Raw genomic sequence first — 69,060 nt, forward strand, 5'->3', positions numbered from 1 at the left:
GCACCCACAGCACTGCCATCCTCTAGCCAACATTGACCTGGTGTGGTCTCTGTGCATTTGCCTCATTTGCACTTTGCAGAGAAAAGGAAGCCTTTTGAAATGAGTCCATCTGACTGCTGTTTCACAGCATCCTGTGTTCAAGTTTAATCTCTGTGGCAAACAACAGTATTGCATTCTTCCACAACCTAAACCACACCCCAGTGTTGCATAAACCACACATCAGGAGGGAAATTGCCAACAGGGAGACGGTAATTCTGCCCTTCATCCTAAGTGTCCAAAGGCTTCTACAGTGATAGCTTCCCATCTCCTCTGGCAGCACACGGGAGCTCCCCACATTCCCACCAGTGCGGTCACTCCCCCCCCCCCCCCCCCGCCATTGTGTGCAGAGATGACTTACTGCAGTTTTCATTGGCCCTAAAGTGACAGTGAAGGAAGGGGAGAGTGTTTCCATGTGCTCGTTGCTCATTTGCATATCTCCTGAGAAGTTCTATCCTAAGATCTTGTTGCTATTTATGGATTGATTTGTTTTGGTTCCTGGCAGTGTAAACTCAGACTGTGAGAGTTCATTCTGTCTGCAAGGGAGTTGACTCATCACAGTTATAACATCAAGTTAGTTTTCCTATTCAGTGGGGTATGTTTTCAAGCTCTTGATACTGTCAGTCAAGAAACCAAATATCCAAGTCCTACTGAGAGCGAAAGGACTTGGGCTGTGGTTTCCAGGTGAGTCCAGCCCAGTGAATGTATTTCTGCAGGGAAATCGGGTCAGATGGTGGTCCTGGTGGCTCTGGGTGAGACATCTGTCAAGGCTCTGCTTCTTGGGCTGTGTCTCACACTTCTGAGGTGAGTGCTGCCCCAGAGATAAAGAAAAGGCCTGGGGAGGGCAGGAATAGGGGGTGGTGAAGGGATTTGCACAGAGCAAGTGAAGCAGGGGTTTATGGGTAGGGGACTGCACATGGGCTAGATGTCTGTGCTCAGCTTTGGTGTATGTGGTGACGACTCATTTCAACAGTGAGGTGGTGGCGGCTGGGCATGTCTCTATCCCTCTCCAGTCTCTGGCTAGAGCACATTGGAGGGAGCTATTTCACACAGCCCCTCAAATGCCCACAGTGAAAGCCTTGGTTTCCTTACTTAGTGTGATGTTCTGCAGAAAGAAATCAGCAAGGCTGTCACTGAAGGTGGACTATGAAGATCCCATCAAGGTTAGTCACATGGGGTCATTGCATGTCACATCTCCTTCATGTCCTCCATGTGGTAGCTGTCCCCTGGCTCAGCCACCCATATCTACCCTGAGCCCACCTTCCTGCTGGGTCCTACAATGCTTCTGGATCAGAGGTCCCATCTCTGTCCAGAGTATAGTGTGAGTCTCTCTTGCTCTTTCCATTCCCTACTCCATGAAACATCACCTAGTCTCTCTCCCTCTGTGCTTCAGCCCATTATTACCCGTTTCTCCACACTGACCCTAGTCCTCCTTTTTCCATCCTCACTTTCTGTGGAGTGTGCTTTATTTTCCTCTCCTGGTAAACATCACAAGAATCAAAAATGTTGCAGTAAGCCAGAGGCAGGAAATGGTCATATTCTATAATCACTGCCAATCTCCAACAGCATCTGACACTGTGTCTCCAGGATGCTTCATGCACCTGTCTGTGATAGACACCTCATGCCTTGTGCTAACAGCATTGCCATGGTGTCTCTACCACACAGAGACCCACAAATGAAAGGTGGGCTTTGTGGAAACTGCTGTTCTTTAGTCTTTCTCTGGTTCACCTACATGGCAGCCACATTAGCTATCACATTTTGTTCTCACGATCTGTCTTCATGTCTCTAACATCTGAGCCAGTATCTCATTTCTGCATTGTTGACCTCCTGTGGACCCAGTACTCCTGGGGACTCAGGAACATCTAGGGTGAGTGGAGAGCACTAGATGGGTGAGCTTGTGAAGGACCTCACCCGTACCAGTGAATAACCAAGTGATAGCTTCAAAACCCCTTGTGGAAGGAGAATGAGCAAGTGTCTAATCATAATGAATGTTTTTGCACAGATGCGTTCTATCTCAGTGAGTCCCCTCCCTGTGCCCTACTGCGACCCTCTTCTTTCCTCTCCAAGAAGACTCATCAGCAGGACTCCAAGATGCACAGTCACCCTGAGAATCCAAGACCCTCACAGGGGGACTCACCTTAGGAACATAGCAGTATTTGAACTATGACTCCCTAGGTTTCATGGGGGTGAGGCCTCAGGAGTACTCAGAGATCCAAACCCACCAAGAAACTGTCAGGAGCACTGCTCTCATGGGAAGCACCTGTGTCCTCTATGGCTCCCCAAAGATAATTTCTAGATCCCTCCCATTCCAGCAGACTATGGTTAAACTGTTGTGTGTGAGTCTCATACTTCATTGAAATTGTCTGATTTTGCAATAAGAGACCTGTGGCTAAGTCTGTGCTCCTTCATTTTCTTCAGTGTGACATCACTAGAGGGTATCTTCTCCATTTTTTGGTTCTCCTATTCGGAAAAAATGGTCTGACCCCTTTCTCCTCCTGACTCACCTCTCTTTCTACTTCTCCTTCCCCACATCTCTCATGTGGATGAATATACACGTGTGTGCCAATGCTCTTGACCATGAGTACTTGTATGAAGGCCATAGGTCAAAGTTCAGTATCTTCCTCTATTGCTCTCCACAATAACACCACCACCACCACCACCACCACCATCATCATCATCATCATCATCATCATTTGACACAGGGTGTGGTGGTTTGAAGGAAAACGGTCCCCATAAGCCCTCAGGGAGTGGCACTATTAGGAGGTGTGGCCTTGTTGGAGGAAATGTGTTCCTGGGGGTGGGTCTTTGGGTTTCAAATGCTCAAGCCAGGTCCAGTGTCACTCTCTCTTTCTGATGCCTGTAGAACTCTCAGCCATCTCTCCAGCACCATGTCTGCCTGCATGCCACCATGCTTTAGCCATGATGACAATGGACTAAACCCCTGAACTGTAAGCTAGCCCCCATTAAATGTTCTCCTTTATAAGAGTTGCTGTGGTCATGATGTCTCTTCACAGCAATAGAAGCCCTAACTAAGACATAAATTGGTACCAGGGACTAGGGTATTGCTGGGATAGGCCTAACCATGCCTTTGTTTGGAAGACTATGTAATACTTTGAATTAGAAAAGCAATTGGATATTTTAAGTGAGGCTTAAAGGGCAATCATAACAGGGGCATGGAAGACAGTGGTGCTGAGGGTGATTTGAACTTGGATGCCCGGTTGAGAGATTTCAGATGAGAATAATATTAGTATGTGGCCTAGAGACCATTCTTGTGATATTTTGATGAAGAATGTGGCTGTTTTCTGCCCTTGTCCAAAAAACTTGCCTGAGGCTAAATTGAAGAGTTATAGATTAATGGCATTGGCAGAGGAGACTTCCAGACAGCTGGCATTGACCGTGTTGCTTGGTTATTAGTGGCCAGTCTTATGCAGATCTATAGTGAAAAGGAGCAAGCTGAGCAAGGGAAAACACAAAAAGGAGAGTTTAAGGAGAAAAGAGGCGCCAGAGAGTATAAAGGAACTAAATCCTGTGTTCAAGGAGATAAACAGATAAAAGCCTGATGCTAAATGGGATAAAGGAATGGTGATCTCAGGGCAAGATCTCACACAGCTAAGCTTCCAACTTGTGAAAAGGAATTAATGAAAAGCCTTTAATCCCAGCACTCCAAAGGCATAGGCAGACAGATTTCAGAGTTCAAGGCCAGCCTGGTCTACAGATGGAGTTCCAGGACAGCCTAGCTTAGGCAGTGAAGGGAACCATGGAAAACAGAAAACTGGCGAAGATATTATTGAACAAAGGGACCACATTCCAGCCCCAGAAAGCAGTAGAATTTGGCAACTTCAGCCACATGGCTCCCGATTTAGAGTCAAGGATACAAGATAGGGGTTATGAAATCCTCTCCCATGACTAAAGAAAGCTGCTGAGGCTAGGCATGTGTCAGGAGTGTCCCTGCATGGAGGCCTAGAGAGGCCGTTTTGTGAAGCTATAGAGATGAAGCCTGGGTTGCCTTGGAGATTCCAAGGTGTTGGAGATGTCCGAGTTGTGGGATACCTGTCAAGGACAGCTGCTGACAGGGAGTGGAGCCAGCCCAAAGGAAAGAAGTGTGTTGCAGTCAACAAAGCTGAAAGGAGCTGGAGATCTGAAGAGCCCCCAAAGAGCTCGAAACATCAGACGTAGAGATGTAGAGTTCGGATTTTGCCCAGCTGGTTTTCAGTTTCATTTCAGTCCAGTATTTCCTCAATATGCTCCCTTCCTCCTCTTGGGAACAGTAATGTATATCTTGTGCCATTGTGTGTTAGAAGTATGTGATCTGCTTTTTTAATTTTGATTTTGTAGGGAGTTACAGTTAAAAGATTGCATGAGTCTCAGAAGACACTTTGAACTTTGTACTTTTACAGAGTGCTGATACGGATAGACTATGTTTTGAAGTTGTATTAAATGCACTTTTAATTATGATATGGGTACAAGCCTATGGGGCAAGGGTGGTGGTTTGAATGAAAATGGCCCCCACAGGTCTATAGAGAGTGACACTGTTAGGAGATGTGGCCTTGTTGGAGGAAGTGTATCACTGGGGGTGAGCTTTGGGGTTCCAAATGCTCAGGCCAGGCCCAGTATTGTTCTCTCTTTCTGCTGCCTGAGGATCCTGATGTAGAACTCTCAGCTCCTTCTCCAGCACCATGTCTGCCTGCATGCCCCCATGCTTCCCACCACCATGCTTCCTGCCATGATAATGGACTAAACCTCTGAACTATAAACCAGCCCCAATTAAATGGTTTCCTTTATAAGAGTTGCTGTGGTTATGATGTCTTTTCACAGCAATAAGAACACAGGGTATCTCCCTGAATCTGGAGTCGGATGTTTAGGCTAGACTGGCTGGCCAACGAGCCTCTGGGGTCACCTCTTTATGACCTTCAATATTTCATGAGAGACACTGTTGCATGTAACTTTATGTACATGATTGAAATCCAAACTCAGCTCTTCAGTTTATTCACTGAGTATCCTTTGCAGCCTCCCATACACTGGCTTTCTAGAGAATCAATACCCTTTCTATAGACCAATGACAGACGCATTGAAAAAGAAATCAGGGGAGCAACGCCATTCACAATAGCCTAAAAAGTACTTGGAATAAACCTAACTAAGGAAGTAAAAGATGTGTATATGAAAACTTTAAAAGACCGAAGAAGTAGAAGAAGACACCAAAAGGCAGAAAGAACTGCCGTGTTTTATAATAATTCGTCTTGTGAGGGTGACATCCTACCAAAAGCAATCTACAGACTCAATGTAGTCCAATCAAAATGGAAACTCCATTCTTCATCATTTTTTTAATCCAAAAATTCATACAGATCCACAAAATTCCCCACATAGTCAAAGCAATCCTGAGGAAGAATCCTGCTGGAGGTGTGGTAATACCTTCTTTCAAGTCATATTACAGAACCTTACTATTTTTTCCTTTCTTACTTAAAATTTTTTTATTCATTTTACATACCAACCACAGAGCCCCCTCTCATCCCTCTCCCCAGCCTCCCCCTGACCCACTTCCCATCCCCTCCCCCAAAAGGGTAGGGTCTCCCATGGGGAGTCAGCAAAGCCTGGTACATTCAGTTGAGGCGGAACCAAGCCCTTCCCCCCTGCATCAAGGCTGAGCAAGGTGTCTCATCACAGGTAATGGGTTCCAGAAAGCCAGCTCATGAACCACGGATAGATCCTGATCCCACTGCCAGGGGCCCCTCAAACAGACCCACAACTGTCTCCCATGTACAGAGGATCTAGTCCGGTCCCATGCAGGTTCCACAGCTGTCGGTCTAAAGTTCCTGAGTTCCTATGAGCTTGAGAACTATTAAAGCCAGCATGGTTTGACACAACACCAATACCAGACCAATAGAATAGGATAAAGGGTACAGACAGAAACCCACATAACTCAGCTACTAATATTTTTATTTAAAATTTAAAATTTAATTTTATGTGTATTGGTCTTTTTGCTTGCATGTATGTTTGTGCACAGGAGGTGAGTCTGCTTGTCTAGGCTGGAAGGCAGCTTCCTTCCCCCTGGCACTGGAGTTGGAGATGATTGTAAGTCATCACGTAGGTGGTTAGACTTGAATCCAGGTCCTCTGCCAGAGCAGCCAGTGCTTCTAACTGCTGAGCTGTCTCTCTAGCCCCAAACTATCATTTTTGACAGGGAAGTAAAAAAATACTCATTGGAGAAAAGTAAACCTCTTCGCCAAAACACTTGTATCTACTCACAGAAGAGTGAAAGTAGACTTCTCCTCACCCCTGCACAAAAGTCAGCTCTAAGCAGATCAAGTGCCACTTCCTCTGACAAGCTGCTCTAGTTTTAGCTCGACACTTCCCTACAGGCTGGGGAAGGGTTCATTGATCTCAGTGCTTGTCATATTTGGTCATCTGAAGCTGGATGGCTCGTGTGTGTGTGTGTGTGTGTGTGTGTGTGTGTGTGTGTGTGTGTGTGTCTGTCCGTCCTATGGGATGTTAAGAAGAGACCTGACTTCTACTCATAGATGCCAATGGTTTCCCTCACCTGCTTTTATATGTTTTTGGGTTTCTTGTTTTAGAATTTTTGGATTTTGTTGTTACTGTTTTTCCAGAGACAGAGTCTCACTCTGGAGCCCAGGCCAATCTGGAACTCATGACAATCCTCCTGCCTCAGTCACCCACATGCTGGTATTACAAGCTTGAATCGACATGCCCAGCTCCCCTACCTGGTTTTCTTCATTGTGCCGTTTACTTTCTGTTCGTGTGTCTAGAGATTTATTTATTTTAATTTTTATGTGTGTGAGTGCCTGCATCTATGTCTATGCACAGGCATACAGTGCTCACAGAGGTCCGAAGAGGGCTTGGGTCTCCTGGGACTGGAGTTACAGACAGCTGTGAACTGCCACGTGGGTTCTGAGAATCAAGTCCGGGTCCTCTAGGAGAGCAGCCAGTGCTCTCAGCCACTGATCTCTCTCTGCAGCCCTCCATTCGTGCTTTTAGCTGTTTTGTCTAATTTTAAGTGCCATTAAATTTTGCTTAAAAAGAAAATTTATACTGTGGAATGCTGCCTACACAGGAATAGGAAAAATGGGAGGGTTTAAAATTAGGATTTTACATTATTTTCTTACATCTTACTGCAACTTAATAATGCCTAGTTCTATAATAATTTAAAGCCACTTGCTTCTTTACATTAAATTTTTAGTGTGGGCGGTCTCTGCTTAACATCTCACATGGTTCACTGGTTAACAGCACCTGCTGCTTTTGTTGAGGATCCAAGTCAGTTCTTAGCACCACATCAGTTGGCTGCAAAGGCCTTGCAACTCCAGTGGTTCTGATGCCCTCTGTGACTTCAACATGCACTTGCACACACACACACACACACACACACACACACACACACACACAATAGGCCTTTAGATGTAAAATGTGTAGTACACTTTCACTTTTATGTATCCTCCTCTTAGTAAGGCAATAAAGCAAACTTGTTGATTTGCCAGTTTGGGCACTGGTGCCCTCGCTACTTCGGTCTGTTGTTGACTCCCTTCCTGGGGTGAGTAGAAGCTTGTGTTGTGTCTCCTCAGAAGTCTATCACACAACAGCTAACAGGCAGTTCACAACTGTCTCCAACTCTACTTTAAGGGATCTAATGCCCTCTTCTGGACCTCACGGGCACCTGCACATGGGTGACACTCACTCATGTACACACACACACACACACACACACACACACACACACACACACACACACCAGAGTGGTTGAATTTAGAAATGACTGTTCTCATGTGTGGCTGATATGGAGCAGGTTGTAAAGTCCAGCTGACAGCATCTTAGGAAGGTAAGCCTAGACCTAACCCCTGTAGCCCTGATGTCCTGCTGCTTTAACCTGCCCGTGATTAAAAATTTATTTCTTGAAAAGTATGAAGCACAGTCAATATTTCAACCTCGAGGAGACAGTTGTGAAAACAACAAAACATGACCAGAATTGAAAGGTGTGTAGTTTTAGTGGAATAATGCAAATTTAACATAATTGAGTAGCTAAGAAGCATTTTTGAAAATGTGAAATAATGGGTCAGAAAGTTTGTAATGAGTAAAGGAGAAGAAAATCAAGCAGGGCTGACTGACAGGAAAGGAAGTAAGCAGGGTTGGAAGCCAAAGTGTGATTTGATGAGCGTGGTCAAAAACAGGCCTTGTGGAGGCCAACTTTTCAGCATCTCGCAGTAACTCCTGATTGGCTCGGAGCCACCACAAAGATGGGTGGGACTTGCATGTTCTGCTACTGATTGGCTATGATGACTTTGCATCAAGTTCCAGAGGCTAGTGCGCAATGCAAAGCTTCATAACCTCACTTGCTGGTTGTAGCGTGGGACCGCAGCCATTCTTTGGCTGCTGGGTAAGATGTTCATACGTCACCAGGTCGTTGACTGACTGACTGACAGACAGACAGACAACACACACACACACACACACACACACACACACACACACACACACACACACACACACACTGCGCATGCGCGGCAGAGACTTTCACGCAGCCCATCTATGGCACTCTAGCCAGGCAGACAGAACATGATGGGCCGCCTGGGACTATGGGAGGGTCCATGGGATTTTTATGCATCGAGGTTCTCCATGCTGGGCTTCTGGGGGCACGGAGTTCCTCCCTTAGTCAAGCAGTCCTCAGACAGCGTATCCTTGGACTTCTCACGTGACAGCCACAGGGCGGTTAAACCCTCGCAACGTCAGCTCCAGGGTACCCCAGCTTCTGCGTTTGTCCAAGGCCCATTCTGGATCAGCAGACAGGGACTGTACACCGGTCAGTTTCCAGGGCCCAGTTTAGTCAGTTCACGCTATGCTAGTCAGCCTGTCACTTGTCACTCCTCAGTGCCCTGGTCAGCGTTTCACCTCTCAGTCTGCTGTTCATCTTCCCCGCCCCCACCCCCTCCCCACCTAGTCAACCTGTTACCCTTCAAGTCACTTATTTGTCCAGTCTATCACTTGTTTGTCCTGTCACCCCTCAGTCACTTGGTCAGCCTCTCTCCCCTCAGTCACCTTCAGCATGTCACCAAGTTAGCCTGAAAAGTAGCCAGTGGATCACCATTCTACTAATAGAACACATTAGAAGCATGGGAGTTAATGATCAGGCTAGTGGCAGTGTGAGTTAGCCATTTGCTCCCTTGTAAATCAGTTAATCCCATAATCCATCTCTGTCATAACCTGACAGGGATCCATTAATTAGGCTCCCGCCAGTCTCTTGGTAAATTAGTCCCAATTACATACCTATAATCCTAGCTCTTGAGAGGTGAAGGCAGGAGAATCAGAATTTCAAGGTTATCCTCAGCTACATAGAAAGGCCAGCCTTGGCTACATAAATCAAAACAAAAGAAAACAAAAATCTAACAGTTGGAGAGCACTTAGCTAGCAAGATGGAGGTAGGGAGACAGATAGATGGAAGTGTGCTGAAGAAAAAGAATTTCATGGAGCCCCGAGACATCAAGTAAAATGAAGAGGAGTGAAAACCATGAAGAGATCCATTAGTAGTGTCCTACCTATGCCCCTTAAAGCTGGCAGAGAAGAGCAATAAGAAATCAGAATTATAAAGCTAGATTAATCACTACATCTCCAGCAATAAATCCCACCCATGTGACGTGAACATGAAAACAAAATGGAAGAAGGGATAATATTTGACCAGAGTACTTTGGTGATTTACTGGCAAAGCTTGGGCCAGGACCCATATTAGGTTCATTCCAACATCCAGAATGAGGTTTTAAGTTGGCAGAAGAGAAGAGAAAAGTTGACAGAGCAAAGGTGAGGCTCATATTTGATGTGAAAGTAAGAAGCACTTATGCCTGGAAGCCTGGCAGCAGCATCTCTCTGTGAGGAGCAGGAGCAACCCAGCACTCAGGAGCCAGAGACTAGCCTGGTCTGAACAGCCAGCTACAGTAGGCTTCCTATTTCAGCCTGTGAGCCACCACATCTGGCTGTGAATTTAGTGACTGATTTATTCAGACTCCATTTCTGGACAATGAAAGGAACACCAGAAATCTAGATTCTACCCACCCTGTGGGTCCTGTCCCCCATCCCTCACATTTCAACTCATCCTTTCTCAATAACAATAGAGGTCTCTGCCCTGGTCACCTGGCCTGCAGTGGAAGAACCTCAAACATATGCACCTCTTGATCCCATACCTCCATGGTATAACATCGCCTTAGTTAGAGTTTCTATTGCTGTGAAGAGACACCATGGCCACAGCAACTATTATAAAGGAAAAACATTTAATTGGGGTGGCTTGCATTTTTAGAGGTTTAGTCCATTGTTATCATGGTGCAACATGGTGGCACACAGGCAGACATGGTGCTGGAGAAGGAGCAGAGAGTCCTACATCTTGACCTGCAGGAAGTGGCCTGAGACACAGGGCAGGCATAGCTTGAGCATAGGAGACCTCAAAGCCCGCCCCCCACAGTGACACACTTTCTCCATCAAGGCCACACCTCCTAACAATGCCACTCCCTATGAGCTTATGGAGCCAATTACATTCAAACTACCATCCATCCATGCATTGCCACTAACTTTTGAGAACTTGGAATACCTGGTCATCGAGCCCCTTTTCCTAAACAGACACAGCACTGGGTTGGAAATATTGCTCGGTGGTAGAGTGCCACATTAAGGATGACCACATCTGTCCCTAGATACTCCTGGGCATCTCATCCCATGTAAAACTTGCTTCTCTAGGGTATCTGGTGTTTGGAATGACTGAAGGGTTGCAGGCACCTGTGTCTTAGTTAGGATTTCAAGTGCTGTGAAGAGACACCATGACCACAGCAACTCTTATAAAGGAAAATATTTAATTGGGGTGGTTTACATTTTCAGAGGTTTAGTCCATTATCATCATGGTGAAACATGGTGGTGTGCAGGCAGACATGGTGCTGGAGAAGTAGCTGATGTAGGACACATCTTGACTTGCAGGCAACAGGAAGTGGTCTGAGACACTGAGCATGGCTTGAGCACATATGAGACCTCAAAGACCACTTTCACAGCGACACACTTCTTCAACAAAATCACATCTACTCCCACAAGGCCACACTCCCTTTGGGGGCCATTTTCTTTCAAACCACCACAGCCTGCTTTTCAAAGATGTTTCTGCACACCCCCCTCCACATGATCTTTCAGTTGCCATCACCTCCTTCCTCACGGTGAAGAGTACTGGGATTCTTGCTGTTGCATATGGGGATGCCGCATCTACAGCTGGGTAAGTGGGACAAGAAGCACTTCTGGGGCTGCCTGAGGAAGCTGCAGATGCAACTGTGAAGAAAGAGGACAGAAGGCTGTAGAAGACAAATAATCATTGTGGATTTGACATCATCTCTGTATCTGGGGTCCCCAGTGAGGGCTGGGGTGTGGCTCAGTGGTGGAGTCCCTGATAGAACCCCCCAGTGAGGGGCTGGGGGCATGGCTCAGTGGTAGAGCCCCTGCCTAGAATCCCCCAGTGAGGGGCTGGGGTGTGGTTCAATGGTAAGGCATTATCTAGCATGTGGGAGGCCTTGAGTTTCATCCCCAGCGTGGCAAACAAAGGAAAGAAGGGTGGGTCCCTAAGGAAGAAGACAAAGGACAGTCAGGTCACCTTGCTGACCCCTGACCCTCCTCTCCACAGAACCTGCCAGACTGATGAGCTCCTTCTGTGCTGTGGAGAAGACATTGCGTTGCAGTTGTTCCTTTCATGGGGTCCCCACACCCTCTGTGCAGTGGTGGATGAATGGTGCTCCTGTGGACGTGAACAGTGGGTATGGCCAGCTCCAGGTGACTTCTACCACACTTGGTTCCTGGGACAACAGCACCCTCAGCCTGCCCAAGGACCCAGAAATGGGCACAGTCCTTCTTTGTGAGGGAAAGAACCAACACGGAACCCACGGTTTGAGCATCCTGCTGATGTCAAGTGAGGGCAGGGACTTGGAGACTGGGTGAGGGCAGTGAACGGGGAGGGGCTTGGAGACTGGGTGAGGGCAGTGAATGGGGAGGGGCTTGGACTGGGTGAGGACAGTGAATGGCAGGGACTTGGAGACTGGGCGAGGGCAGTGAATGGGAGGGACTTGGACTGGGTGAGGGCAGTGAATGGGAGGGACTTGGACTGGGTGAGGGCAGTGAACGGGGAGAGGCTTGGAGACTGGGCGAGGACAGTGAATGGGAGGGACTTGGACTGGGCGAGGACAGTGAATGGCAGGGACTTGGAGACTGGGTGAGGGCAGTGAACGGGGAGGGGCTTGGAGACTGGGCGAGGACAGTGAATGGGAGGGGCTTGGACTGGGTGAGGGCAGTGAACGGGGAGGGGCTTGGAGACTGGGCGAGGGCAGTGAATGGGAGGGGCTTGGACTGGGTGAGGGCAGTGAACAGGGAGGAGCTTGGAGACTGGGTGAGGGCAGTGAACAGGAGGGGCTTGGAGACTGGGCGAGGGCAGTGAATGGGAGGGACTTGGACTGGGCGAGGGCAGTGAACGGGAGGGACTTGGACTGGGCGAGGGCAGTGAACGGGAGGGACTGGCACTGAGGCCAGAAGAGGGAGCACAGCCTGGAATCTGAATCTTAAGAAAGGCTTCTCGAGGGTGTACAAGATGGCCCAACCAGGAAAGGTGCTTGCGGCCAAACCTAACAACCTCAGTTCAATCCTCAGGTGCCACATGGTAGGAGGCGAAAGCAGACTACTGCAACTTGTCCTCTGACCTCCACATGCACACGGTGGCATATGCAACGCCCCACACAGATATGCAAACAAACAAACAAATATGTTTTTACTTATAAAAATAAAGCCTTACTGAAATGCCTTCTACTTCCAGGAAGGGGCCCTTTGGCTCCCCAGATCTTCCTGAAAGCGCTGCTCCAGGGTGTTGTCTACGCAGCCACGGCAATCACACTACTTTTCCTCTGCCTCCTCCCCTTCATGTGAGTATGTCTTAGCCAATTTTATGCTATGTAACAAAACACCTGAGATGAGCTAATTTATGAAACACAGACGTTTATTTAGCTCAGGGTCCCAGAGGCTGAGTGAATGAAAGAGTATGGTGCTGGCATCTAGATCCAGCAAGGGCTTTCTTGATATATCACACGGTGAGACCCAGAGCAAGCATCTCTTCTCATAAAACCACTAATGCCATCATAAGGGCCTCCCCTTCATGACCTCCCTAATCCTATGTAACAAAGAGAAATATGGTAATTGGGACTGAGTGGTTGTCTATCAGGGGAAGAGGAATGACATGGTGCAGCATGGAGAGAAGCTGGATTCAAAGGCAAACACAGGTTAGGAATATTGCTCAGTGCTTGCCTAGCATACACAGAGCCCTGGGTTCAATTCCTAGCACTGTATAAACTGAGTGTGGTGGTGCATGCCCATAATCTCAGCATTCGGGAGATAGAGACAGGAAGATTAGAAGTTCAAGGTCATCATCCTTAATATGGTGAGTTCAAGGCTGGCCTGGGCTACATGAAACCGTCTCAATAAGCAAGCAAGCACAAATAAATAAATAAATAAATGACAAGGCATTGCAGAGATGGCTCAGTAGTTAAGAGTCCTGGCTGCTCTTGCAGAAGACCTGGGTTTAGCTTCCAGCACCCACATGGTGGCTCACAACCATCTGTAACTCCAGTTCCAGAAGATCTGCCACCGTCTTCTGGCTTCCAAGGGCATGCATGCAGTGCACAAACATACATTCAGGCAAAACATCCATACCCATGAAATAAAAATAAATAAGCTTTAAAAAAATCTCAACTCCCCCATACAACAAAGAAATAAATAACAATCTCTAGAGGTGCAAGGCCCCTTCACAGCTGACCCATCTGAACCCATGGCCTGTTAAACAGGGAATCCCAATCACACAGGGTGTGAAACCAACTTGCAGAGAAGTTGGGTGGCCTTCCCTAGATAGCACAGCCAGCAGGCAGTACTGTTGAGACTCCAGACTTGAATGTCGAACAAAACCAGAGTCCACCTGGGGACGCAGGGGCAGGAAATTGGAACTAATCAGAAACACATTTCCGTAGAGTGAAACTTCTCAGGACCAAGCAGGCAAAGAAGTGTGCACAGACGAGAGTCCAGCAGGACTCTGAGGCTGGAACAGACCAAGAATCCAGCACGAAGCCCAAGGAGCCCAGGGAATTCAGAACTGAGTCGCCTTCTGGGACGCAGCTCTCAGTGAGTGCCCCTTGCGCCAGAATGGAATCCAGCTAGCAGGACAGTGTTAGGAGGGGGAAGCTTGTGTGCTGCTTTGGAGAGATAGTGTCCAGCCTGTAGCCTGTATAATGCACAATTAACCTGAAGGTTGTTTCATGGGTACTGAAGTGGAGGCCCCAAGAGCCTCATGGAAGAAACTAAGACACATAGTTTAAAAAATAATTAGAACTATCAACACACACACACACACACACACACACACACACACACACGCTCCATATACATCATATGCACGTACACATATAGCATGCACACATATACACAGACTCACTAGACATATACTCTATGCACATATCATACTTGCACATATATACACATGTACACCACACACACACACACACACATGTACCACACACATATATACACACAGAGACACACCATATCCATCACATACATGCATGCACACACACCATATACACACATACCATACACACCACTGTAGCAGGCTTTCTTTTGGGCCACCAACCAGCGCCCAAATCATGACATAAGAGATATTAATTAGTTATGAATGCTCAGGCTTATCTTATGCTTGTCCCACTAGCTCTTATAACTGATTTACCTGTTTTGCTTCATCTGTATTTTGCCTCAGGGCTTTTTACTTTTCTTTTATTCTGTATGTCCAACTCTGTTTAGCTGGCTGGCCCCAGGCATCTCCCCATCTTTCTTCCTTTCTCTCTCTTGTTTTTCTCTCTTCCTAGATTCCTCCTCCTACTTATTCTCTTTGCCCTCCAGCCCCACCTATCCCTTTCCTGCCTGGCTATTGGTTGTTCAGCTTTTTATTAGGCCAATCAGGTGCCTTGTGCAGGTAAGGTGAAACAAATGCAACATCTCTTTACATAATTAAACAAAGGCAGCAGAAACAAATATAAAACATCTTTACATAAAGTAATATTCCACGACACACCATACATACACACATACCCACACATACAAACCCACCCACACATATATACCATATGCACACAACACATACATATACACATACACACACTCCATATACACATACATACCGTATACACACAACACACACACACACACATATACCACACATATACACACACTCTGTACACACAGACACAGATGCATACTTACCATATACCACACACACACACACACACACACACACACACACACTCACACACACTCACACACATATACCACACATATACACACACTCTGTACACACAGACACAGATACATACTTACCATATGTATACCACACACACACACTCACACACTGAATCCCCACTGGGAAGTGGGTTGATGCTCCTCTAGCAGTAGTGGTGGCATCAGAGTGGAAACCACAGGTTTGGCCTCTGGTGTGCAACAGGCAACAACCACCTACAGCCTAAGGCTCCAGTCAGTGCCAAGTGCTTGGAGATTAGGGAGTACTTGAGGCTCAGCTCTGTGACCAGAGCTGGCTCATGGTTCAAGGGATACAGTTTCTAATGGTCAGTGTTAGCTGTCAGCTGGACAGGATCTAGAATCACCCAGGAGATGGGCCTCTGGACGTGCCCCGTGGGGCCTGTCTTTATTGCACTGATTGAGGTGGGAAGACCTGCCCACTGTGGGTGGCACCATTCCCTGGCAGGGATCATGAACTGTGTAAGTGGAGAAATTGAGCTGAGCACCAGCTGGCATGCTCAAGTTATTGCTGTGTTTCCCAACTGTGGATATGATGTGATGAGGTGCTTCAGGTTTCTGCTGCCTGGAGCTCCCCGTCTTGATGGACTGCATCTTGTACTGTGAGCCAGAATAAATTCTTTCTGGCTGGAGAGATAGATAGCTTAGTGGTTAAGAGCACTAACTGCTCTTTCCAGAAGCCTTGAGTTCCGTTCCAAGCACCCACATCAGACAGCTCACAACTGACTATAAGTCCAGCTTTAGAGGGTCCCATGCCCTCTTCTGGCCTCTGTGGGCATCTGCACACATGCTCACATACTCACACAGACACATAAATAAAAACACATCTTAAAAACAGCATCAAGAAAAAGAAGAGGCAGAGAGCTCAGGCAGGAAACAAGGCCAGGCCCTAACTCGGAAAGGTCCACCCTCACTGAGGCACCTGTGTCAGCCATTCATCCAGCCCATTCATCCAAACCTCCTGAAGCAGCACCACCAGCTGGAGAGCCAGTGTTCAATGTGTCTGATTTCACATCCAAACCATAACACCAGGTTGCTCCTTCCTTCACCCCGAGCCCTACAACCCCTTGGCTGGAACAGTGCTGGAGACTAAGTCTCATTCTTATTTACCATCTGTGAGTCTCCAGGACATCCTGCTGCTGTTAGTTACTCTTCTGTTGCTCTGATAGAACACCAAGACCAAGGAAGAGTTCATTTGAGCTTATGGTTCCAGAGGGTTAAGAGTCCAGTGTGGTGGTGGAGGCAGGCATGACATCAGGAGCAGGAAGCTGACAGCTCACATGTTCAAATGCAAATCAGAAGCCGAGTGCAGACAGTAGTAAGTGGGGTGAGACTATAAACACTTAAAGCCCACTCCCGGTGACATACTTCCTCCAGCAAGACTAGGCTCCATCTCTCAAAGGCTCTGCGACCTCTCCAAACAGTGCCACCAACTGGGGACCAAGTGAGTCATACCACCTCACCCCACCACAACCCCAACCCCCGTGAGCTCATGTAAATTGAACACTTGTCTCTCAGATGGTAGTGCTGCTGTGGAAGATTATGGAAACTTTAGGAGGTAGAGCCTGACTGAAGAAAGTGGGGGTGGGGTGGTGATGGGGGGGGTGTCTTAAGTCTTAAGACCAGTTTATGTCTGCTCTCTGTTTCATAGTCTGCACTGGGTGGTGTGAGGTCCCAGGAATGAATCAGACCTAGCCCTTGACCTCAGAGAGTAACCAAGCTGGTAGGGAAAGGTGCCGTCCCAGAAAGAGGACTGAGCCAGGGGTTAGGGTGTCCAGAGCATGGGGAAACACTTGCCTGAGGCCATCATATACAACATCTCAGGAACCTAAGGGCTATTCTGGGAGCCTCTAGTTGCAACAGGGAGGGGCCAGAGGGAGAAGAGTTTTGTAGGCTCCAGCCATGGAATTGTGAGGAAAGCTAAGCCAACGTTTGATCCATGTTGCCTTGGAGTTCCCTCTCAGGTGTGGTGACTTCGTCTGTAAATCTGCTCCATCATCTCTCTTTGCCCCACCTTCTCACCTTCCAGGAAAAGGAAGACAGAGCCTGAAGCCTACGAAGGCCGTGGAGACAGCATCCCATCCCAAGTTCCCACTGTGCCCAGAATTACAAAAACCCATGGAGACTTCAGAAGCCCCAAGTCCATAATAAACTTGAGGTCCTGAGAATCTGCGCTCACAAAGCCCTCTCAGCTTCTTCACATCCCATACACTCCAAGGTGTGGAGACTACTACTGGGCCTGGTCTCAGAACTTTTAAAGGTCACCTGTATGATTAACAAATCATATAGGTTTGGGTGAGCCAAAAGGTACATATTTCACTCTGAGACAGAGTTACAGGAGAGAAAAATGAATGCACATGGCACTGTGAAACAGGGATTTTGATCCCTTTCTTCATGACCAGTTCCATAGATAGACAGACAGACAAACAGACAGACACACACACACACATACACACACACACACACACACACACACACACACACACACACACACACACGAGCGCCATTATATTTTAATCTAATCCCAAAGTAAGTGCTTAGTAGATGAAACCTTTGGACAAGATCTCCCATTCTTATCTCTCTCCCTCAAACTTCAGTAGACTCATATAATGTGTACTTGAATGGAGACTAGTTGTAGAAAGTGGTACCCAGAGCGGGCAGTGGTGGTACACCCCTTTAATCCCAGCACTTGGGAGGCAGAGGCAGGTAGATCTCTGTGAGTTCAAGGCCAGCTTGGTCTACAAAGTTAGTTCCAGGACAGCCAGGCCTACACTGAGAAACCCTGTCTAAAACACAAACCAAACAAACGAACAACCAAAACACCAACCCCCCCAAAAAAAACAAAACAAAATAAAATAACAAACGCCCCCAAAAAAAGGAAAGAAAAAAAGTAGTACCCAGAGACACAGGAGGAGAAAATATGCCATGATGAATTTGAATTGGAAGATAAAACATTGGAAGGTTATGTCATAGGATCACTCCTGACCCTCAGAGTGTCCATTCCCCGGGGATAGGAGCTTGCCTGTCTCCTCCCTGTGACAGCAGTACCAGGGACGGTGCCTAAGGTCGAAGACGCATGCGGAACTGTTTGTGAGAAAGTGAACAAATGAGTGAATGAATCATGAGCCAGTACGAGGTTTGAGGCCCAGAAGTGGAGTGAACAGGCCTATAGAGGAAGGTTGTTCTCCGAGTGAGAAAGGGAGCATGTGGTGTCTTTGGAGGGGCAGAGGTAAGGCAGAGGCAGCGAGCCTGCTTAGGTGAGTACTGCAGTGTCTCTTGGTATTTCATGACATTGTTAGGAGGTAAAAGAAATGTGTGTTCATTCCTAAAGAAGACCAAAGAAAAGATTCCTATATGTCCAACCCGGCCAAATAAATGAATTTGTTAGAGGTGCTGACAGGAACATGGGTGACTCGTGTGCAGTGGTACTATGCGAAGTTGTGTTGTTGTTTCCTTCTGTTGCGGGGACAAAACACTCCAAGAGGAACCTGGAGAGGGAAGGATGTATTAGGCTGACACTTCCAAGTGACAGTCCATCACTGAGTCAAGACAGGAACCTAAAGTAGAAACTGTGGAGGAATGCTGCTTGCTGGCTCATGCTGAGCTAGCTTTCTTATACATCCCAGGATCTCCTGCCTAGGCATAGTGCCACCCACTATCCAGAGACTGTCCTTTGTCCCTCAGGACAAATATCTTTCCCCTCTTACCCTTGTTCCCTCCCCCTTCTCCCTCATCCTCAATCTCCTGTCTTTGTCTCTTATTCCCTGCTCGTTGTCTCTCTTGGGCAAATAAATCTTTGAGCTGAGAACTCGGTCTTGGGATGTCTTGTGCCAATACTGGTCCCTTCAGTATTGAGACCTAACATATTATGAGTCATCCAGAGGAAGCGGAAGGCTGTGGGCTCACATTGGAGAGACGCCATAAACTCAACAGTGCAAAGCAGGCCGAAAGTGAGAGGGTGGTAATTTATTTCAGAAGGGCCAGAATTTTTAGAGCCCCAAGTACTCTGGTGACTTAAGATTTTATAAGTGTGTGTGTGTGTGTGTGTGTGTGTGTGTGTGTGTGTGTTCCAGCTTTCGCAGAGTCTAGAACCACCTGCTCAAGAAAACAAACTTTTGACTGGAGGAGGTTCTGCTCTGTATCGCTGATTGCTAAAGGACCAGCTCAGAAGAGGGAAATCTGCCACTTTTTAGTGGCCTGGCCCTCCATAGACTCCCACTTGGCACCACCTCGGACTCGGATTTGTTCTGAACAGGCATGCGCCGGCTCGTTGGTTCCTGTGTGGGCGGGGCTTCTTAAGAGCATCTGTGCTTGTCAGTTACAGTCCCTCAATCTTAGTCCCGCCCAGTCTGCGCAGCGTCAGTCCTCCTGTGGGTTCATCAGGGTGGGCACTGCGTCCTTAAATCGGCCCAATTGGTTTGCCCCTCTAGAACCTAACTTCCCCAGCCAGTGTCTGTAATTGTAAGTCAGCCCCTCACTGGATGCTTTCTGCAAATCTTCCCTGAATACCCAAGAGAAAGCTTGGTTGAGGAGCCTGGAGCCCTAGGAAACGGAGACCAGGAAGTAGAATTGGAGAAGAAATTGAGGGAAGGGACAAGAAGTTGCTGTTGAGGCTGGCAAGACTCTCACTAAGAGTGCTTACAACTCTAGCTGAGAATTGGAGTTCAGTTCCCAAGTCAAGTGGCTCGAAACTGCCCATAACTGCAGTTCCAGAGGATCCAATGCCTTCTTCTGGTCTCCGCCGGCATCCAAAGACAAACAGGGGTATCAGGAGGTCAAGGCCAGCCAGGACTACAAGGGGGCTTCTCGGTCAGTCTGGAGCACACATTGACCACATATTGAGACTACAAACAAAAGAGAGCCACAAGAGCGGCTCCCAGTGTACAGGTGAGGAAAATACGAGCGTGGCAGGACTGGCCTGAAGTCAGGAGCCAGTCCTGAACGTTTCCACCCTTGATTTGAGCTTTGTAAGCCAAGCATGTAATCTAAGCATTGGGAAATGGGCACGGGAGGATCAGAGGTTAAGTTCCCGCCCAGTTATATAGTTTGAGAGTAGCCTGCACTACATGAGAGCCTGTCTCAAAAAGTCAAAAATAAGGGCTAGAGAAATGGCTCATGGGTATGAGTAAGTACTGCTCTTGCAGATCACCTGAGACAGATTTCCAATGCCCAGTGTCAGAGGGCTCACTACCATCTGTAACTCTAGCTCCAGAGATCCGACACCCTCTTCAGGACTTCACACACACACACACACACACACACACACACACACACACACACACGCAGTTCAACTCATAACCCAAAGGAGATTAGAAAATATTTTACCTTTTTTACCCTATTTTCTTTATTTTGAATGTAGGTGTGTGTGGAGGGTGCCTATGTGTGTACATGTGTGTGAGGGTTAGAGAACAATCCTGGGTGTTTCAGTTGCTGTTCTACTGCTGTGAAGAGACCCCAGAACCAAGCATTTTCCTGGTGAAGGTGAACACACGGTCGCCATGGTGGGAAGCAGACAGACATGGCAATGGGGCTGTAGCTGAGAGCTTCACATCCTGGTCCACAGGAAGCAAGCAGGGGGTGGGGGAAACAAAAAGAGGAGGAGAGAGACAGACAGACAGACACTGGCTCTGGTGTGGGCTTTTGAAACCTCAAAGTGCCCCACCCCACCAATGACACACCTCCTCCAACAAGGCCACACACCCTAGTCTTTCCAAACATTCCCACTAACTGAGAACCCCGAATTCAGATATATGAGCCTATGGACGCCATTCTTATTCAGAAAGCTACCACAGGTGCATCCCCAGGAACGCTGTCATCTCCTTTGAGACAGGGTCTCTCACTGGTCTGGAGCTCATCAATCAGGCCAGACTGGCTGGTAATTTTATATAATAAGGCAAATCATCTGAACTTACTGCTTCATGGAAAGACACCCCCTTTAACACTCTTCCTGGGATTATTTTCTTTAGCATGAAAACTAGGTTTTAAAAAAATACTCCTGAATCTGGCAATGGTCACTCATGCCTATAAACCAAGTATTCAGGAAACTGAAGCAGAAGGATTGCTAATAGTCTGAAGCCAACCTGAGCTACATAGTAAGTTCTAGGCTAGCCTGCACTACAATTTGAGGCTGTTTCAAAACAGACAGACCTTGGAATTTTATTAGCTAAAACTATATGCAGCAAGCAGGCGTTTGAAGCTCAGTTGTGATAGGAAGGGAGGGGTGAGTAGAGGTTTTTGTTTGCTGACAATAATCTTTAAAAATTGTTTTATTTATGTGTGTTTGTGCATGTGTGAGTCTGTGTGTGCTATGTTTGTGGGTCAGAAGAGGAGTTGGATGCCCAGAGCTGGTGTTACAGGTGGTTGTGGGTCACCTGACATGGGCGCTTGAACTGAGCTCAGGTCCTCTTGAAGAACAGGAAGCACTCTTAATTATGGAGTCGTCTACTCTGTCCTGCTGATAATAATTGTACTTCTGGTTGGCTCTGTGTTGTACAGCCATCTCTAGATGCCAGGGAAGTAGACATATTTTTAGGAGAACTTTTAGAGATTTTCTCTTCAAGCTTCAGATGTGACTGCCTAAGCAAACCTGAAATAATGAGGAGGAAGCCAGGGTGGGTATCATTTATGTAATGTTAAAGGTCTGCCTGAGACAATTCCCTAGAAGTGATGCCAGAGAGAGGTGTTCCCATGAGCCTGGGGTTCAGGCTGTGCAGATTCTAGAAGGATGTCACATTGGACTGGACTGGGAATTAGGTAGCATGCCTGTAATCCCAGCTCTTGGGAGGCTCTACAGGAGGATAGTAAGGCCAGGGTAGCCTGGGGTACATAGTAAGGTTCTATTGTAAAAATGAAAGTTGGGTTTGGTGGCATATGTATCTAATTCCAGCCCTCTGGAGGCAAGGGCAGGAAGCTCTCTGTGAGTTTCAGGCTATCCAGGGTTACATAGTGAGACCCTTCTCAGAAGAAGAAAAATGGGAGGCTGGAGAGATGGATCAGTGGTTAAGAACAGATGACTCTGGTTCCCAGCATCTATATGGTGGCTCACATCCAACTCTAGTTCCAGGGATCTAGTGCCCTCTTCTGGCCACTACGGGCACCAGAAGCAATACATTTACACACATGCAGGCAAAACACTCATACACATAAAATGAATATAAATCTTTTAAAGAATAAAAAAAATAGAACTGGGGGTGTACCAAGTTGGTAGAGTGTTTGCCTAGCAGGCACAAAACCCTGGGTTCGACCCCCAACAATGCATAAACTGGGCAAGGTGGTGAACATCTGTAATCATAGCACTCAGGAGGTGGAAGCAGAACCATCAAGAGTTCAAGCCCAGAGGCTGAAGACTTACTCTATGATAGAGTACTTGTCTAGCATGTGCAATGCCCTGATTGGAAAGAGAGGTCCTCATGCCTGTAATCTCAGCATTTGGGAGGGTTTGGGCTAACCTGAGCTACACTGTGAGTTCCCAGACAGTCTGAGCTGCATAATAAGACATTGTCTCAAAAGAAGAGGAGGAAAGGGAAAATGGGAAGAAGAAAGGTTGTTTAAGGCCAGAAAAAGCAGCAAAACAAACAGTAACATAAACACAGAAGAAGGATCTGAAGGTGGCAGAGGGCAGCAGCAGAGGAAGCGTACAGAAACAGCAATGTGTAGGGTATGGAGAACAGCATGCTTTCTACTCTGTCTTGGAAAGAACAGGAGAGGTTGATGGAAATAGTGCAGCCATGAGGCAGAGTCACAGAGAGCCTTGAATGCAGAAGAGCAGAGTTTAACTGGTTTCTTATACATATTTCTTACTTTTTAGCTGTGTGTGTACTCACATGCACATGGATGAGCCAGAGGTAGATGGTGAGGGTCTTCTTTGATTGCTGTTCTAGTTTTATGTCTTTTGCTATGATAAACTGTTCTAATAAAAGCAGTGTAGAGGAGGAAAGGGTTTATTTGGCTTGTAATTTCAGGTTTCAGTCCATTTCAGGGTAGTGAAGACGAGGCCTGAAATGGCCAGTCACATCACACCCACTGTCAAGAGCAGAGAGAATCAAGTGCTCTTATGCTACCTGCTTCCCTAGGTTGTTCACATTTGGCTAGCGTTCTTATACAGCCCAGGACTACCTGCTTAAGGAACCATGCCACTCACAGTGGGTTGGGTCTTCCCACATCAGCCAACAGTGAAGATAACCCCCTACAGACATTCCCACAGGCCGACTTGATCTAGAAGGTTCCCAGTTGAGGCTCTCCCCTTAAGTGCTTTCGGGTCATGGCAAGTTGACAATTATAACTACCAGCACAATCGATTTCTACCATTTATTTTTTGAGACAGGATCTCACTATGTAGCACAGGTGGCCTTGAACTCAGAGGTCTTCCTGCCTCTGCCTCCCAAGTGCTATGATTAAAGATCTATACCACCATGCCTGACTCTGTTTTTTGAGACAAGATCTCTCATTGAACCTGTAGCTCTAATTTCTCTGGACTACCAGGCCAGCAAGTTCCATGGGTCCTTCTGTCTCTGAGCACTGAGCGCTCTCTCTCTCTCTCTCTCTCTCTCTCTCTCTCTCTCTCTCTCTCTCTCTCTCTCTCTCTCTCCTGTACCTAGCTTTTCCTCTGGGTACTGGGTGTTCAAATGCAGGTCTAATGCTTTCATAGCAATCACTTTTCTAACTGAGCTATCGCCCCAGCTCTACATCTCTCTCTCTTACATCTGCGCCCTTTTCTCCGTATCCAGTTCATACTCCATTATCTTCTCCTTCAGTGTAGACCCAAAGTGACCTTCATAACAACCATACTTGGTCCCCAACAGTTTTAAACCTTTCCATAAACTTTGAGACTACCTTGTGGACTAGAGAGAATCCAATCTTCCAGATCTCAAAGGAGGAAGAAGAAAGGAAAGATAATTAGAAAAAAAAGAAGGCAAATATGTTAGGCTCACAGAGAGTCATGGTAAGGATGCCTGTCCTCCAATCTCCCAGCATCTGTTGCCAGGAGTAACCCAGTTCACAAGGTAAAGAGATCTTAAATGTGATTGAGGAGACAAAAGGCCCCAATAAGTAGTGATGTTATTTCTGCCCTCACTACCTGCCTCTTTAGCTACCTTTGTTCTCACCCGTCCCAAATCACGCTCTACAGGACATTCATTCTGAAGCAAGAGTCAGCAGCAGGAGCTATACTGTACTCTCATCCCTGAGATGCTGTGGGGGCTCTCGGCCCTGCCTCTGTTGTATTTGGGTAAGTAGCACAGACTTTGAAACCATCACCTGGGCCAATGGAAAAGGAAGGGGAAGGAATAATTGTTTGCTATGAGCTAGAGCTAAATTATAGTCCACATTGTCATTACAGAGGACCATGACTCTGTAGCTGTATAACTTCCCCCAGAAGACTATTTTTTATTCACTGCAGATAAAGAGGGGAAATACACCAGAGAAATGATTCATTAGAGTCCAGCTGGGGGAACCAATGGCTTTATTGGGATTGCTTACAGGAGACAGGTGACTTGGAGTCAAGCTGCATCACTAAAAAGCATGCCTGTCCCCAGCCTTCAAGCATGAATGGCTGATCACAAAAGCTTCATTCCTAGATCTGTCTTCACAACTTGGAGGCAGCTCCACTGAAGAGTCTCCTCTCTCCCAGAAATCCTTTACTGTTTATATAACCTGATGGAAGGGCCTCATAAATCCTGAAAGTGTAATGACCCTCCTAAGCCCTCCTCCTTCCTCCAGGAGGGAATTTTTTCATCTGGAGGAAGCAGCAAGAACTACAGAAGTAGTTTTTCTTTAATTCCTACATCACCACAACATTGGTCATCTTGAACCTACTTTTTCAGTAGCTCAGGAATGATGCAGGGTGGTGAGGTCACAAAATATAGTCCATACTAACAAGGACAATGACAAAAACAGAAGCTGGATTAAGTGGCACTGACTGAAAGAATTCTTTTGCAGTGGGCAGTGGTTAGTGCAGAGACTAGTCAAAGTGTGGAGAATAAGAGACTGTGAATGCTGGGCTGTGGTTGTGTGTGCCCTTAATCCCAGCACTTGGGAGGCAAAGGCAGGAGGAGCTCTGTGAGTTAGCGGCCAGCCTGGTCTACAGAGAGAGTTCAGGATAGCCAGGGCTACACAGAGAAACTTTATGAGAGAGAGAGAGAGAGAGAGAGAGAGAGAGAGAGAGAGAGAGAGAGAGAGAGAGAGAGAAGATCCTGGAGCTGGAGGGATGGTTTAGCAGTTAAGAGCATGGTCTTGCAGGGGATGTGGATTCAGTTCCCAGCACCCATGTCAGGTGGCTCACAACCACTCATGACTCCAGCTCCAGGATACTGGACACTTCTGGTCACAGTGGGCACCTAAACACATGTGCATATATCCACACAGAGACACATACATACATGTAATTAAAAATAATAAATCTTGAAAAAAGTAACTTTTTATTAAAAAGAGGGAGACTAAGTGTTCTGCTGGAGAGGGGACTACTATATCAACCTTCCATCCCTGGCCCCAAAGTTCAGTGAACTTGTGGAAGAAGGGGTAGAAAGAATGTAAGAGAGAGGATTGAGAAGAGTGCCAAGAAATGCTGTCTTCTAGACATGACTTTGGCTGTTGCATTCATGAACTCATAGCATGTGTAGTTACCTGCACAAGAAAGACCAAGCCAGTTAAAAATTTCAGCATGGATGGTAGAGAAGCTACTGAAGTCACGTCTCTAACTGAGGAACTACTGACAGGTGATGGCTACTGGAGGAGTCTCTTTTCTTTGAGAGATGGCTACTGGTAGGCTGCCCATGCTGCACTCAATATCTCCACCCCATGCGGATATGGGCAGCAAGAACTGGACTCAGTGGTTTAAAATAAATATACAGACAGACTTGAAGTTGGAAGGAGGTATTGGGAATGTCCTGGAGGGGATCTTGAGCAGGGGCATGGGATGGATAAGGTCAAGCTAAATTGTATACACGTATGAAATTTTTTACAGAATAAATAAAAATAGTATTTTTTTAAAAAAGAATTTAATGGAATTGGGCCTGAAGATGTGGCTCTGTTGGTAAGATGTTTGTCTAGCATGCTCAAAGCCCCAGGTTTGGTTCCCTGAATCTCATAAAGCTGTGTATGGTGGTATATGCCACTATCTCAGTACCTGAGGAGTGACTATATAGTCACTTTGAGGCCAATCTAGGCTAGAGGTTTTGTCTAGAAAAAATACTTCAATGATAAAAGTATCCCTATTTGCAGACGATATGATAGTATACATAAGTGACCCCAAAAATTCTACTAGGGAACTTCTACAGCTGATAAACACCTTCAGTGAAGTGGCTAGATACAAGATTAACTGAAAAAAATCAGTAGCCCTCCTATATAAAAACGAAAAATGAGCAGAGAAAGAAGTCAGAGAAACAACACTCTTTACAGTGGCCACACATAATATAAAATATCTTAGTGTAACTCTAACCAAGCAAGTGAAAGACTTATATGACAAGAACTTCAAGTCTTTGAAGAAAGAAATTGGAGACGATATCAAAAGATGGAATGATCTCCCATGCTCTTGGATAGGTAGGATCAATATAGTAAAAAAATGGCCATCTTGCCAAAAGCAATCTACATATTTAATGCAATTCCCATCAAAATTCCAACAGTTCTTTACAGGTCTTGAAAGAGCAATATCAACTTCATGTGGAAAAACAAAAAACTCAGGATAGCTAAAATAATCCTGACCAATAAAAGAACTTCTGGAGGTATCACCATCCCTGATTTCAAGCTATACTACAGAGCAATAGTAGTAAAAACTGCATGGTATTGGTGTAAAAACAGACAGGCAGACCAACACAATAGAATCAAAGACCCAGAAGTAAATCCACACACCTATGGACCCTTGATTTTTGACAAATAAGCCACAATTATACAATGGAGAAAAGAAAGCATCTTCAACAAATGGTGCTGGTCTAAATGGATGTCTGCATGTAGAAGAATGCAAATAGATTCGTATCTACCACCCTGCACAAAATTCAAGTCCAAGTGGATCAAAGACCTCATAAATCTAAATACACTGAACCTGATAGTAGAGAAACTGGGATAGCCTTCAACGCATTGGCACAGGAAACAATTTCCTGAACAGAACACCAATAGTGCTGACATTAAGGTTGAAAATTAATAAATAGGACCTCATGAAAATGAAAAGCTTCTGTAAGGCAATGGACACCATCAAAAGGATAAAAAAAGCAGCCTACAAAATGGGAAAAGATCTTCATCAATCCCACATCTGTCAGAGGGCTAACATCTAATATATATAAACAACTCAAGAAACTAGACATCAACAAACCAAATAATCCAATTAAAAAATGGGGTAAAGATCTAAACAGAGAATTCTCAATGGAGGAATCTCAGTTGGCTGAGAAGTACTTAAAGAAATGTTCAATATCCTTAGCCATCAGGGAAATACAAATCAAAACTACTTTGAAATTCCATCTTACATCTGTCTGAATGGCTAAGATCAATAACACAAGTGACAACTCATGCTGATGAAGATGTGGAGCGAGGGGAACACTCCTGCATTGCTGGTGGGAGTGCAAACTTGTACAGACACTATGGAAATCAATATGACAGTTCCTTAGAAAATTGGGAATCAATCTACCTCAAGATCCAGCTATATCACTCCTGGGCATGTACCCAAAGGATGCTCCACCATACCACAAGGACACTTGCTCAACAATGTTCATAGAAGCTATATTTGTAATAGCCAGAAACTGGAAACAACCTAGATGTCCTTAAACCAAAAAGTGGATAAAGAAAATGTGGTACTTTTACACAGTGGAATATGACTCAGCTGTTAAAAACGAGGACACCAGGAAATGTGCAAGAAAATGTATGGAACTAGAAAAGATCATCTAAATGAGGTAACCCAAGCTCAGAAAGACAAACATGGTATTTGCTCACTTATAAGTGGATATTAACAATAAAGTAAAAGATAACTATACTACAATCCACAGTCCCAAAGAAGCTAAGTAACAAGAGGTCTCAAGGGGGAATGCTTGGATCTCCCTAGCAAGAGGAAATAGAATAGATTTCAGGGGTGCACTGGGGGTAGGGGAGATGGGAACAGAAGGGATCGAGTGAGGGGAAGATGGAGGGAGAGAGTACTAGGAGAGACAAGTGGAATCTGGAGGCATCTCTGGGATGACCTAGAAACCTAGTGCAATGGAAACTCCCAGAAATCTGAGGGTAATTCTAGGTAAGACTCCTAGCAGTGGAGTATATAGAGCTTGAACCGACCATCTCCTGTAATCAGGTAAGACTTCCGGTGGAGGGACTGGCATACCAACCCAGCTACAAAACTTTTCCTACAATTAGTCCTGCCTACAAGATGTGCTGGGGTAAAGGTGGTGCAGAAATTGTGGAAGTGGCCAACCAATGACTGAGACCCATGCCATGAGAGAGAGCTCGCCCCTGACACTGCCTTGAGGGCCAGGACCCAGAGGCTGAATAACACAGAGACCTAGGATAGAACCAAACATGACTGACAACAAAATGTCAACGAAATGATTTCTATTGATATTCTGTTAAACTCAAAGATTGGTGCCTAGTCCAATTGCCATCAGAGAGACTTCACCCAGCAACTGATGGAAACAGATTCGGACACCCACAGCCAAACATTAGGCCGAGCTTAGGGAATCCTATGGAAGTGAGCAGGGAGGATTGTAGAAGCCAGAGGGGTCAAGGACACCACAAGAAAACCCACAGAACCAACTAACCTGGCCTCATAGGAGCTCACAGAGACTGAAGTGCCAACCAGGGAGCCCGCATGGGACTGACCTAAGCCCTCTCTATATGTGTGACAGTTGTGTAGCTTGGTCTTCTTGTGGGATGCCTAACAGTGAGAACAGGAACTGACTCTGACCCTGTCACCTGCTTTGGGGCCCTTTCCTCCCACCAGGTTGCCTTGTCACCCTTCATAGGAGAGGAGGTGCCTAGTGTTACTGCAACTTGATATGCCATGTTTGGTTGATATCCATGGGAAGCCTACTTTTTTCTAAAGAAAAACAGAGGAGGAGTTGATGTGGTGAAGGGGAGGAGGAGAGGTGAGGGAGGGGCTGGGAAGAGAGGAGGGAGGGGAAACTGTGGTCCGGATGTAAAACAAAAAACAAAACAAAACAAAAAAAATTTTAAAAAGAAAAAAGAAAAGACTTCAATGGAAACCATTATGTTTATGGTGATGACCAATTATATCAAATAGATTAAGGTCAGTGAGGGGAAGCGGTGGTGGAGAAGTAGCCAGAGGACTAAGTGCAAGCACCCAACCGTCCTCTCCTAGGGAAGCTGTCTAGACAGCACATTTCTCTCCACATCAGTGCGTGGTGAATCACGGAACTGAAGTTTAGCTTCCCAACTCAGAAGCCCATCAAACCTTGAGTGCAAGGCTGTCCCTGGGAGGCTGGTCGTGCAGTCGTGAGAGGCCTTAGCATCCAGTACTTGCAGAGATCAAGATCATGCTTACTGTATCAGCAGCGCTACAGGCTCTGCCGCAGGACTCGGGTGAATTCCCCGCCCCCAAGCTCACACATACACAGAGCTTCATTAGGAGTGGCGGACATCACAGATAGCACGGTGGACGCCTGAAGGGACTTTTCTGCCCTATAGGCTGGGGAAGGGATGAGTTCCACCAGAAGTTACAAGACAGGAAGACAATGGGTAAAAGTGAAGTTATAATTCAGACCAGGGGAGGGCTCCAGAATTCATGATATGAGTTCAGTATCTGGAACCCACATGGTGGAAGGAGAGAACTGACTTCTGCTAGTAGGCCTCTGACCTTCATAAAATGCGATGAAAAAGTAACATTTTAATTTAAAGTTGGCCTGGGTATCAGAGAGGGCTGGGTTTGCAGCTTCCAAGGGCCCCAGGCCACAGCTGGTTATATACAGTCTTTCGGTTGCTGTGGTAAAACCCTGGCCAAAAACACCTTGGGGAAGGAAGGGTTTATAGACACTTATAGTCTATAGTCTATTGTTAGGGAACCCAAGGAAGCAACCTGGAGGCTGGAGCTGAAGCAGAGACCATGAAAAAGTACTGCTTACTGGCTTCCTCTCCATGGCTTGCTCAGTTTCTTTTGCAATCCAGTCCAACCTTCTTAGGGATGGCACGATGTCTACATTGTGCTAGACCCTCCCATGTGAATCAGAAATCAAGAAAAGACCCCCACAGACCTGCCCAGAGGCCAGTTTGATGGAGGCAATTCCTCAATTGAGATTCCCTCTTTCCACAAATGTCTAGGCTTATGTTGAGTTAACAAAAACTATAACACATATCAGCTGTCTGACCAGAGGAAATTTCAGGCAAGTGTGACCTGATCTGGGGGACACTGGCAGCTAGAGAGACTGTAATTGAGCAATGCTACATATTCTTAAGACTCCACTGTAAATCACATGACTCTTAGACTATCTGATGTGACCTATGGTGCATATTAATAAAGACTTACCAAGAAGGACTTTCCAGAAATGGGCAAATGCCAAGCCTGTCCTGAGTGACATGACCCTCTAATTGACAGGCAGAACTCTGAAAACTTGAGGTTGGACTGGCTTCCATCTTAGATCTCTCCCCCACAGGGTTACTTGCTCCAGTTTTGGTTGATATCAAGACAACAGTGGTGGCAGACAGTCTATGCAGTCCAGTCCCTTGTGTGTTTGAGTTTTCCAAGGCATCTCCCGGAAATCCCATGACTGTGGGCTACAGGCTTGATGAAAACATCAGCTTCCATGTAGATATCAGCCAGCCCAGAGCCCCCACAGGTGATTTCTCCACAGAAGAGGTGGAAGACTGCATCCTGCTGAGCCGTGACATGCTCAGAAGGGAGAACATGACCTACGTGCTCTATGTAGGTCTGGAAGATCAGAAAGGCACTGTCCTGAGAGAGGACGTTGGACTCTCCATATCAGGTGATGTTCAGGCTTGTGCACTAAATGGTTTAGGAAGTAGGAAATCCAGACAGAGTGCTGGTGATCAGGTGGCTGTTACTTCATCAGGCACTGGATTTTATATAACCTGAGGTGTTCACACACACACACACACACACACAGAGAGAGAGAGAGAGAGAGAGAGAGAGAGAGAGAGAGAGAGAGAGAGAGAGAGAGAGAGAGAGAGAGAGAGAACAAAGAAGAAAAAGCAAAAAAAGGCTGGAGAGATGGCTCACTGGTTAAGGGCACTGGCTGCTCTTCCAAAGGTCCTGAGTTCAATTCCCAGCAACCACATGGTGGCTCACAGCCATCTGTAATGAGATCTGGCACCCTCTTCTGGCCATCAGGCATACATGCAGACAGAACACTGTATACATAATAAATAAATTAATGGAAAAAAAAAGAAAAAAAAAGTTGGGGACCAGTGAGACAGGTCAATGGATAAAGGCACTTGCCACCAGGCTTGAAGACCTGAGTTCCATCTCTGGGACCCATGCGGTAGAACTAACTCCTGCAAGATATCTTCTGACCTCCACACGAATGCCTGACCACATATAAATTAACTAATGTAAAAATTACAAAACCTTAAGTGTAATTGATTTCCAAAGTAATATAATGCTTTAAGTACAGTTGGCATCTCTCTAAATAGAAATTTCAAAGACAGGGCAGGCGTAGTGGCTTGTGCGTGTAACCTTAGCACTTGAGAGCTGAGGTAATAAAAATGCAAGGAGCTTGAGGTCAGTCTGGGCTACAGAGGGAGTTCCAGGCTTACCCACATAAAGCCAGGCATGGTAACACACATCTGTAATCTCATCATTCCTGTGGTAGGAGGGGAAGCAGAGGCAGCAGGATCCTGGGAAGTGGAGGGACAGCTAGCCTGGCATTCACAGCAGAGAACAAGAGATGAAAGTCAAGGACTGACATCTGAAATTTTCCTATAAGCTTCACACATATACCTTGGCACACTTGTGTCTGAATTCACTTGTATGAACATGTACATGCACATGTACATAGAAAGGTTTTTAATTTGAAAAGAGGAGGGAAATGGTCATAGAGCAGTTTGGGGAGGGGCAGAGCTCAAGTTGAGAGGCAGGTGAGAGGGAGGCTGAGTAGCATCTCACAGGGGGATGTCTAGTCTGAGGATATGAGGAGCCACAGGCACTGTAGATCAGGAAACTCATTCGCCATGAGTTTGTGTCCAGATGTCAGGGCGTGAGATGACCCAGAGGGTAAAGATGCTTCCCACCAAGGCTAACAAGCCTAGTTCAACCCTTGCAACCCAAATTCTAGAAGGAGAACCAGCTCCCACAAATTGTCCTTGAACCTCCATGTTCAGTCCATCATGTGCATGCACACACACACACACACACACACACACACACACACACACACGACACACACACACTGGATAAATGAATACATTTATTCTTAAAGTTTTATTATATTCATTTACACATGCACACACCCGTGTGTGTGTGTGTGTGTGTGTGTGCGCGCGCGCGCGCGCGCGCGCGTGCGCGCGCGCACGTGTGTTGTGTTTTTTTTGTCTTTTTGGGTTTGGTTTGTTTGTTTGTCAATTTGACACAAGCTATTGTCATCTGGGAAGAAGTAACTTCAGTTGAGGAATGCCTCCATCAGATTGGGCTGTAGGCAAGTCTGTAAGGCATTCTCTTGATTAATAATTGGAATGAATGGCTCAGCCCACTGTGGGTCACATCACTCCAAGACAAGTGGACCTGGATTGTATAAAAATGTAGACTAAGCAAGCCAATAAGCAGAGTTCTTCCATGGTTTCTGCTTCAGGTCCTTCTTCCAGGTTCCTGCCTGGAGTTCCTGTCATGACTTCCTTCAATGATGGAGTGTGACATGGAAGTGTCAGATGAAATAAACCTTTTCCTTTCCTTTCCAAATTGCTTTTGGTCATGTCTTTATCAGAGCGATAGAAAACAAACCAATACAGTGTAAGTGCATATGTGCGTGCCACTGTGTGTATGTGGAAGTCACAAAGGTGAGAGTCTGTTCTTTCTTCCTTAGTTTAAGTTCTAGGATGAACTCAGGTTGGAGCCTGTGGCAACTGCCTTCATCTGCTTAGCCATATTTCCAGCCCCAAATAATGTAATTTTAATCCTTCTAAAAATCTAGACTTTGCCAGGCAGTGGTGGCCCATGCCTTTAATCCCAGCACTCAGGAGGCAGAGGCAGGCGGATCTCTGTGAGTTCGAGGCCAGCCTGGGCTACCAAGTGAGTTCCAGGAAAGGCGCAAAGCTACACAGAGAAACCCTGTATCGGAAAAAAAAAAAATCTAGACTTTGGGATCAAGGGTTTCCACCTTACTAAGCTCCTTCATCTTGTTCATCTGATGGGGTGTGCTGGGCTGGGCTTCCTGATAGAGAGCAGAAATTGACAAAAAACAAACAAACAAACAAACAAAGAACAAAGCAAAGCACCATATGAAAATGGCAATCCTGGGTTCTGTGAGGCTGTTAGGAAAAGTTTGAGGGGTCCAAACAGAAGTACTGTACAGTGACCTGCTCCTAAAGCATGAATCTAAGTGTATCATATTTTTCTTTCCTCTAGACCTGACCCAAAAGCCAGAGCTTCACATCCCAGAATACAGTGTGCCTAGAGAGCCTATGACTTTGACCTGTATTATCCAAGACACCTGCCAAGAGCCCAAAGCCCTTTTTCTCTCCTGGAAGGGACCTGCCGTGTCTTCCAGCATGCGTGTCTCCATCAATCCATCTTCAGAGCTGCCCATTGCCCCGAAGCCTGAGGACCAGGACACTACCCTCAGATGCTACTTAAATCTATCCCTAGATAACCTGACCAGCAGGAAAGCGGTCAAGCTACAACTGGTCTGTGAGTGCTGGTGGGCACTGTCCGGGTCTAGTGTGGGTAATGGTGGGTTCCAGAGAAAGAGCTGGGTCCTGGAGAGAAGCAGTCATATGTTGACCCTCTGGGGCTGAGAAATCACAGGTAAGAGTGAAGTCCAAGTTTGGTACAGATGATGAGAAAAGGTGAAAGAGAACCTCTCTGAGTCTCAATACCACTCTCGGGCTTCTGGAAAGCCTCTGAAGCTCTTTAGGAATCACAAAGAAGAAGTTTGGGGGATGCAGAGATGGCTTAAAAGGCTGAGAGAGCTCATTGCTTGTATTAGTTACTTCTCTGTTGCTGTGATAAAATACCACGATCAAGGAAACTTACAGAAGAAAGAGTTTGTGTATTATGGTTCCAGAGGGATGGAGTCACCGCGGCAGGGAGGCTGGGCAGCGAGCAGAGGAAGCAGAGTGCAAACAGAAAATGACCCAAGATTTTTAACTCTCAAAGCCCACCTCCAGTGACATACTTCCTCTACCAAGGCCTTACCTCCTAAGCCTCCTCAGACAGCACCACCAACTGGGGACCAAGTATTCAAATACCTGAGCCTCTGTGACACATTCTCATTCAAACCACCACACTACCCCTGCAGAGGAACTGAGTTCAGTTCCCCCAGCAATTGTGTTGGGCAGCCCAAATTACCAGTAACTCTAGCTCTAGGGGGATCCAGTGCCCTCTTCTGGTGTCTCTGGGCACTGCACTCAATGCACATACATAGACACACATATGCACATAATTATAAATAAATTTGGGCTTGGGAGGAAGTGAAGAAAAGCATGGATGTCCCTCTGAACCCTGCCCCTTCTCCACAGCACCTGCTAGGCTGCTCAGCTACTCCTGTTTGCTGAAGAGGACACTAGCATGTAGTTGCTCCTTCCATGGGATCCCCACACCTTTTGTGCAGTGGTGGATTGGAGGAACCCCTGTGAGTGTGAATAGCAGAGATTCCATCCTGCACATGACCTCCACCACACTGGAACCCTGGACCAACAGCACCATTCACCTCATGTGGGAACCAGAAATCATTAGGAGACTTCGTTGTGAGGGGAAAAATCAATATGGAGTCCATGCTTCCAGAATCTTCCTGATACCAGGTGAGTGGACAGAGGTCTGGTGACTAAGCTGGAAGGCCAGCACTTGAGGACCAGGATGAGAACAAACACAGAGCAGAAGGAAGAGAGTTATGGTTAGAAAGCCTCAGGCAACCATACTCTCTTCCCTTTCATTTCAGATAAAAGCTCCATTGCCAGTGTCTTCCTGAGAGGGCTAATCCAGGGCATTGTGTATGGGACCATAGCATCTTCTTTATTCTTCTTCTTCCTTGTTGTACTAATGTGAGTATCAGAGTCATCACCAAGCCCATCCCACAGCCCAGCACATTGACCTATTATTTCATTTTTAAAAATCACATTTATTATTTCATTTGAGTGTGTGTGTGTGTGTGTGTGTGTGTGTGTGTGTGTGTGTGTGCAAATGCATGTGCCATGCATGCATGGTGTGTGAGTGGAGGTCAAAGGATAACTTCTAGGAGTTGGTTATTTCATTTCACCACATAGGACAGTCTTGGTTTGCAGGCCCCTTTATCCACAGAGCCATCTCACTGACCCTTCATTGACTTATGATGTTCATTTTCTTCCAGTTTTGTTTCTGTTGAAATGGACTCATCATTAAGTTCCAGCCTTCTTTATTTGCATTTAGGGCTATACATTTCCCTTTAAGCATAAATTTAACTGCATCTCACAGATGTGGCTATGAACTATGTTATTATCACTTGAGTGAAACAGTTCCAATTCCAATATGATTTTTGACCTATTAGAAATGTCAATGCTTTCTAGTAAATCCCCCATACACTGTTTCAGTACTGAGGGTTGAATATAAGTCTTTGAACATGATAGACAATTGTTCTACCATTGAGTCATGCCCACGTCCCTCTGGGAGGGGAGATTCTAGGTAGGTACTGTACCACTGAGCTACATTCCCAGCTCTCTTTATACTTTTATTTTAAGACATAGCCTTAATACAGTGGTCTTGGACTTTCTCACCTTCATAGTAGCTGGTATACAGGCCTGTACCACAGGACCAACTGATCCTCTTTCTAGCTTAAATTAAATAGGATCATAAAATATACTATGCATAATACCAATTTATTTTCTTTGCAGCAAATTTTTGCTTATTTTTAGTAAACATTCTACATGGGCTTAAATGAAATGTGCATTTCACACCTGTGAATGCAGTCATGATACACACTTCCTGTAAGTCAAGTTCATTTGTGATGGGTCTGAAACTGGCTAGTGAAAAGTGCTTGCTTCCACCCTGACGATCTGATCCCCCAGGCTTAGTGGTGGAAGGAGAGAATCAGCTCCTGCAAGTTGTCTTTGGACCACCAGACAACCCCCACACACAGTAAATAAAGAAAATGTAATTTTATGAAGTTCATTGTGTTGCCAAGGTCTCCTCCAACTCAGCCATCTGAAGCCAACCCTAGCCAATGCTTCTGATCTTCAGAGCATGGCTCTCTTCAGCTTCTGCCAGGTCTCTGGAAGTGCTTTCCAAGCCATTTTCTGTTGTTTTTGTAAAAGGATGGTTTTCAGACAGGAAATGAAAATTTGGATCTCACTCTCTCAATTCACATAGGAGCCAAAAAAAAAAAAAAAAAAAAAAAAAAAAGCTGTTCATCTGCAAAGAGATAGAGACTGATGGACATCTTTAGAAATCTGGCTCCAGCTGTTGGGGTGAGAGGAGGTGTATGATAGGACAGAGTCCATAGGTAGCTGTGAAGTGTTCCAACAGGCCCTTGCTGTTGCTAGAGCAAGAGAAGCAGGTGACTACTTATGTAATCTGTGGTATGTTCACTGAATAGAATAGTATAGAGCCACCAAAAAGACTGAGTTCCTTGTTTTTTGATGTACCAAAAATGTTAAGAGAAGGGAATATATATATATATATATATATATGTATGTATATGAGTGTATATATATGTGTGTATATATGTATATATATGTATATGTATGTATATATATATATATATATATATATATATATATATAGAGAGAGAGAGAGAGAGAGAGAGAGAGAGAGAGAGATTGCAGGGTTGCAAGAGAAGCAGAGAGAAGGCACTTTATCCTGGAGTTGATGGGAAACCCCAGGAGAACTGTGACCAAGAGAGAAACAGCAGTTTCTAAGGCCTGGAAAGTGATAGCCTAGAAGGTAAGTAGAGGCTGTGGAGACAGTCCAAACCAAGAGAGTACGTTTGACTTATGGATGAGTGGGCTGGTCACAGAACCAGCATGTGGAGACAACCTGGTCTTCTGGCAGCAGCCCAGGGTTCATTTCAGGAATGGTGGTGATGGTAAAGAGCAGGGGTGTCCAGCCCTGAGGTCGGGGTAGAGACTGAATGTGGTACTCACCACAGGGTTCCATTGTTTTAGAATGAAGATGCTTAACTGGTGGGGGGAAATTCAAGCTTGCAAGAACAGAGAGGAGAAACCAGTTTCAGGAGGAGCCAAAACAGTTGAAATCTGAAGCTGTGCATGGATGGCCTGGGCTGGAGGTAAGTGCCAGTCAGCCTGAGCTGTGTGCTTGGCTTGCAGAGGGATGCAAACCAGGCCCTCCCAGCCCTCCTGGGCACAACCACTGGAGGTCGGGGCACACGCTCTTTAGGAACAACTATTACAGCCTCACCCTGGCACTCCAGCTCTGCGTCAACTTGACCAGCATGGAAGGGCAGGTCTTAACTGGATGTGGGTCTGGATTTGTTCATTATTCACAACGAGGTCCCATGGAACAGCAGCGCCCTGCAGTGACCATGGCAAGGACCCTACAGCCTCAGCCCCAGCATTGACCCACAATGGAGACCTTTCAGACACCAGCAGATGGTGCCCGTTGAGAACAGTAAATTCCAGTGTAAATGCTTTGTAAGTCAGCTGGGATCACCATGAGAAAGTGGCCCAGGATGGGTACCTTCAAACCACAAGTTTTTTTTCCTTAATTCTGGGAAGCTGAAGATCAAGATGGAGGTGTCCAGATGCCTGGCCTCTCATGGGCCGGCTCTCCTTCGGTCTCCTTTGCATCCTCACAGGATCTTCTCTGGGTCCCTCCCCCTCCTCCTTTTCCTCTGACATTTTGGTCTGTTTGTTTGGAATGTAGGGCCTTACTCATTCTGATACCAGACAAGAGCTCCATTGCAGAGCCACGCCCCAGCCCCTCACTTTGGGGTTCTAGAAAAACACTCTACTGCATTCCTGTATCCCTGTCTTCTCTTACATTTTTTTAAGACAGGGTCTCACTAAGTCACCCAGGGTGACCTTGAACTCTGAGATCCCCCTGCTTCAGCCACCTAGTAGGTAGGATGACAGTTGTTCCCTGCCACTTCGACCCTAATTTCTTGTCATAGTCCATATTGGGTCTAATCCACCCCGTGAACTCATCTTAATCGATTGCTTGATTGCCTCTGCAAAGTCTCGTCTGAAAATAGGATTGTATTCTGGCGGGCCTGGAGTTTAGCGTAGAGCGTAGGAGGGGGGAGGGGGCTGTGGCTCAGCTGGTGGACATGCCTGCCCAGGGTGCTTGATGCTCTGGGTTGAGCCCCAGCACCACACAACTGAGGTGTGGTTCCCACCACGGTCATTTCAGCACTCGGAAGACAGAGGCGGAAGGATCAGGAGGCCAGCTTGGGCTACATGAGATCCTGTTTCGATTAATCAATCAATCAATAAATGGCAAAAAGTAAGAAATTTTTTTTAAGATTCCAAGGAAATCATTCTTTTTTTAAAATTTAATTAATTTTATTAACTTATCTTCCATCCCAATCATAGTTTCCCCTTCCTCCTCCCTCCCTTCAGCCTCCCCTTCAATCTGCTCCTCCTCTGTTTCTGTTCAGAAAGGCAGGCCTCCCGTAGATATCAGCAAAGCATGGGTATCAAGTTGCGGTAAGGGAATAAGCACCTCCCCTTGTATTTAGGCTGAGCAAGGAGACCCAGTAGGAGGAATAGCTTCCCTAGAGCCAGCCAAAGCATTAGGGAAGCCCCTGCTCCCATTGTTAGGAGCCCCACAAAAAAAATAGATCAAGCTGCACAACTGTCACACATATAGAGAGGGCTTAGGTCAGTCCCATGCAGGCTTCCTGGTTGGCACTTCAGTCTCTGTGAGCTCCTATGAGCCCAGGTTAGTTGACTCCATGGGTTTTGTTGTTGTTGTTGTTGTTTGTTTTTGTTTTTTTTCTGCTGTCCTCAACCCCTCTACAAATTCTTCTTCAGCAGGATTTCCTAAGCTTCGGCCTAATGTTTGTCTGTGGGTCTCTGCATCTGTTTCCACCAGTTACTGGATGAAGGCTCTATGATGACTATTGGGGTATCACCAATGTGATCAGAGGAGGCGGCCAGTTGAGGCTATATACCCACTATTGCTAGGAGTCTTAGCTGGGGTCATCCTTGTAGATTCATGGGAGTTTCCCTTGCACCTGACTCCGAAAAGCCTCCTCCCCCACTTTTCCAGTCATCTTCCCAGTACTCTCCCCATCCACCCCCCAACCAGATCCCTCAAATTCCCATCCCCACCTGCCCCAAGTCCACCTAGGAGATCTCTTCTATTTCCCCTTCCCAGGGAGATCCATGTGTCCCCACCTTGGGCCCTCCTTGTTACCTCGCCTGTGGATTATAGCACGGTTATCCTTTCAAAAAGTAAGACTTTTGAGAGCAACACCTTTACCCATGGCCAAGGATTAAAGGAGCCAGCCTGCAGGAGTGGGACACTCAGAACAGGAACTGGACCTTCCAATACCAAGGAAAGGCAGGCTCTGTTTCTTCTATACCCCAGGGCCATGGAGAGAGAAAGAAGAGGGTCCATAAGGGAACTGCAGATGGATGATGGCATGTGCCAGATACCTCTGGCCCCAACAGACCTGCAGAGGAGCAAGGTGCTGTCTCCACCTCAGACTCCAGAGCCAGATACCTATAGCCCAGCTCTCACTCTAGCTAGGCAAACCTGCCCCTCTCCAGGCCTCCGCCTTCTTCTTCCCCCTCTTTTCCCTCCCTTCTTCTCCCCCATATCTCACAGCCCTCCTTTTTCCCCTTCTCATTTTTTCTTCCTCTTCCTCTTCCTTTCCTCTCCTCCTCTCTCTCTTCTGTTCCTCCCCTCCTCCTCCTCTTCTAACCTCCGGGTAGTTGCACCCCAGATGAGTGGCCTGGTCCTTGCTTATGGCTCAGGGGCAGTAGCAGGGGAGGGAGGGGCTTAGCTACACCAGAAAGTTGTGAGGAAAGGGTTGACCAGAAGTTCAAGTAAGGGAAGTGTGAGGTTCAGACTGCTCTAGCATTTGGGGCAAGCAGAGACATCAGGAATGAGTCAACCAGCTACCTTTCCTGTGTGTGGTGAGACTTCTTAAAAAGATAACACTTAGGGATACAATACCACATTGCTGGCTACAGTTATCCTGCTGTGGACGGGCTCTCTGAACCCTACTTGCTCTTTATATCTGTTTTTTCATGCCCTTTGCCCCACACACCCACATCCCCCCACCCCACCCACATCATAATCATACTTTGCTGTATTTCTGTTACTTCACATTACTTTGGTTGTTTTGTAGGGTCCATGGATTTTGGGTATATATGGACCTCTTTTCAGCCACCCCACCTCTCTTTGAGACAGGGTTTCATGTAGGCCAGGCTGGCCTCCAACTGCATATGTAGCCAAGGATGACCTTACACTTTTTATTTCCCTGCTTTCACCTGCCCTGTGCAGGGATTGCAAGCAGGCATCCCTGTGCCTGGTTTATTGGTGCTGAGATGGATGCCAGGGCTTCATGTGTGCCAGGCAAGCACTCGACTGACTGAGCCACATGCCCAGCCTTCTTTTGCCATTTCTCACTCTTCCCTCCCTTCCTCCTCCTTCCCTCATTTATCAAATATTTCTCCATGGACCCAGGTGATACTCTGCACTGACTGGTGTGAGGACACATGGTCACAATAGTCTGGTGACCATCCAGACCAAGACACAAATTTATCCTGTAGGGGTGAAGAAAGGTTAAATATCCCATAGATGAAGATAATTTTGTCCCCATCTAGGCTTGGCCACCTCAGGCTCTTCTGAATTGCCTCGGTGGTTGGTCCTGGAGAGGAGATGACAGAATGTACCGGAAGGAGAGAGTCAGGCAGACAGCTGTGTGCCGTCGTCTATTCCTACGGATGAAGGGAGCCAGTGAGACTGTGGTCTGAGACCTGCTCAGTCCAGCAACCCCCAGGACTTGGTGGGCTCAGCATACCCACTTACAGAGCAGGAAACCGAGGCATGCATGGTTAAGGAGTCGCTAGGAGGTGGGGCAAAGAAGATAACTCTGTTCCTCCTTGCAGAGTCCCTCCAGGGTCCTTCTGCTGCCCACAGCAAAGCAGAACTAGTCAAACACTGTGGCTTTGTTTTTGTAATGTGTGCAATAAAGGGTGATGTCTCAGTCACTTTTCAATCGCAGTTATAAAATATCAAGGCAACTTATAGAAGGAAGAGTTTATTTGGGGCTCACAGTTCCAGAGGGTTAGAGTTTATGACTATCATAGTGGGGTGTATGACAGCAGGTAGGCAGGCAGGCATGGCATTGGAGCTGTAGGGAGCTCACATCTTACCCACAAGCATGAGGCCAAGAGAGTGAGTGCACACTAACTGGGAATGTCCTAGGCTTTTGAAACCTCAAAACCCACCCCCAGTGATACACCCCCTCCAACACAGCCATACCTACTAACCCTTCCCAAATATTTCACCAACTGAGGCCCAAACATTCAAGTATGTGAGCCAGTGGGGGCCATTCTCATTCAAACCACCCAAGCATGGCTTCACAGAGTCAGGAGGCAAAATCCAAGTACTATGACAGGGTGAGCTTCCATAATCCAAAATATGAAATCCATCAGAACCTGAAACATTTTATTTTGAGAAAGGATCTCATGTAGCCCAGGCTAGCCTTGAACTTGATATGTAGCCAAGGATGACCTTGAACCCATGATCCCTCCTTCACTTCTCCAGTGGGCAACACCACACCAAAATGAATAAAATGTTATTAAAAATTAAAAGCTTCAGAATTTAGAGTGATTTGAACTTCAGTTCTCCAGATTAGGATGTTGAACCAAAATTAAACTCTTGCTTCCTAAGTTGCCCATGCCAGGCATTTTGTCACAGCAATGAGAACAGTATTTAATAAACAGCAAGCCTGCAATACTTCAAGGAACAGGAAATGGTCCACTGTAGTGCCCAGTGGGTGGAGAACTGACCTGTGTGTCATGTACCCTTCCTGTCCCATGCCATCCTGTCACATCCTGGCTTTACAACTCATTCACCTGCCTACATTAAGAATCCATTAAGGATGGGGCTGCAGATCAACAGTAAACTGTCTGCCTAGGCTCCCCAAGTGAAGAGCTCGGGTGTGGCTCAGTGGTAGAGCCCCTGCCTAGAATCCCCAGTGAGGGGATGAAGGCATGCTCTACGGTACAGCCTCTGCTAGAGTGCCCCATTGAGGGGATGCGGGTTTGCTCAGGGGTAATTCTCTTGCCTGGCAAGGGTTCAATTTAGGGACTCAGTGAATTCTCCTACAACTTATGCCCAAGGAGTGTTACTCCCTGCAGCACAAACATGAAAGGAGAACATCTATTTCCCCCACTGTCTAGCTTAGCTGACTTCATCTCAGAGTTGTGGCTCTTACAATAAAAAAATAATAAAAATATTTATTTACTTGTTTTGTATTGGAGGGTGTTGAATTCCTGAGTCTGAGGGAGAAACCTGAGGTTGGACCTTGTTTATGGGAGGAGGGCTGGAGTCTGGACATCTAGGTGTGAGGGAGGAGGCTGGGCCTTGGACTCCCAGGGTCTGATAGAGGAGGTTGGGGTCTGTGCATCTGGGCCTAAGGAAGGAGGCTGTGGCTTTTGCACCTGGGTCTCCTATGACTAAGGAAGGAGGATCTCCCTTAGTCTGTGCACCTTGGGTCTGAGGGAGGAGGGACAGGACCCGGCTCGGGGGAGGAGGGTTTTGGCTCCTGCAGCAGGAGGCAGTTGGATGAAGTGCATCTCAGGCCCAGGTTCTGGAGACCAGGAGGACGCCTGTGGCCCGGGGGAGGTCGGGGGAGGGGCCGGGCCACAGTAACAAAGGCCTCTCCCTCCAACGAGCAACCCCCCCAGGCCCCGCCTCCGCGGCCCCCCGCCTGCCCTGATTGGCCGGTCTCCCTGCCCGTCAGCGCCACCCCCCTCCCCGGGTCTGCAGCAGCTCCAGCCGCCTCGTCGCGCCCCCCCAGCCCCCTCCCCCCGCCCCCGCCGCCCCCCGGGCCGGTGCAGCCGCAGGCGGGGTCCCCCTTCCCCTCCCCCTCTCCCCCAGGCTCGCGCGCCCCGACCGCCCCCTCCCCTCCCCCTCCGCGCCGCCGCGATGCCCCCCCCTGCGCCCGGGGCCCGGCTCCGGCTCCTCGCCGCCGCCGCCCTGGCCGGCCTGGCCGTCATCAGCCGAGGTACCGCAGCGCCGGGGGCGGGGGGGGCTCGGCGGGGACGCCAGGGTCCCGGGAGGGGGTACAGGGCCAGGGCGGAGGCGGGCAGGGAGGTACCCCTTGAGGGTAGGGGTATGCGGAGGTCTGGAGCCGGAGACCTGGCAGCAGTCCTTGACTGGGCAGGGGGTCCTTGGGTGCATGGATGCGCGGGGTTCAGGGGTGCATGTCCCCATCTGGTCAGCTGCTCCATCACTAGCAAGAGGGTCGCCGACACCTGCTGCTGGCCTGGGGCGGCAGAAATATACAGCTCTAGGTCAGGTAGGGGCTCAGACATTGGGGTGACAGTCCCTGCCTGGGCAGAGTCTCCAAACTGAGTTGGGGTACTAGGCTGGAATGATGCCCCGTGCGTGGAGAGGTCTTGTCTTTGCGTTTTGGAGAGGGTCCCCTGCGCAGTCCTTGCCTGGGGACAGGGCTCTGCGTCTTTAGACGGAGGTGAAGGAGGGAATGTCTTCCCAGGGTCAGCAAGAAACAGGGACAGAATGCCCAAAGACTGAAATAAATCCCAGACCCAGGGAAAACAGAGAAAGGGCTGAAACTCCCTATCCGGGTTTTCCTCTCAGCTGAAAGTGTTGGCATTTGGGGTGTTGCAGTTAATTGGGAGATGGCATTGGGAAGCCAGCAAGTTGGGGTGCTGGGCTAAGGATTCTGATCTAAAGTCTTTAATTGGATGACTATTTGGATGGAGAAATGGACAGGTGAAGGAGTGGAGGGGGGGCTGGAGAAGGTAGGACAGGAGGAATTAATGCAGGGTCTCAAGGGTCTCAACCAGTCCAGTGGACCTGGAGACCCTCTGTAACAGCAGGTGTGAGTCCTGCCTTGAGGATGTGTCTGGACTGTCCCCCCTGCAGGCTTGTCAAGGAGAGTATGGTCAAGGAAAGGACCCTGCGGGCACAGGAGGGAGAGGGATGGGGCAGAAGAGTGAGCTGTGGGTACCCAAGAAGCCGAGAAAGTGTTAAACTGGCGTTTCTACATCACTTCCTCCAGGCCCTGTCCAATCAAGCATCACAGAATCAGGGACATGCTATGCCATCAGGGACCCAACATTATGACCCCAGCTGGCAGCCCCAAGGGAAGCAGCTACTCTGGGCCTCCAGTCATGTCACCCACAGTCACACAAACATCCCAGCATCCCAGCCAAACTGCACCTGCAGACTAGAGTCACATGAACAACCCTGTCCACGCAGGACGCCCACACACAGATCTATTGGGGGAGGGCATGGAATCTGCCAGGAATGGAATGGGCCAGAAAGTCCACCGCTTAGCACAGTACAAGGTTGAGCACTGTCTTACTTGCTGACCTTCTCGCCTGTGGCTTTAGTTTTCTGTTTCTGGTTTATTTATGGGCCCTCCTTGCCAGTCTCTGTTACTTGCTGGTGGCACTCCCTGTCTCCCTGGGCTGTCTTTCCATCCCGGCTGGTTTCAGCATGGTGTGGCACGTCTGATCTCCATTGGGTCCTGTGATGGAGTCCCTCCTCTTTCCTTCCTTCCTCCCTCACTCATACTGTACCCCTGTTCACTTCTGCACCTGTTCCTTCCTCCCCTCACTGTACCTCCTTGAGCCCTGACTCCACCCAACTCTCTTCTTAAGGTACTGTTCCCTTTGTCAATTTGCCTCTCAGAAATCATTACTATGCATGTCTCCTGGGGTCCTCCCCTGGGGGCGGGAGGGGGCGGGGCAGGGCGGGGGCGGTGGGCGGTGGGAGGGCTTGTCTCTGGCGAAGCCATATGACCTTGATCAATGAAAACCTGAGAGTGAGAGAAGATAGAACCCAGTGGGCTGAGCCAAGATAAATCTACCTGTCAGGCAGGTGCCCCATTCATACCCACTGCTACTTTGTGTGTGTGTGTTGGGGGGGCACCTTATTTTGTTAAGTATGCAAAATAGTGTCTTCTTTTTTTTCAAACCATGTTTTTCACAAGGAGCATGTAAGAACCAAGTCCTTGACCCCAACTTCCTCACGTATTTTTCTAGTCAAGAGTCTCACAGATGGGCTGGAGAGATGGCTCAGAGGTTAAGAGCACCGACTGCTCTTCCAGAGGTCCTGAGTTCAATTCCCAGCAACCACATGGTGGCTGACAATCATTTACAATGGGATCTGATGCCCTCTTCTGTCATGAAGATGTACAGGAAGACAGAATACTCACACACATAAATAAATAAATAAATAAATCTTAAAAAAAAAAAAAAAAAAGAGTCTCACAGACTGGCCTTGAATTCAAGGTGATCCTCCGGTCTCAGCCTTCCAAGTGCTATGATTACAGGCATGGGCTTCTCTCTTCTCTCACAGTTTTTTTGTTTGTTTGTTTTTTGGGTGGTTTTTTTTTGTGTGTGTGTGTGGTTTTTGTTTGTTTGTTTTTGGTTGTTTTTGACAGGGTCTTAGTATGTAGCCATAGTTGGCCTGGAAAATGTAGACCACGCTGGCCTTGAACTGAAGGCCATCCTCCTGCCTTTTCTTCCTAGATCCTGGGACTATGGCTGTGTGCTACCCTGCCCAGGTCTCACACACACCTGAGAGAAGCTGATGGATGAGGAGCCAGGCAGCAGAGGGGAATACTTCCTCAGCTTTCTCTCCCTTCCACAAACTCATTCCACACAACTTTCAATGCAGAGCAAAGGAGGCCCGTTGGTTCTTGCTAGTGTTTTCTTCCTAAAACAGAAATAAAGTCAGCCCATTTCTTATTTACACTTAGCAAAACCTCCTTGGCTATGTAACTATAAGCCTACAATTAATCCCCCACCCCAAATCCTTTATGCCAACACCATCCACACATTCACATATTCATTACAAAATGAAGCTTTGCCGGCTGGGGATGTGGCTCAGTTGGTAGAGTGCTTGGTTAGCATGCAGGAGGCCCTGGGTTCGACCCCCAGAGCTGCATAAGCTGGGGCATGGTGGTGCATACCTGTATTCCCTGCATTAGGGAGCAGAGGCAGGAAGATCAGAGGTCCAAGATCAGTCTTTGCTACTGAGCTAGCCTGGGCTATCTGAGATTCTGTCTCAAAACTAACTGCATCAAAAAATTCAACAGAGTGAGTGAGTTGGTGGGGGAAGGGGATACCTCCTGCTCCTGGAGCGGCTGGAGGGGAGAGGGCATGCACACAGCAGCCAGCAACGAAGCCCAGTGCCACCCCCTGACCATTCCATGGCCCTTGCATCCTGTACCAGACTCTGACCCTTGATCCTTTTTTTTCTTTTTTCCTAATACTGCATTTACTTATTTGTATAGTGGGGGTCAGAGGACAACTTGTGGAAGTCAGTTCTCTACTTCCACCATGTGGGTCCAGGGGATTGAACTCAAGTTATCAGACTTAGCAGCCCAAGCTGGTCTGGAACTCAGAGGGTAGTCATGTATTGTCCCACCTTGTGGGTAGCCCAGGCTGGTCTCAAACTTGCAGCAGTTGTCATACCTTAGTGTCCCCAGCACCAGGATCACAACTGTGTGCTACCACACCTGCTTCACTGGCTTAGCAAGTATTGTGTAAACTGACATTCTAGGTACCTGAGAATGTGGTGTGTGTGGTGAGGGCAGGGGGCAGGGAGTGAGCCACACTAAGCACTCCTTCACAGAGCTTACAGGGAAAAGAAGAGAGATCAAGAATCGGCTGAAAACAAAATCCAACAAACAAGTAGATAGGTCATCTCAGGGAGTGTCACATAAAGGGAAGAGGCTAGAAGTGCTTTGGAGGATGAGTTGTCCATTTAAAGAAGGGTGGTCCAGGAAGCCACCTGGGAAGGTGAGAAGAGGGTTAAGGCCTAAAGGAAGAGCGAATCCAGTCTTAGCTTTCCAGGTCCTTTTCCTTTCCAGGTCCCAAGGAAAACGGTGTGTGTAAAGGTCCTGAGGTGTCAGCCTGCAGAAAAGGGTGGCTGATGGGCAGCGCCCAGGCATCACACGAGTGGGGGCCCCAGGCTTCCAAGTGGAGCAAAGGTGTGCCCATCATGCCAGAGACTATTCCTTCTGTAGCCCTTCCCTGGGCAGCCTAAAGGAGCTCCGGGCCCCAGGTAGTAGGATCATACCGTTCCGGCCAGCTCCAGTCCTCACCCAAGGGCCCCAGCTTTGCCCGAGGTTCCTCCAGGATCCCTAAAGATTCTTTCTTCTAATTTCTGGGCACAGAGCTTGTCAGAAATCTCTTCCTCCCTTGACTGTGACCTCTGTATTGATTTATTCTGTTAGTCTAGACTGGAAATCTCACAAGAGCAGGAGCCTGGGAGGAGCCTGTCCTCACAGAATGCCTCCCTTCTAAATCCCTAAGCTCTCTTTCTCAGCTTATTATTTATATTTTTATATATGTTATTACATACCCCCCACAGTCTCACTATATATTTCAAACTGGCCTGGAACTTACTCTGTAGTCCAGGCCGGCTTGGAACTCTGTAGTCAAGCTGGCCTCAAATTTGGGGCAATCCTTCTGCCTCACTTTCCAAGTGCTGCGATTACAGGCATGAGCCACCAAGTCTGACTTTCACAATGTCTCTCTAATCTACCCTATCTCCAGTAAGAGACTTTGTTTTCATTTTCATTTGCCAAGAATGTGCTTTTCGACACAGCCAGCGCTTCTTAGGCTATTTGACATGTCAGGTGCTGAACTAAGCATGACTTTTACTTGTGAACTCTCAAGGCAGTGCTCAGAAAAACTTGCACTGAATTCTTATTCTTTGTTTTCTCCAGATGGGGAAACTATGGCTCAAACCATGGGGATGTGTAGTCAAGACATGGGAGGGTCGACATTGGGCTTCCTAGCCTGGGCTTCTTTGAGATCTGTTACTTGTCTTTAGAACCTTATACTTCCTTTCCATAGACCTCTCTCTGATCTAAGCAAGGCACAGTCCTGGGTCACAAAGACAAACTTCACAGCATGTGGGACTGAAGAGATGGCCCAGTGGGTAAGAGCACTTGCTGCTCTTGCAGAAGACCTGGGTTTGGCTCCCAGCACCCACATGACAGCTCACAGCTGCCTCTAACTCCCGTTCCAGGGAATCCAGCACCCTCTTCTGTTTTCTGTGGATGCTTCTGCATTCACATGGTGCACATAAACCCACACAGGCACACACGTGTACACATAAAGTACAAATAAATGAATATTTTTAATAACACCATCCAGAAACTCCAGGTCAGGTAAGGGAGGCGCTACAGACATCTAACCTGGCCACCTAGAACAGGGTGTGGGGGCTCTCACCTGAGCAGTCAAGAGCTCTTCCTGAATGGGGTATTTATGTTGGAGTCTTGAAGAATGAGAATGAGTGCAAGAGTCACAGGCATCCATTCATATTTATTTAGCCAACAGCTACTTCCAAGAGGACTCCAGTGAGAGCCAGGAGACCCCAGGGACATAGAGCTGAGTCACAATGTCTAGTTTGCAGGAGAGGTGGGTGTCTTCTGTGAATTTAGTTATGATGGAGAGTGCGCAGGCTCTGTGTGAAGGAAGACCAGACTTGGAGTCTGGGAGTGTTCCTAGGAGGGTTTCCACATTGATACCTTAAACATCTTTTAAGGCTTGATGTTGGCCAGGCACTGCACTGGATCATGCTGCAGCCCTGGAGGAGTTCCCACACGTGGCCACAATCGGGAAACTCAGGCAACATGGAGAGGATTCGGGTCCAGTGGAGTTTTAAGATTGTCTTTGGGGCCAGATGTGGTGGCCCATGCCTTTAATCCCAGCATTTGGGAGGCAGAGGCAGGCAGGTCTCTGTAAGTTCAAGACCATCCTGGTTTACATAGTGAACTCCCGGACAGCTAGGACTAGGTAGAGAGACCCTGTCTAAGAAAAGAAAAGAAAACGTAAAAAAGATTGTCTTTGGGTAAATGAATGCCTGCCTGACTTGGTCTCCACGCTCTTTGAGTGAAGCCCAGGCTGCACAGCACCTGAACCCAGGGTCTGGGTGTTGTTTTTAATACACATATGAAGGCCTGTGGTATCCATATTCAGAGACAAGGAGCTAAAGGCCCATTGAGGGACAGGCTCATTGATCAGCATGTCACCTAGGACTGTCCACAAGACCACCTTGATTCTGGGTGACATGACCTGAGCACTGGCGCTGGAGTTCACCTGAGCCACTGGAGAAGAGGGATTTGAGGGAGTAGTGGATGGAGGAGCAGAGAGAGGCACATCTGGGCCCCCGGGGGGCTGGAGGCAGGAGGGGGACACGGGGACTCTGGGACTTGACAGGCAAGCTTTGGTCCCAGGGGCCGCTGGAGCCTTCAGAAGTGGCAGTGCCAGTGTTGAGAAGCGTCCTGTGGCAAGAGGTGCCTCTGTCCCTCTGGAACCTGTGGCTGAGGGCTTTCCTGGGGTGTGGGCCTCCACTCTCTATCTCAGGGCCCCTGTTTGCACATTGAGCCTGTGTGAGTGGGACTGGACATGCCGGGAGGGCTGTCACCTTGGACAGCTCACTGGTCCCCACCTGTCCTCTCTTCAGAGCACTGGGGTAGTGGAGTATGATCTACCCACAGGGGACTTGCAGCAATATCTGTGGGTATCCTATGCTGTCACTACTGTAGGGTGGGGGATCTGGGAACATACAGTGCCCAGGAAACTCCAGCCCTCAATTGGCCAGGGTTGAGGGCCCTGTCTAGGATACTACAAGAGCTTGGCATGCTGCAGGGTGTATCTGTGTTGGCCAGCTTATGAAGGGATGGTGGTATCACACCGGGCTGTGTTCCTGAACTGATCATCACATCACATTCCCTCGCTTCCTTTGGTCTGGATGCATATTTTAATATGTGACTTTTAAACTCACACACACACACACACACACACACACACACACACACACACACACACAGGCGACCATGCATGACCTGGTCAGAGGTGACAGCATGATTTATTAAGATTATTAATTATTAAGATTATTACAGATTCTTAGACAGGGCAGCCCCTGTGTATTGGAGGGGATGTGACAGTGTGGTGGTCTGTCCCCTTAGACAAGTGGTAGCTTTGTGCAAGTGGGACCAGAAGCCTTCCAAAGTGGGTGTAGGGAATGTCTGCTCAGGCTGGCAATGCTGCTTGTCTGCAACCCTGGGTGAGCGGACTTTGCAGCTGTGTGTGGGATGTGAGGCTGCTGTCGGTGGAACCCTGAGGGAGCAGCAGAGTGACTCGGAGCACCAGTGCTGTTTGGCCTTTGGCATCCGTTTGCAGCTGAACGGGTCTATCTGCTTCTGGGAAACGGCTGATTTCTACAAGTGACCTTCTGCTAGGCATGTGTCTGGGGCTGTGGGTGTCCCTCTGACCTGGGCAGTAGCCATGTGTATGACCGGGCTTAGCCTTGGCTTTGTGTTTTTCCTAGGCCCTGGCTGGGTGTGTATGTGTGTACACATCCCGTTGTTACCTGAGCACATGTGACAAAGTCCTCTGCGTGGGCTTCTCACAGAGCAGCAGTGGCTCTGGCCTGCATGACCCCAGGCTGAGAGCCTTCAGGGCTCAGACCCAAATCCCAGGCCTAGCCAGCTTGCTATATCATTCTGTCCTAGCCCCATCCTGAGGGGCTGTTGATTGAGAGGCCCCCAGGGAGTCATTGGCATACCACGGGCAATTAATTCATTAGATTAATTAGCTCCTTTTCCTAGGCTGGGGGCAGGGCAGCCCTCTCAGGGCCCTCCCGCTCCAATCATCCAAGGTCATTCACTCCTTTTAGTGCAGTCTCCTTGCCCCCACTTACCCAGCCCCCACTCCCTGGCCCTGGTCCAGGCTGCTGGCCCCGATCCACAGACTTGAATGGTGGTGCAACCGGGCCGCACTGGTGTGTGCAAGCAGGCCTGTTGTGCACCATGAGCACTGGCATGCCAAGTGTGTCTGGCAGGGGTGTGTGTGTGTGTGTGTGTGTGTGTGTGTGTGTGTGTGTTCAACCACACAGGATGCCTAGAGGTATGCATACAAGCCCGTGTTTAGTATCTGTGATAGCTCCCTCTGTGTGTGTCTGCACATGTATGTCTGAGTTAATGTGTTTATGTGCATCTGTGTGTATGTATGTACAACTGCTCAGATGTTCATGTGTATATTTGTTAAAATATATTTCATGTATGTATGAGTGTCTGTGCATGCATGTGTACTTGTGCTCAACAGTCTGTGTGTATGAATGCGTACAATGTGTTGTTGTGTGTGCAAGTGTGTATGTATATGAATGAGTCCTGAGCACTTGTATGTATACACATGGTACCTGGGTCTTTATGTGAACCTACCTGCATGCTTGTTTATTACATCTATGCATTGTGTGACTTTTCCTGAGGAGACTTGAATAAACATCTCTCAGTGGGGCTGGAGAGATGGCTCAATAATGAAGGCAGCTTCTATTTCTGCAGAGAACCCGAGTTCAGTGCCCAGCACCCACATCAGGCAGCTTACAATAGCGAATAGCCTGTAACTCCAACTCCAAGGGATCCAATGCCCTTTCCAAGGGCACACACCACACATACATATAACCAAAGCAACAACAAAAGAAACGTCTACCCACCCCAGACAGGGCACAAACAACACACTAGAGAAATAATTCTGAAATCCAGGTCTAGTTGGTGGACCAAGAGTTCAAATGGGGTTTTCACAGGAGTGTGGGTGAGAGTGACTCACAGGAACGTGGGCAACGTGCAGGCAGCTACACCATCAAAGAAGAGTTGTCCGTCCCTCCCCCTGTCTCCCCACCCCCCGTCCCCGCCACACCCCAGCGAAATTAACGAGGTTCCTCCTGAGGGGCTTCTATGTGCCACCCCACGAGCTGGCATGACCCGTTCCTGTGTTGCCTCCAGTGCCCTGAGAGCATCCTTCCCACAAGGGACTATTACTTAGTCCAGTCCTGCAAACACCTCCTGTGGTGCTCTGCTATCAAGACAGCAATCTCGTTGTGCCCCAGGGGACAGTGTTCCATAGTATGTAACTGGGAGTCTGTGCACACTAATGTGTCTCTGAACACTTTGCTTTGCATACTCGTGTAGCTGAGTGCTTGGATGTGTCTGCATGTCTGTGTCACTGTGTTTGATATGTGCATATATGTGTCTGGGTGCACAGGTGTCTGTATGGATGTGTCTATGTACACATGCACCAATGTGCATGTATCTCTCTGCATGCACATTTGTCTGTGTGTATGGGCTGCAATTGGGTGTCATCTGCATAAGCACACTGGTCGGCAAGAGTTCCATTTTGTTTATGAGTCAGAAGAGACCCACAGGAAGGGACATGACATATATTGGTCTATTCTGAGTATGTCCACTATGTGTGAATTTCTAAAAACAATGAATTCTTGTAGCAGTGGATGCAGATGCCTGTGTTTGTGTCCGTGAACGGGGTGTTTGCCACAGCTGGCCCCACCCCAGCTGCCAAGGCTGAGCAATCCCCTCCCTTCTGCAGGACTGCTCTCCCAGAGCCTGGAGTTCAGCTCCCCCGCGGACAACTACACAGTGTGTGAAGGTGACAACGCCACCCTCAGGTACACCCCGGTGGGGGCTCGGGCAGCCTGGGCTTCCCAAGGCTACGCCCCTCCACCCACTCTGCATGCACAAGCCTTGATGACATCACCTGCATCTGGAGCCAGCTGTGAGGGGCTGTGGACACTAAGCCCAGCTCGACCTATAGTAGACCTCACTGCCCTCATAAAAGTGAAGATGTGGGGACTACTAGGATTCAAAATCCTGTAGACCATGAGTGCAAGGATGCTGAGTGAAGGTTATCGGTCTCTGGGGCCATCTCCTCACTAGGGTCTCTTCCCCACCTGTGTCATTGCCCCTGTGTTATCTGTCTGTCTGTCAGTCTATCTATCTATCTGTCTGTCTATCTACCTATCTACTATCTATCTATCTATCTATCTATCTATCTATCTATCTATCTATCTATCTATCTATCTATCTAATCTCTCTGTGTGTGTCTGTGTCTCTCTCAAATATTCTTATCGCAATGTCTCGCCCCTCTGTCTCTTCTTCCCCCTTTTTCTCTTTCCAAGTCCCCCCCACTCCTCTCCTCTCCATCTTTGCCTCCTTTCTCGGAGTCTCTGTCCCATCTTTCTTGTGTCCTATCTCTATTTCTCCCCACTTGTCTCTGTTCTTCTCTCTCAGGGTCTTTGCCCCCACTTCCCACCTCCGAGTCCGTCTCCCTCCCTCCCTTCCTCTCTAATACACAGCAGTTCCTCAGAAGGCTGGCTTCCGGGCCTCTCCCCTCTCTGAGGCTTGCTTTACCCTCCTGTAGAGTGGGCTCTGCCCTGTCTGCTTCCCAGGGTCCTGCAGGTGTAGTGGCAGTGGATGGGGAAACCCTTGCCTTCTCTTCTTATCCTCCCCTTCCTCCCCAGCTGCTTCATTGATGAGCACGTGACTCGAGTGGCCTGGCTGAACCGCTCCAACATCCTGTATGCAGGAAACGACCGCTGGACCAGTGACCCCCGGGTGCGGCTGCTCATCAACACACCTGAGGAGTTCTCGATCCTCATCACCCAGGTGGGGCTCGGTGACGAGGGCCTCTACACCTGCTCCTTCCAGACCCGCCACCAGCCCTATACCACTCAGGTCTACCTCATCGTCCATGGTGAGCCCTGTGTGAAGATGAGGACAGGTGGGGAGGGGACAGGAAGACAGGCCTGCAGGACGGTCAGGGCTAGGAGGCACTACTAAACAGCCTGCCCTAGGTACACTTGGCCCACTGCTGGTCACCACCCTGGGATACAAGAGAGTGGAGCATGGGCCACCTCGCCCTTGTGGATTTCACCAGGCTCGAGGTGGGGTGGCACCGCAGTGGTTCTCTAACAAGGCAGTGGGAGAGGTACTCAGCCTCAGCTCTGTGTGTTTGCTGAGCTGTGTTACTGTGACTCCCCGTGACTGGGCACTCAGGAAACACACAAGCCTGGTTGTTTCTCCCTGTTTGCACTTATTTCCCAAGGAGAGGTTCAGGGGGTTCCTAGACATGAGGAAGGAGAGTTAGTGTGCACGCCTCTGGGGGTGAGGAAGGAGGGCTAAAGTCTGGACTCCTGGATCTGATGAGAGAACTGTGGTCTGTACTCCTGGGTGTGGTGGGAAAGAGGAGAGCTGGGGTCTGTACCCCAGGGTCTGAGGAAATAAGATTGAGTCTGAGTATGACTCCTGGGTGGGAGGGAGGGCTGACATCTGGACCCCTTGATCTGAGGGAGGAGAGATGGACTTTGGACTCCTCAGTCCGAGGGTGGGGGGCTGTAGTGTGGAGTCTACACTCATGGGTCTGAGTGAGGAGGGTCTGAGCCCACATCCCTGGGTCTAATGGAGGTGAGCTGGGGTCTGTAATCCTGGGCCTGAGGGAGGAGGGCCAGGCTTTGATCTTGGATCTGAAACAGTGGAGCTTAGGTGTGAGTGGCTAGAAAGGCATCCTCACCCCAGCTCTCTCCTCTGTCTCCAGTTCCTGCCCGCATCGTGAACATCTCCTCACCTGTGGCAGTGAATGAAGGGGGCAATGTGAACCTTCTCTGCCTGGCTGTGGGAAGGCCAGAGCCCACTGTCACGTGGAGACAGCTCCGAGGTGAGGATCCTCCCCTGGCTGTAATCTGAGCCCCTCTGTCCTCCCACATCCCTAGCTGGAGCCCCAGACTCCCTCCCTCTGAACCCCTCTAGCCCTTCTGATGACTTGATTCCTTCCCACCCTGACCCCCATTTCTTAACAGACTCCCATCCCCTTATCTGGTGGCCTCCCACCTAATGTTCAGGCTGGGCTCTTGTCTCCAAGTCACCTGACACTCCCCACCCCAGCTTCCCTCCCCCAGACAGATTCTCCTGACTCAGGCCCCGAGCTAGGCTGCATCTAATGTCCTACCATTCATTCACCTAGCAGTCCTGTACTCTCCTCTGTTGGATGTTGTATAACCTAGCAGTTTGAGTGGTCCCCAGACCTCAGCATCAGCAACTCCTGGGAAGTTTGCAGAAATGCACATTCTCAGGCCCCCGCCCTAGATCCAGAGGCAATCGGGAGCTCCCCTCTCTCTACCTACAACCTGCTTTATGAGCTCCGAGATCCAGTTTCCCTGAAGGTGCCTCCAAGCTGCCTGACATGCCAGGCCGGGATAACACCACTTCCATCCCCAGATAGCCCAGTCTCTGGCTCTTCCTGCATTTTTACAGACCCATAATGACTATCACTGGGTCCCATTCCTTGGATGCCCTGAGAGCAGGAAACCCAACGTAGCCTCATGTCCTTCATCCTGATCCTTGGTGTCTTCTGAACCCTAGCTCCTACTTGCCCTAAGTGCTAAATGACCGTTTGTGACCTCATCTGTTTTTTTAAAAAAAGAGCCCAGGTATCTGGATTACCAGTCTCAATCAGCAGGTCCAGATTCCCTGAACCCCAAGAAACTTCTAGATCTTCCCTCACTGTCTGCCTTTCCTGAATCCTTGAAAACCAAAAGCCAGAACCCGGCTTCACTCCCTACTCCCAAGTGGGTCCCCTGAGCATGACACAAGAGATTCCAGATCCCTAAATCTCTTGCAGCTGAAATCCTAAGCCCCTTTCCACTGGGTTTGAGCCCCCCAGCCCCACCCTCAGCCCCATCCTGCCCCCACAGGACCTTCCCGGCTCCTACTGACCCAGGCACATCAGGCCCTGCTGTGCCCCGCTGATGTGTGTCCGTGTTGTGCCCGTGTTGTCCCGTGTTAAGTGTTTGTGTCCGGCCCCGCACCCCCTTCCCCGCCTCCCCCACAGACGGCTTCACCTCAGAGGGCGAGATTCTGGAAATCTCCGACATCCAGCGGGGCCAGGCCGGGGAATACGAATGCATTACTCACAACGGGGTGAACTCGGCGCCTGACAGCCGCCGTGTGCTAGTCACAGTGAATTGTGAGCACCAAGGGGGCGCAATGGCTCACCCTGGATACCTGGGGAGGAGGGGTCTGCCGCATGAAGCTGGAAGCTCTGTGGGAATTCGGATCTGGGGGGAGGAGGGTGTTGAAATGGGGCCCCCGAAGTCCTCATGCAGCAAGAATGTGCCTCTGTCCCCTATCCCTCTAAAGATCCCCCGACCATCACGGATGTGACCAGCGCGCGCACCGCCCTGGGCCGGGCCGCCCTCCTACGCTGCGAAGCCATGGCGGTGCCGCCTGCAGATTTCCAGTGGTACAAGGATGACAGGCTGTGAGGACTGCACCGGGCAAGGCTGAGGGAAGAGGGGAGGGGAGGGAGGCCCTAGGTCTCGGATCACAGAGCCAGGGTAGAGAACCTGGCAGTGCAAAGGTGCAGAGTCCTGGGTCCTGAGAGTCTAGGGTCCAGTTTCTAGATTACAGGGTCTGTGGGCTCCTGGAAGAAAGGCTACTTCGGGCACCAGTGTAATGAATGCTGGGATTGCCCTCCACGCCACCCCGTGCAAGACGGTCTGGGGTCGAGAGTCAATGCTAAGTGTGGAAGACAAATTTAAGAGACCACCAAGGGCTGAGTTTAATAAGAGACACTGGGGATTAGGGACACATTCTGGGAATGTACTGGAGTGGCCCTGGTGCGTGGAGAGGGGATCCGTAAGGAAGCCTGGGGTCCATAGTAGAGCTCTGGGTCTTTGCGGGGCGGGGGGGGGGGAGCCTGGGTGTTTGTGGGGGAGCTGGGCACTGCACCCCCAAGGGAGGCCAAGACCAACCCTGATCCGGATCTCCCGCAGGCTAAGCAGCGGCTCGGCAGAGGGTTTCAAAGTGCAGACAGAGCGCACCCGCTCCATGCTTCTCTTCGCCAACGTGAGCGCCAGGCACTACGGCAACTACACCTGTCGAGCAGCCAACCGACTGGGAGCGTCCAGCGCCTCCATGCGGCTCCTTCGTGCGTCTGTGCTGGGCGGCGGGGTGGGACAGGGTTGTGGGGGCTGAGCACTGGTGGGGCCCAGACATCAGTGGGTGGGGCAAGGAGGTGAAGATATAGGGATAGCCCCTGGCCCAGAATTTAGGAAACCCCAGCAGTAAAGAAGCTGATTCTCAGGTGGTGTGCACGAAGTTCTAGACTCGAACCCCATCACTATTTAAAGTCAACATAGTGGTGCACCCAGGAAGGGAAGGCAGGAAGTTACATAGTGAGTTCAAGGTCTGGGGACTCATAGGGCCTAGTAGAAAAACAATAAACAAATGGGCTAATAGATGCATATCAAAGAAACAGGTACATGTGCAAAAATACAGACATAATTGGGGGTGGTAGGTTTGAGATAAGATCGCTGGAGAAAGGGGAGCTCTGTGCAAGTCAGCAGGAAGAGGGAACAGCCATTACAAAGACACAGGAAGGAGAGTAGTCTGACAAGGACAGCTGCTCTTAGAGAGCTCAGAGCTTCCCAGCGCTGATCAGAGGCTCTGGACTGACTGCACTGCTCCCGAGGCCACTGACGGCTGTTAAACAGTGAGTGACATGAGGCTGACAAGCCCTTTTTACTGCTCCACGAATCCAGTCTCAGCATCTCAAGCTGTTTGGGGGCAGAGCCTACAGGCTGTTATTGTCTGGGTGCAGAAGTGTGAGCCAAGAGAGAAGCTGGGTCAAAAGTGACTCTGAGCCAGGGACTTGTATTGTGGGGTGTTATCGCAGGTACTCGGGAGGCTAAGGAAAGAGGATTGAAACTAACTTAGTGGGACCCTGTTGTGAAATAGAGAGTAAAGAGAGGTCTAGGATACAGCTTAATATTTGCCTAGAATCCCCCAGTGAGGGGCTGGGGGCGTGGCTCAGTGATAGAGCATTTTCTTATCGTGTGCAAACCATTACCTTCCATCCCCAGTAAAACAAAGTGATTAAAAAAAAAAAAAAAACCCTCACAAACAGTCAAACAAACATAGGCACCCTGAAGTTTCTGGTGCCCTAAGAAGGTGACTGGTAGAAACGCTGACAGAATTTTTAACAGGGAAAAACAAACCCCAAGGATCCAGACTAACCAATTTAAAAAAAAAAATAGAGAAAATCTAGGAGTATATTCAGACCCAGAACAGTTATAGAAGAGGCAGGCCCAAGGAACCCAAACCCCAGAGAGTTCTAATCACAGCAACCCTGGGAAGCTGGAGGGAGAGAGGGCATCCAGGAAAGACCCGCAGGGCCTCCCCATCTCAGCCTCCCTCTGTAACTGTTTCTCTTTTGACAGGCCCAGGATCCCTGGAGAACTCAGCTCCGAGGCCTCCAGGACCCCTGACCCTCCTCTCTGCCCTGGGCTGGCTGTGGTGGAGAATGTAGATGTCACCCAGTCCAGCGCACCTCCCCCTGAAGGGGGCCCCAGGCCAGGAGCAAGAGAAAGGGGGTGAGCAAGCGCCTTGGGTCTCAAGGGGGACAGAAGAGCTCTCAGCCACAGAGGAAGAAAGAAGAAGAGGAGGAGGAAGGTCTTTTAGAGAACCCATCACTGTGAGGGATAACGCAAAATTATGCATCTTTCTACAGCCATTCTCGCCACCCGTTCACGTTTCAATTGTGACCCACCACCCCCAGCCACTCCACACCCCTCTCTTAGCTCAGGCTGTCAACTGGCTCGTGTGTGTGTGTGTGTGTGTGTGTGTGTGTGTGTGTGTGTGTGTGTATGAGTATGAGTCTGCATGTTGTGTACGTGTGTATGTGTGTGAAGGTGTGCTGGGGAGGGAACCAGGAGGCCTCTCTCTCTGGAACCGACTCTCCCATGGCCCCTGCCCATTCCTGCTGCCTCTCTTCCTCTGGCTGGAGGTAGGTATGGGGGCTTCATGGTGGAAGCTTGACAAGAAGATTGCCAGCTTTCCACCTTCCCATATATGCACGAACACCTACCCCTCTCCTCCCTATTGAAGGGGCAGGCAGGGTGGGTGTCAGGTGTCACTCAGCCTTTGTGAATAGGTGGGGATCTTCATTATGGCTTGTTTCTCCCTGCTCTATCACCAGTTGCCTGCAGCCAGAGGCCCTATCACTGGCTCAGTGGCTTGAAACCTCCCTTGTCCCCTGCCCCTCCCCGACCCTGAACTTTCTGGCCCCCTTCCTGGGCCAATCGGTGCTTCCATTCAACTGATGGGCTGGTGGCACTTGTCACCGGTCTATCTCAGTGCTTTGCCCCACCCAGACCCCCAGACTCCCCTTGGCCACAGTGGCACCCTCCAGCTGCCCTGCAGCTGACCCACAAGCATGGGCCCCCTGGCCACCTGCTCCCTCTCCTCTCAACCCATAGTACCTCCAAAGGCTGCTGTGACCACACACACACACACACACACACACACACACACACACGCATGCACACGCATGCACACACACACACACATACACACGCATGCACACGCATGCATACACACACGCACACACACACGCACACCAGCGACTGACCAGCAATAGCTCTCGGCTTCAGCTGCCCCAGAGTCTGTGAGGAGCAGTAATTCCCTCAGAGTAGGCCACTATTATCCACAGAGAAAGCTGACAGGCTCTATGCGTGGGAACACCCCGCCCTGATACACCAGGCCTCACAGAGTTGGAAAGAGAGGAGACACACAGACATCTGGAATCCAGGCAGAGGCACCATGCCACCAGCCCTAGCTTCCACACACCCAAAACCATACCACTCAGAGCCTGGTGAAGATGAGGGCAGAGAGGGGCAGGGAGGCAAGGGGCAGTGACTGTACCTCAGACGGGGGCGTGGGCCCCATCCCACATTGTCTTCCATTCCCAGGGTCCGGGATGGGGTGGGGAGGGGGAGGGATACCTGGGGAGGTGGGAGGGGGGCCCTGGGGGCCGTGTGTTCCAATTCATGGGGAGTGTTGAGACCACCACACCAATAAACGCCTTTTTCCAAAGTCCCCGCCTGTGGAAATCAGTGTTGTTGAGGATTTGGGCAAGTGGATGGCAAAGGAGGTGTAGCCATTTGGTAAAGAATCCCCAATGCCATTCCTACCTCTGCCTGTTAGGGAGGTGAACTCCAGTTGGCTTAAGCTGATCAACAGAGCCCATCCATGCTTGGCTCAGAGATGGGCACATGACCCAATGATGCTAACAAGAAGGCGCATTGTCTCCAGGAAGGGAGGCTCTTCTGCTGGTCAAGGGGGCTCAGTCTCAGAGCCTGAGCATGCAGTGTAGCTTTATTATGTGGAGGGGGGTCTTATGGGGGGTAGCAGTGAGGAAAGGGTAGAGCAGCTGGATCAAACCCTACCTGAAGCTCACTCACCCACACATAAGCAGTAAAGCCTGTGTTTGTATAAGCTAATTGGTATCATGCTTTCTGTTGGCAGTGATAAAAAAAATACAAAATCTTGATTTTTCTCCCCCTTTGTACATATAGTATTAGAGACTGAACCCAGTATTTAATCCTCGCTGGGAGATTCTAGACAGGAGCTCTACCCTGGAGCCACATTCTCATCTGTCACTGAGGGATTCTAGGTAGCTGCTCTACTATGGAACCACATGCCAAGTCCTTGGTGTTTTGAGACAAGGTCTCTCTCTGAAACACTGACCTTGAGCATGTGGTCTCCCTACCTCAGGCTCCCAAGTGTTTGTATTACCTTGGACCGTGATGCCTGGCTCTATGTGTTGCTGCTTTCAGCCTAAGATTCCTCACTGCTGCAGCTCTAAATTTCCCGTGAGCACTCTTGTTGAAAAAGGAAGACATAGCTTGCCAAGGATAGCAGCAACAGCCGCAGTTCTTCACGGGCACTCGAATATTCTATCAGTCCACAGTATTTATTGCATGCCTGCTGTGTGCCAGGCTCTGTTTCTGCTGGGATAATAGTGTGGTGTGTGCCTCACTGAGCTATCAGTCCAGAGAGGGAAACTTCCTGACATCTGTCATTGTACACTTACAGGACCGGAGGGAAGCTGGGGACTGTGGAACTTCACTCACATTGAAGGCGGGGGGGTGGGGGGGTGTCTTTCTGAGTGCCAGTGGCTACTTCTAGCCTTGATAAATCAATGACATGGGAAAGAGAAGTGTCCAGGCAGAGAGAACTCTAGGGACAAAGAGCTGGAGGCCAGGGGAAGTGCGGTTGACAGAAGGCCTACGGAGGAGTAGCCTTGGGAGGAGAAGTCACAGGGGTTGGCAGAGGCCAAACCACAGGCCTCAGAGGTTAGAATGCAGAGACTGAATGATGTCTAAACACTCTGTACAGCCGGAGAGAAATTTGAGAGAGAGGATAGAGAGAAGTCATGGTAGTGCATGGCTGCCATCTCAGCAGGAAGACTGGGGAGTGTGAGGCCAACCAGGTCTACGTTATGAGGTCCTTTCTCAAAAACAAACAAACAAACAAACAAACAAAAAACGACAGAAAGAAAGGTGTGTGTAGTGGCCCACGCCTGCAGTCCCAGCACTTGGGGGACTGGGGCCGGAGAATCATGAGGTCAGGGCCAGTCTGGGCTATCTAACAAGTCTGAAGCCAGCCTAGGCTCCATGAGACTCTGAGTCACAAAACAAAGCAAAAAGGAAATCAAGAGATGGGGGAGGAAGTGGGGCATGGGATGCGTGCATGATCTCATGTGGATGATGGGAGTCTCTGAAAGCTGAAGGGGTGAGGCCTGGAGGAGGCAGAAGGTAGCAGACTACTGCAGAAGCTGTGGCTGGGCTCCCCTTCCAGCTTAGAGCTAGAGCAGGCCCTCCATGTCAGAGGTTCTGAGTTTCTGCTAACCGCATTCGCCCTTCTGTAGGCGGCTCTCCTATCTATCCCCCGAGTCACACTGACGTTCTCAGATGCAAAAGTACAGGTTGAGTCTTCTGAGATAAGAGGGGGACAGGATGTCCCACCCTTAGAGTCCAATCCTCAGTCACAGTAGGCCTCATGCTGCTGGGACAAAGCAGGAAACTGTACCCCAAAACACTTCATGGAGAGTGGGCCACCAGCTTTTGTCATACCTGGGTGGCTGCCCGAACAGTCCATGGGCTGCCACCTGGACAGTAAGCTGGACTGGGGCTGATGACCTGGAAGAGAGACAGGGGAGGAGGCAACTTCAGGGGCAACATAAAATAAAAATAAATAAACCTTAAAGAAAACTAGTTGAGTCCCTTCTCCTTCCCCCTTCCTTTTATTTCTCTCTTTATTTTTTTTGTTTTGTTTTTAGTTTGTGGTTTTTTGTTTGTTTGTTTGTTTGTTTCTGTTTTTGTTTTTCTTTTCTGTCTGTCTGAGACAGGGTCCTGCTGTATCACCCAAGATAACCTTAAATTTGCAGTGATCCTCCGGCTCAGCTTTCCAGTCACTATGACTGCAGGTGTGGACCCTCCGTGTGCCAATGAAAACTGTTCAGCCACCCTTGGGAGAGCTAAGGCATTCAACAGCTCAACTTTTACAGGAAAACAAGGAAATACCATCTACCTCAGAGTTTAATAATGGAAGTCTGATAATTTCTATGGGAAACAGAAGTTGCATCTCACTCTACTTTGGAACATAAATTGGAATGTCTATTCTTTTGGTATACATAAGAGCTAAGCAGGAAGTCCAGTTATCGGTATTCAAAACAAAGCAAAGCATGAGGTGTGGGGCTGTAACTAGTGTCTGCCTGGAATACCTGGGTCCCATCCCCAGATCTGCATAAGCCAGGTGTGATGACTACTGAACATAAGAGGTAGAGGCTGGAGGATCCTAGTTATATAGCCTGGGATACATAGTCAGGCCCTGTTGCCAAGCAATCAAACAATATATAAATGGAACAATTTTTATCAACCTTTGTGTGCTGGCTAGTTTTATGTCATTGTGACACAGGCTAGAGTCATCTGAGAGATGGGAACTTCGATTGAGAAAATGCCTCCATAAGCTAGGGCTGCAGGCAAGTCTGTGGGGTAGATTCTTAATTAGTGATTAACCTGGGAAGGCCCAGTCCATTGTGGGTTCGGCTACCCCTGGGCTGGTGGTCCTGGGTTCTATAAGCAAGCAGACTGAGCAAGCCAGTAAGCAGCACCCCTCCATGACGTCTGTATCATCTCCTGCCCCCCGGGTTCCTGCCCTGTGGAAGTTACTGTCCTGACTTTCTATGATGAAGAACTGTGATTCAAAAGTGTAAGCCAAATAAACCTTTTCCTCTCCATGTTGTTTTGGTTATGGTGTTTCATCACGGCAATAGTAACCCTAACTAGGACACTTTATAAGTCATGAAGAAAGACACTAGAAAACACTAGAATTAGAATATCCTCCTCTTCCAGGAAGCTACGTGACCCCCATGGCAGGAGGAAACAACACCCACACTCACTTGTTGGGCCTTGACTGGGTGAGGGCTCTGCAGTTGGCTTTTGATGGGCAGTAGCCGTGGGGTCTGCACTGGGGTCAAATTCTGCATCTTTTTTCCTGGCGGGGTAAGCACAGGAGGCAAGGTCAGGGGGTGCTGCTTTTTCACAGAAGTCCTTCCTATGAGAGGATGACAGGAAACATGATTGATTGCTCCAACATGCCACCCTGGTCAGTAGGAATGGAAGCTGGTCCCGGAGGGAGAAAGGGCGATGGGACTGTTATTTAACGCATTGATTGCCATGCCTAAGCTTTGGCCTAGGAAAGCTGCAAGCTGGCCCCAGCTGCCTCTTCCTAGGTCCTCACTCACCTGGGAAATGCCTCAGGCAGCAGATACACAGGAGGAGAAGGCCAACCAGCAGCGCCAAGCCCAACAGAGAGCCAAGGACGATGCCAGCGATGGCCCCGGGACTCAGGGCAGAATCTGGAAGACACACACCATGAGACAAGGAAGCAGGATCCAGGGATGCAAATTAAGTTTTTCTGTACCCCCAACTCATCCTTCTCAGGAAGACCCATGAAATCCGATTTCAGTCCCTGGGACTGTCACGGCAAAAGGACAGAACCAACAGGGCTTTCTCTGAACTATACACACACACATCCTGTCACATGTACATAAATAAACTAACAATCAAATAAATAAAATTTAAAAAGAGACATGAGGGAAGACAGGCTTATTGTTTCAAGCCAACCAGGTAGTAGGACATTGTCACAGGAGCCCCCCGCCCCGCCCCCAACACTAACAGAAGCGGAGGGTCGATGTAAAACCTAAGAATGGCTGGTCAGCTGTTGAGAGGAAGGCAGGAAAAGGTACCACAGCCCAACTTACCCGCTTGGTAGACCCGGCTTTGAGATGGGGTCCCTGGCAGAGACCCCAAGATGGGCAAGATGCGAAAGGTCCAGGTCCCAGGGTTCCGAGAAGGGAGCGGCACGATGGCTGACCGTTCCTGAGGGCCCAGAACGAGCAGGGAGACCCAGTCTCTGCTCATGGTGACTCTATCCAGGTCAGAGCCGTCTGTCCATGCCTGGATGTGAAAGCCAGTGAGCAGGGTGCCTCGCTCCACATCCCAGGTGAGCACTGCGGCTTCTTGGGCTCTCTGCAGCCTCCATGAGGAAATGGAGGGCCCTGGAAAGGAAAGACGCTAGACACTGGGGATCTGGCGGGAGACAGTGAGGAGGGCTGGAACTGAGGGAGGAGGGCTATGATGTGGACCACTGGGTCTGAGGGAGAGGGCTAGGTTCTGGACCCCTGGGTCTGGGAAAGGACGGTTAGAGCGTGGACATCCGGGTCTGAGGGAGGAGGGCTGGTTTCTGAACGTCTGGGTTTGGCTGGAGCTCACCAGCAAGGGTGATCTGGTTGCCTCCAGCGCCCAGTGCGCTGCTGCATAGCACAGAGTAGTTCCCCAGGTCCCAATCCAGGTTGAAGTTGCTGATGAGGAGCTTCCGGCCATCCTGACTAAGCCGCAGTCGACCCCCACCTCCTGAAGCCAAGGGCCGTCCTTCCCGGGCCCAGGATGCTCTTGAGGGTGGGGGACAGCCAGTGACCTCCAGTGCTACCACCACATCCCCTAGTTCTGTCTCCTCCACTACTGACTGGAGCAGCACTTCCTGGGGGGCTTCTGTTGGTGGAAGAAGCCCAGTTAAGAGAAACAAGACCTTATTGAATGTGAATAACCAAGTTCTATGTCCTTTGTTAAAGCAAAAGGTGACAAATGTCCCCTCCTGCTCTGTGGCCAGAGGTCACATTCTGCATATTCATTCATTCATTCATTTTTGAGTTTTTCTTTTTTTTTCTTTCTTTGTTTGTTTGTTTTATCTATTGTGTGTGTCCACCACTGAAAGTATGCAGAGATCAGAGGACAATGGCTGCGAGTTGGCTCTAGCCATTCACCACTAGGGTTCTGGGGACCAAACCCAGGTCACCAGGCTTGGTGGCAAGTGCCTTTTCCCATTGTATCATCTCACCCACCCATTCATTCACTCTCCAGCTTCTTCGGCATACATTTACTGAACACATAGCATAGGATCCTAGGCTGGGAAACTCATTACTGTTAGCTATCTGTTACTTTTCTCTCTCTCTGGATACCTGGGAAGACGACAGGCCTTTTTCTGAGCCCAGGGGTTTGGGATGGAACACCCTGTTCCCGCTGGCTTCCCACCCTGAAGTACAGGACAAAACTTTGCTTCTCCTCCAGGTTCAAAGAAAAGTCAAGTTTGAGGTCTCAGGAAATGGCTTAGCAGATAAAGGCAATTGCCAGCAAGCCTGACGACCTGAGTTCTATCCCTGAGACTTACATGATGGAAGGAGAGACCCAACTCCCAAAGAAAGTGAAGTTTGGCTTTCAAAAAATAAGAAAAGTTCTCTTTGGTCCTTTCCTAAAAACCCCAAAGGACTAAAGAAAAAGTCACCCACTTCCCTTAAAGATAGCAAGGAGGCCCAGCCCCTCTCACCCGGGATGATCGTGCAGGTGCGTGTCGCCACCAGGTGGCGGGCCATACAGGTGACTGCGACGCCGCTGAGCTCAGGGCGGGCGGGGACAGCCACCACGAGTGCAGATGGCACCGGCCCTGCACGGACGCCTTCGGGGAGACCCTGGAACTGCAGAGAGGCGGCAGGGACCCCACCGGGCCAGGAGCAGCGAAAGCGGAGGCTCCGGTCCGCGGGACCCCCTTCCACTGAGCATTGTGGAGCCCCGGGGGGCAGATCTGCCACGGAGGAGAGATCATCCAGCCTCAGTCCTTTCATCTTCTCCAGTTCCACCACCATGCGGGATGCCCCACTCCTTCTCTAGGTTTCTCTCCGCCTCTTTTCCTCGATAGCTCCGCCCTCCCGCGTGCACTGACCCCTTTGTGACTCCCTCCCTCTGCCTTTGCAGATAACTTCAACCTTTGCTGATCCTACTTACCAGCCTAGGTAGCTCATCCCTTCTCTTTCGAATCTAGCTCTGCCATTTAACTTCGCTGCTCACTAGATTGGGAATCCTCTCTCAGGACCGCCCACCCTCTCCTCCTGCTGGCTCTTCTCCTTCTCCTTGGTATCCTCACCCCTTCAACCGGCAATCTGCACACCCGTGGGCCCCAGCCTAAGCACGTGTATCCTTGTGCCACTTTGTCCCACCCATTAGCAACTGGTGGGTGTTCTACTCTCAGATATCCCTCCTCCTACCATCCACGCCCACCTAGGTTGTCTCTCCTCCTCCCGCTGGACAAGCCCTTTGCCCCGTCCCACCATTACGTTTCTGCTCTGCCCTGATGATGGCGCTCCTCTCCAGGTTGTCCCACCTCACGAATGTCCCTGTCTGTACCTTCCTGCCTAGCTTTACTCTTTCCCTGGTGGCCATGCTTACTTGAGGTTTTCTCAGAAACTGCTTACTAGCTCCTCCCCTTCCTGAAAGTCACGCCCATCAACAGCTATTCCCCATTCCTCTCTGCTAGCTCGGCTTCTTCTCCAGCAGCCGCGCCCACCCTCACTGTCCCAGCTCCTCCTTGTTGGATCCTCCCCCTCTGGAGGGCACGCCTCCTACTCTTCCCTTCTCATTGCGGTCTCCTCCCTGCCCTGACACCCCAGCCTCCACGTGCTTCCGCTCTCCCTGCTGGATGGACCCACAGCTCTTACCCGCCACAGTGAGGTTGAGCACCGAACGCCTGCGGCGGCCGGTGCGGGGGTTCGCAGCGATGCAGGCGTAAGCGCCGGCGTGGCCTGGCCCCACCGACGGCAGCAGGAGGCGAGGCCCCGCAGGCACTGCGGCCTCTGTGGGGTCTGCCAGACTCCATGCAATGTCCGCAGGCGGCCGCGAGGGGGCCGAGCAGTGCAAGGTGACATTGCTGCCCGCAGTAACGTAGAGCTCAGGAACGGCATCGCGGTCGGAGAAGACCTTGATGACCGGAGCATCCGGGCCGTCTTAAGTGGGGGGCGAGACAAGGAGGAGGGGAACTGTAAAGGAGTCACAGACCCTGAGCCCACTTCTCCCCGGGGACTCAAGACTCGAATCCTCACTGGAGACACGCCCCGCACTCACAGAAGACACTGACGTCAGCTGCAGCCTCGGTGTGGCCAAAGGGGCTGCGGACACGGCAGGTGTACCGGGCGTGGTCGCTGCGTACCGGACGTGAGATGAGCAGCTGGTCCCGTTCTGCGCGGATGCGAGGTGGCTCTGCGCCTTCAGGGCCTGGGGTCTCCAGGGCACGTCCGTCTCTGCTCCAACTTAGCTCCCCACTACCTGGATTCCACCCTACGCAGCGCAGACTCAGCTCGGCTGCCCCCTCCTCTGTCTCTGGAGCCCTGGGCTGTACCGACAACTGGGGTAAGGGCTCTGGAGATCCAGAACGGGCTCTGATGAGTCGGAGAGTCCATACACCAGAACTCCCTCCCTGTGCCCCAAGCCCTCCTCAGCCCTTCCTCGCTCCCCTAACTGCACCAGGAGTTCGAGCTGTCAGCCCTCCTCCCTCAAATTAAAGACCCCAGTCCTCCTCCCTCCGATCTAGAGATGTAGACCTCAGACTTGGGTGTCCAAACTCCAATCCTATTCCATCAGTCCCAGGAGTCCAGACTCCAGCCCTCTTTCAGACCCAGTGGTCCAGACCCCAATCTTATCCCTCAGTCCCAGAGATTCAGACCCCAGTCCTCCTCCCTGAGACCCAGGGGTCCAGACTTCAATCCTCCTTCAGACCCAGGACTCCAGACCACAGGTCTCTTCCCCTAGCCCTCCTCCCTTAGATCCAGGGGTCTAGGCTTCAGGCCTCTGTTCTCAGACTTAGGAGTCCAGACCCAGACCTCCTCCCTCAGACAAGGTGGGGTCTGGTCCCTGTCTTGGCGCCTATCCCCACTCCCAGGCTCTTTCCCTGGGAAGGAAGCATATTTACACGGCCAGCTTTGCGCAGATGTCTGTGAGGAGAGCAGACTCTGCAGCTTGTGCTCGGCACCTCAGGGCCCACTTACCATATACACCCACCGTGAACTCCCGAATCTGTTGGGAGACTCCTCCTCTGATGATCTCAACTGTGTACACGCCTGCATCATCCAGCCGTGCAGAGGTGAGCTCCAGACCCCCTCGAATCTGGTCAAACCTCAAGCGGGCTTGATGCACGGGGTCCAGACTGATCAGTGGAGCTTGTGACCCCAGGCCCCCAGCTGCCAGTACCTTGGAGCCCCGGCGCCAGACCACCAGAGGGGCAGGAGGCCTGGGGCTGGGGACTGGAGTCAGAGGGAGCTTGATGGTGGTTCCCACTAGCACAGCAAGGGGTCCCCCCACCTGCTGGGGGACACTTGCAGCCTGGTAAGTCTCCAAAGAAA

The 69,060-nt window shown here is 49.2% G+C and overlaps 5 protein-coding genes across 10 annotated transcripts in view; 4 read left to right on the forward strand and 1 right to left on the reverse strand.

The window, feature by feature from the left end:
- Positions 1–2,648, forward strand: part of Cd33 (CD33 molecule) — a 4,812-nt gene extending 2,164 nt beyond the window's left edge. The window contains 7 exon segments of the mRNA XM_076565359.1: positions 753–840; positions 1,133–1,199; positions 1,557–1,639; positions 2,107–2,207; positions 2,210–2,253; positions 2,255–2,347; positions 2,349–2,648. Coding sequence (XP_076421474.1) covers positions 753–840; positions 1,133–1,199; positions 1,557–1,639; positions 2,107–2,207; positions 2,210–2,253; positions 2,255–2,347; positions 2,349–2,393 — 521 coding nt within the window. The 3' untranslated portion in view covers positions 2,394–2,648.
- Positions 2,649–8,725: 6,077 nt separating this feature from the next.
- Siglecl1 (SIGLEC family like 1) lies at positions 8,726–17,561 on the forward strand. Of its 2 annotated transcripts, none has more exons than XM_016004907.3 (6): positions 8,726–8,839; positions 11,194–11,272; positions 11,675–11,956; positions 12,851–12,956; positions 14,052–14,202; positions 17,414–17,561. In XM_016004907.3, exons 2-6 carry the CDS (start codon positions 11,248–11,250, stop codon positions 17,432–17,434), a joined length of 585 nt encoding a protein of 194 aa, XP_015860393.1. In that variant the 5' UTR covers positions 8,726–8,839; positions 11,194–11,247; the 3' UTR covers positions 17,435–17,561. The 2 variants fall into 2 exon arrangements, with proteins under 2 accessions (XP_015860393.1, XP_042129671.1); XM_042273737.2 differs by lacking the exon at positions 8,726–8,839 and adding an exon at positions 9,704–9,831.
- A 2,120-nt stretch (positions 17,562–19,681) lies between these two features.
- LOC102906944 (sialic acid-binding Ig-like lectin 10) lies at positions 19,682–42,078 on the forward strand. 4 transcript variants are annotated; one of them, XM_042273699.2, is made up of 8 exons: positions 19,713–20,271; positions 24,512–24,610; positions 30,963–31,292; positions 33,887–34,168; positions 34,999–35,280; positions 35,418–35,520; positions 37,615–37,736; positions 41,245–42,078. In XM_042273699.2, the coding sequence occupies exons 2-7, from the start codon at positions 24,571–24,573 to the stop codon at positions 37,706–37,708; spliced, it is 1,131 nt and encodes a 376-aa protein (XP_042129633.1). In that variant the 5' UTR covers positions 19,713–20,271; positions 24,512–24,570; the 3' UTR covers positions 37,709–37,736; positions 41,245–42,078. The 4 variants fall into 4 exon arrangements, with proteins under 4 accessions (XP_042129630.1, XP_042129633.1, XP_015860391.1 ...); XM_016004905.3 differs by lacking the exon at positions 41,245–42,078 and adding an exon at positions 38,819–38,922; XM_042273696.2 differs by lacking the exon at positions 41,245–42,078 and having other exon boundaries at positions 19,682–20,271; positions 37,615–38,922.
- Positions 42,079–43,555: 1,477 nt separating this feature from the next.
- Positions 43,556–60,245, forward strand: Iglon5 (IgLON family member 5). Its single transcript, XM_076576784.1, has 8 exons — positions 43,556–43,655; positions 53,023–53,101; positions 53,954–54,186; positions 55,027–55,146; positions 56,320–56,454; positions 56,628–56,748; positions 57,263–57,417; positions 58,709–60,245. Exons 1-8 carry the CDS (start codon positions 43,577–43,579, stop codon positions 58,795–58,797), a joined length of 1,011 nt encoding a protein of 336 aa, XP_076432899.1. The 5' UTR covers positions 43,556–43,576; the 3' UTR covers positions 58,798–60,245.
- Positions 60,246–60,602: 357 nt separating this feature from the next.
- Vsig10l (V-set and immunoglobulin domain containing 10 like) overlaps positions 60,603–69,060 on the reverse strand; it is a 9,763-nt gene continuing 1,305 nt past the window's right edge. The window contains exons 2-10 of one of the 2 annotated variants that reach the window (XM_016004760.3): positions 68,707–69,060; positions 67,787–68,080; positions 67,384–67,668; positions 66,219–66,473; positions 65,108–65,386; positions 64,597–64,893; positions 64,078–64,191; positions 63,733–63,887; positions 60,603–62,470 (exon numbers count right to left, since the gene is read on the reverse strand). The exon at positions 68,707–69,060 is cut by the window's right edge and continues 465 nt beyond it. In XM_016004760.3, the coding sequence (XP_015860246.1) occupies positions 62,399–62,470; positions 63,733–63,887; positions 64,078–64,191; positions 64,597–64,893; positions 65,108–65,386; positions 66,219–66,473; positions 67,384–67,668; positions 67,787–68,080; positions 68,707–69,060 (2,105 nt within the window). In that variant the 3' untranslated portion in view covers positions 60,603–62,398. The remainder of the gene's footprint in view (positions 62,471–63,732; positions 63,888–64,077; positions 64,192–64,596; positions 64,894–65,107; positions 65,387–66,218; positions 66,474–67,383; positions 67,669–67,786; positions 68,081–68,706) is intronic. The other variant, XM_076576756.1, reaches the window with a different exon arrangement.

Source organism: Peromyscus maniculatus, chromosome 1 (assembly GCF_049852395.1).
Source record: "Peromyscus maniculatus bairdii isolate BWxNUB_F1_BW_parent chromosome 1, HU_Pman_BW_mat_3.1, whole genome shotgun sequence".
Classification (NCBI taxonomy): Eukaryota; Metazoa; Chordata; class Mammalia; order Rodentia; family Cricetidae; genus Peromyscus; species Peromyscus maniculatus.

Bases quoted from the DNA above. Each gene is read 5' to 3' on its own strand.
- Siglecl1 (XM_016004907.3), top strand. From the start codon at position 11,248: ATGGGGATGCCGCATCTACAGCTGG. The intron at 11,273-11,674 runs GTAAGTGGGACA...TCCTCTCCACAG, and splicing joins GATGCCGCATCTACAGCTGG to AACCTGCCAGACTGATGAGC. The intron at 12,957-14,051 runs GTGAGTATGTCT...ACATTTCCGTAG, and splicing joins CTCTGCCTCCTCCCCTTCAT to AGTGAAACTTCTCAGGACCA.
- LOC102906944 (XM_042273696.2), top strand. From the start codon at position 24,571: ATGCTGTGGGGGCTCTCGGCCCTGCCTCTGTTGTATTTGG. The intron at 24,611-30,962 runs GTAAGTAGCACA...TCTCCCCCACAG, and splicing joins CCTGCCTCTGTTGTATTTGG to GGTTACTTGCTCCAGTTTTG. The intron at 35,521-37,614 runs GTGAGTATCAGA...CCATTGTTTTAG, and splicing joins TTCTTCCTTGTTGTACTAAT to AATGAAGATGCTTAACTGGT.
- Iglon5 (XM_076576784.1), top strand. From the start codon at position 43,577: ATGCCCCCCCCTGCGCCCGGGGCCCGGCTCCGGCTCCTCGCCGCCGCC. The intron at 55,147-56,319 runs GTGAGGATCCTC...CCTCCCCCACAG, and splicing joins CACGTGGAGACAGCTCCGAG to ACGGCTTCACCTCAGAGGGC. The intron at 57,418-58,708 runs GTGCGTCTGTGC...CTCTTTTGACAG, and splicing joins CGCCTCCATGCGGCTCCTTC to GCCCAGGATCCCTGGAGAAC.